This window comes from Papio anubis, chromosome 1 (assembly GCF_008728515.1).
Source record: "Papio anubis isolate 15944 chromosome 1, Panubis1.0, whole genome shotgun sequence".
Classification (NCBI taxonomy): Eukaryota; Metazoa; Chordata; class Mammalia; order Primates; family Cercopithecidae; genus Papio; species Papio anubis.
The window spans coordinates 132,765,943-132,838,031 of NC_044976.1; the positions used below are offsets into that span (position 1 = coordinate 132,765,943).

Genomic DNA, 72,089 nt, shown 5'->3' on the forward strand with positions numbered 1-72,089 from the left:
ATCCACACATTTACAGTAAACTCATTTTTGACAAAGATGTCAAGAACATACATTGGGGAAAGAACAGTCTCTTCAATAAATTGTGCTGAGAAAACTGGATATCCATATACAAAAAAATGAAACTAGACCCCTATCTTTTGCCATATATGAAATTGAAATCAAAATGGATTAGAGACCAGGCACGATGGCTCATGCCTATAATCCTAGCACTTTGGGAGGCCGAGGTGGGCGGATCACTTGAAGTTAGGAGTCGGGACCAGCCTGGCCAATATGGCGAAACCCTGTCTCTACTAAAAATTAGCCAGGCATGGTGGCATGCACCTGTAATCTCAGCTACTCAGGAGGTTGAAACATGAGAATCACTTGAACCCCAGGGGCAGAGGTTGCAGTGAGCCAAGATTGTACCACTGCACTCCAGCCTGGGTGACTGAGTGAGACTCCAAGACTCCATCTCAACAACGATAACAAAAGATTGAAGACTTAAATCTAAGGCCTGAAAGTATAAAACAACTAAGAGAAAATGTTGGCTAAACACTCCAGGACATTGATCTGGACAAAGATTTATTGAGTAATACCTCAAAAGCATAGGCAACCAAAGCAAAAATGGACAGATGAAGCTAAAAAGCTTTTGCACAGCAATGAAAACAATCAACAAAATAAAGAGACAACCCACACAATGGGAAAAAATGTTTGCAAACTACCCATCTGAAAAGGGATTAATAACCAGAATATAGAAGGAGCTCAAGCAACTCATTACAGAAAAAAAAAAAAAATCAAATAATCCATTAAAAAGTAGGCAAAATATCTGAATAGACATTTCTGAAAAGAAGACATGCAAATGATCAACAGGTATACAAAGAAAATGCTCAACATCACTAATCATCAGAAAAATGTAAATACAAATTACAATAAGATATCATCTCACTCCACCCAGTTAAAATAGCTTTTATCCAAAAGATAGGCAATAATGAACGCTGGTGAGCATGTGGAGAAAGAGGGACCCTTGTACACTGTTGGTGGGAATGTAAATTAGTACAACCACTGTGAAGAGCAGTATGAAGATTCCTCAAAAAACTAAAAACAGAGCTACCATACCAGCTATCCCACAGCTACACCTGAAAGAAAGGAAATTAGTGTATTGAAGGGATACTTGCACTCCCATGTTCATTGCAGCACTATTCAGAATAGTCAAGACATGGAATCAACCGAAGGGTCCATCAGTGGATGAATGGATAAAGAAATATGGTACATACACATAATGAAATATTACTTGGCCATTCAACAGAAAGAGATTCAATCATTTGCAAGAACATGGATGAACCTATAGGAAATCATGTTATGTGAAATAAGTTAGGCACAGGAAGACAAATTTCACATGTTCTCTCTCATAAGTGGAAGCCAAAAATTATTTTAAATGAACTCTTGGAGACAGAGTAGAATGATGGTTACTAGAGGGTGGGAAAGGTAGCAGGGAGGGATGCAAAAATACAGTTAGATAGAGTAAGTACAAAAATACAGTTAGAAATGGTAAATAAGATCTAGCATTCATAGCACAATAGGGTGACTATAGTTAACAATAATCTATTGTAAGTGAAAAAATAACAAAAATAGTGAAATTTGAATGTTCCTAACACAAAGAATGATAAATGCTTGAAGTGATGGATACCCCAATAACTCTGATTCGATCATTTCACATTATATGCTTGTTTCAAATCATCATATGTACCCTGTAAATATATACAACCATTATGTGCCCATAATAAGTAAAAATTTTAAACTTTTTTTCTTTCTTTCTTTTTTTTTTTTTTTTTTTTTGAGGTGGAGTCTTGCTCTGTCACCCACACTGGAGTGCAGTGGCTGATCTCAGCTCACTGCAACCTCCACCTCCCAGGTTCAAGCAATTCTCCTGCCTCAGCCTCCCAAGTTGCTGGGATTACAGGTGCCCACCACCACACCTGGCTAACTTTTTTTTAATTTTTAGTAGAGATGGGGTTTCACTACATTGGTCAGGCTGGTCTTCAACTCCTGTTCTCAAGTGATCCGCCCACCTCTGCCTCCCAAAGTGTTCGGATTACAGCCCTGAGCCATTGCGCCTGGCCAAAATTTAAAGCTTTTTAAAAATCGGAAAGACCTGCATAACAAAATTGAACAGTATTTTGTCTTCTTTCTATCCAAGTGTGTGACTTAGTCAGGGAATTTTTTTTTTTTTTGAGACAGAGTCTTGCTGTATCGCCCAGGCTGGAGTGCAGTGGTGCAATCTTGGCCCACTGCAAGCTGTGCCTCCCAGGTTCACGCCATTCTCCTGCCTCAGCCTCCTGAGTGGCTGAGACTACAGGCAACCGCCACCACACCTGGCTAATTTTTTTTTATTTTTAGTAGAGACGGAGTCTCACCATGTTAGCCAGGATGGTCTCGATCTCCGGACCTTGTGATCCGCCCGCCTCAGCCTCCCAAAATGCTGGGATTACAGGTGTGAGCCACCGCACCTGGCTCCTCAGTTCTATTTCTAATTGTCTTTCCTCCTTAAGATATAATGCCCTTTGTTAAAGTCCATCTTCTGGTTTTTCCATTTTCCCCTACTGGTTGTCATCCCCTCTCCATCCACTAGCCTCCTGTTGCTGCCTGAAAAATAGACAACCATTTAATAAACATTTGTTAAGAGCTTAATAATGTTCCAGACACTACTCCAGGCACTGAAAATACAGCGGTGAACAAATCAAAATCAAACTAGTCCTTATTTTAGACAGGGGAATCTAATTTTAAAAATGAAATATATACTATGTTGAAGGTGAAACAGTAAAATGAAAGCAAAGTAAGGGGTGCAGGGGATACCAGGGAAGTAAGGAATGGCTAATTTATATAAATGTGGTCAAGGGAGCTTCACCAATTAATGACATTTGGGCAGACACTTGAAAGAAATGAAAAGTTGTCTGGGTGTGGTGGCTCATGCCTGTAATCCTAGCACTTTGGGAGGCCAAGGCAGGTGGATCACCTGAGGTCAGGAGTTCAAGACCAGCCTGGCCAACATGGCGAAACTTTGTCTCTATTAAAAATACAAAAATTAGCTGGGTGTGGTGGCGGGGGCCTGTAATCCCAGCTACTACGGAGGCTGAGGCAGGGAGAATCTCTTGACCCCGGGAGGTGGAGGTTGCAGTGAGCCAAGATCACATCATGGCACTCCAGCCTGGGCGACAGAGCGAGACTCTATCTCAAAAAAAAAAAGAAAGAAAGAAATGAAAAGTGAGTCATGTAGATATCTGAGGAAAGACTATGCCAGGCAGAGGAAACAGCAAGTTTCCTTCTTGAGGAAGGCAGCTGCCTGATGTGTTTAAAGAACAGGTAGCTGGTGTGTTGGGACCAGAGTGAACATGGGGGATAATGGGAAGACATGAGGTTGGAGTGGTAGAGGGGTCTAAATCATGGACAGTTTCATCATCCATTTTATGGATTTTGACTTTAACTCTGGGAGAGATGGAGGGTTTGGAGCAAAGCCATGAAGCCATGACTTAGCCTGACTTCTGCTCTCACTGGATCATTCTGGCTACAGTGTTGAGAATAGACTGTAGGAGGGCAGGAGTGGAAGCAAAGAGACTGGCTAGGAGGTTATTTCAATTATTGAGGCAGGAGGTGATAGAGGCTTGGAACAGACTAGGAGCTGGGAAGGTGGTAAAAAAAAAAAGTTGTTGGAGGCTGAGTGTATGTTGAAAATGGAGGAAAGAGAAGAATCAAGAATGACTCTAGGGGCTGAGCATGGTGGCTCATGCCTGTAATCCCAGCACTTTGGGAGGCCGAGGCAGACGCATCACCTGAGGTCAGGAGTTCGAGACCAGCCTGACCGATATGGTGAAACCCTGTCTCTACTAAAAATACAAAAATTATCTCGGTGTAGTGGTGAGTGCCTGTAATCCCAGCTACTGGGGAGGCTGAGACAGGAGAACTGCTTGAACTGGGGAGGCGGGGGTTGCAGTGAGCTGAGAGTGCACCACTGCACTCCAGCACTCCAGCCTGGGCAACAGAGTGAGACTCTGTAAAAAAAAAAGAAAAAAAAAAAGAAAAAAAAATGACTCCAGGGTTTTTGACTTGAGCATCTGGAACAATAGAGTTTCCATGAACTGACCTGGGGAAGGCTATGGAGGAAGAAAGTTGGGGAGGAAGATTGGGAGTATAGTTATATATATATACCAAGTTTGAGATACTGATAAAATGCTAATTTGACATTCCCCACTCAAAATTCCAGGAAAAAAAGTTCCTGTAGCCAGCTGACAAGAGTGTCATTGAGATATTCCCCACTTCCTGCAGTCTCTTCTCCAACAGTGTATCAAGTACAGAACTGCTTGGTTAACACTGAGTAAGAGTCAACCTCAAATCAAGCTTTCATGTAGATACGTGCTGTTCAATTTAAACTCTTCTCTCCAACACATTTCCCACTGGAGTTATTCTCTCTTTCAATCCCCATATGCTCTCCCTCTGCTCTTCCAATGATGCTATCATGCCACCTTAATGGGAAAGTTTGAAGTCATCCAGCATTTTTCAGTTCATCAGATCACACATTCCCACATCATCCTCTCAGAACTCTCTTCAATCTCAAATGATGAGCTTTCTCTTTTTCTCTAAGCAAAGTCCTTCACCTGTGCTTTTTTGGGGGTTTTTTTGTTTGTTTGTTTTTTCCTTAATCTTGTCTGTCTGCCCTACTAGACTATGAGTTCCTTGCCTGGGAAACTCTAGTGGTTCTTTATAAATATATATTGAAATAATGCATAGGTGAATAAATAAATGAATAGTTTTAAGCTACCAATATTTTCCAGTTTTCTGGATTTGGGGCCCCACAATCCTCTCCTTAGAATCGTCAATCTCTCTGGGCTAAAGAGATCAAGGCCAGACTGATTTTAATTAGTAGCTTATGGAATAAATCTTTTTATTATTTAGACCTACCTGTATCATTAAGCACCTACTTTTCAGGCAAGAGCTAGCTGGGACAGGAGTGAGGGGAACTAAAGAGGAAAAGAAAATCTACCAGGAGATCAAGAAAATTTAAAGAAGAGAAAATTAAAATAATTTTTTAAAAAACTCTTGAAAAGTAATCAAAAGTCATTAAAAGTATGAAAAAAGTACACCCTACTAATAACAACAAAAATTAAAAACTATATCAAAATGTCATTTTGGCTTTTAAAATTAAAAAGAAAAAAGTTTAAATAATAATGCTTTATATTGATATGGATATGGTAAGTCAACTTTTGACTGCTGATTAGGACACAAATGTATACAATTGGTTTGAAAAAGTGTGAAATTTGGGGGACATTATTTATTCCTTTCTAGTGTACAGCTACTTATTGCTACATAACAAGCACTCTAAAACTTAAAACAACAATAAATATTTATTATCACACATAATCTCTGTAGGACTGAATTCAGAAGTGGCTTAGCCGGGATGGTTCTACCTAGGGGGTCTCTCATGAGTTGGGAATCAAGAATTCAGCAGAGCTGCAATCATGCTGAAAGCTTGACTAGGATTGAAAGATCCATTTCCAAGGTGGCTCACTAACGTGGCTGTTGACAGGAGACCTCAGTTCCTCACCATGCAGACATCTCCACTGGGCTGCATGAGAGTCTTCATGACAAGACAGGTAGCTTCCCCAAGGTAAGCGATCAAAGATATAGCAAGGTGGAAGCTGAAATATCTTTTATGACCTAGGAAGTCTCACACCATCATTTCCAAAACTTCCCCTTGGTTATACAGGTCACCCTGCTCAACATGAAAGGCGGTTACAGGAAGGAGTGAATACTAGGACACAAGGATCATTGAGGGCTATTTTGGAGACTGGCTACCACAGGGTGTAAACACTTTCATGCTTGAAGGATTTGGATCTATCTTTAAGAGCTCAACAATTAAAATACACGCCACCCCTTCTGTTAATGATATTCCAAGGCATATCTGTTTCAGAATATTCTTGCTATGACTTTTGAATACGGTTCAATTCTATAATTTAGTATCTTCACCTTGTAGGTTTACAAGTGAAGCAATGAGAAGACACTGAAGTATAACAGAAGAGACTTGAAAAGCAGAATGAAAGAAAACTTTACTGGGAAATATTTTCAGATGGATAACTTTTATTTGTAGTGTTCAGGAAAAGGGCTTATAACTAACTAAGATATGGAGTATAACAATGGATATTTTTCACAAGGAGGACCTAGTCAACTTCTAAAAGTTTAGCGCTTAAACTCTCTGCTTACAATACACTTTATTTCAGCAAGACCATCTGAGGATCCCTAGTACTTTACTTGGCATTCCTTTAGAGCATTTTTACCTTTATAGTTTGATCATGTTACACTTGTCTAAGTCATTCTGCCAATTCCAAAGTCCTTAAAATCAGAGTTCATTTCTATTTCATCTCTTCCCTCTATTTAGGATCTAATGTCATTGTGTTCTCCACTTCCCTCCCTACTTCTCAATTTCCCACTTTGCTCTCCCTTTATACAAACACAGATGGCTGTACTTATTGCCTTAGAGGAGCCATGAGGCTGTAACATCACAAAAAACCTGTGAGTCTTTGCTTTAGTTTTGTATTCCAAAAGCCCAAAGCCCTCAAGAGATTTGTGTGGACTTCAGACTTAGAGAAAATGCTTTTTAGATATAGTAGGAGAGGGGCTGGGCATGGTGGCTCATGCCTATAATCCCATCACTTTGGGAGGCTAAGGAGGAAGGAGCCCTTGAAGCCAGGAGTTCAAAACCAGCCTGGGCAAGAAAGTGGAGACCTTGTTTCTAATAAATAAATGAATAGATTCTTAAAATTAAAAAAAAAAAAATACTTGTGCAAGATGGTGTGTGGCTGTAGTACCAGCTACATGCAAGGTTGAGGCAGGAAGGTCACTTGAACCCAGGAATTGGAGGATGCAGTGAGCTATAATTATGCTACTGCATTCCAGTCTGGGCAACAAGTGAGGCTCTGTCTCTAAAAAAAGAAAAAGAAAAAAAGCAGGAGAGTGCACACATCTCAGTGACAACCAGACAAGATGATGAAATATGATACTGAAAATCAGATGTGTCAATGAAAAAAGCCAAACTCTGTAAAACATTTGAGGAGATTTATTCTGAGCCAAATATGAGTGGCCATGGTCCAAGGCACAGTCTCAAGAAGTCCTGAGAACATGTGCCTAATATGTTTGGATTACATCTTGGTTTTGTATGTTTGAGGGAAACGTTAGACATCAATCAATACACGTGAGGTACACACTGGATTGGTCTAGAAACGTGGAACAAAGCAGGGGTGGTGGCTTTCAGGTCATAGGTGGATTCAAAGAGTTTCTGATTGCAGTTGTTTGAAAGAGTTAAATTATTGTCCTGTAATCAGTAGAAAGGAGTATCTTGGTTAAGATAAGGAGTTGTATGATCAGAATACATAGATACAGGGAGAGGAACAACACACATTGGGGCTTGTTGGAGGGTGGGATGGGGGAGGGAGAGCATTGAGAAAAATAGCTAATGCATGCTGGGCTTAATACCTAGCTGATGGATTGGTAGGTGCCGCAAACTACCATGGCAGACATTTACCTGCCTATGTAATAAGCCTGCACATCCTGCACATGTATCCCGGAACTTAAAATAAAAATTAAAATTAATAAGAAATAAAAAAGATAAGGGGTTGTAGAGACCAAGATTCTCATTATGTAGATGAAGTCTCCATAGATGATCATCCTTAGAGACAACAGATGAAAAATCTTTCTTATTTGGACCTTTAAAAGGTGCTAGACTCTCATTTAATACCTTCAGGGTTGGGAGGGCCTGGCAGGGGAAAAAGCCCTAGTTATGTTAACATAGCTTATTTACAGATGCAAATTTTCCCCCACTAAAGATAGGCTTCGCAGGGCCATTTCAAAATATAACAAAGAAATGTATTCGGGGGCCTGGCACAGTGGCTCATGCCTGTTATCCCAGCACTTTGGGAGGCCAAGGTGGGTGGATTACCTGAGCTCAGGAGTTCGAGATCAGCCTGGCCAATGTGGTGAAACCTCATCTCTACTAAAAATAAAAAATTAGCTGAGTGTGGTGGCAAGCACGTGTAATCCCAGCTACTTGGGAGGCTGAGGCAGGAGAACATGAACTGGAGGGAAAGCTGCAGGAGCCAAGATCACACCCATTGCACTCCAGACTGGGGTGAAATTCATCTCAAAAAAAAAAAAAAAAAAAGAGGCTGGGCACGGTGGCTCACGCCTATAATCCCAGCACTTTGGGAGGCTGAGGCAGGCAGATCACGAGGTCACGAGATTGAGACCATCCTGGCCAACATGTTACAAATACAAAATTAGCTGGGCGTGGTGGTGGATGCCTGTAATCCCAGCTACTTGGGAGGCTGAGGCAGGATAATCGCTTGAACCCAGGAGGCAGAGGTTGCAGTGAGTCAAGATCGCACCATTGCTCTCCAGCCTAGGCAACAAGAGTGAAACTCTGCCTCTAAAAAAAAAAAAAAAAAAAAAAAAAAAAAAAAAAAGAAGTATATCTGGGGTGAAAATATTTGTATTTCCTTCTTTATCTGTCATGTGATTTTATGCCAGAGTTAGGTTGGGAAGTAAGTTTTATTTATACGGGGTTAAATAAAACCCATCCTGTGGCCAGGTGCCGTGTTGTTTGTTGTAATCCTAACACTTTGGGAGGCCAAGGTGGGAGGAATACCTGAGGTTAGGAGTTTGAGACCAGCCTGACCAACATGGGAAAACCCCGTCTTTACTAAAAATACAAAATTTAACCAGGCATGGTGGCCCATGCCTGTAATCCCAGCTACTCGGGAGGCTGAGGTGGGAGAATTGCTTGAACCCAGCAGGTAGAGGTTGCAGTGAGCTGAGATCGTGCCACCGCACTCCAGCCCGGGCAATAGAGTGAGACTTTGTCTCAAATAAACAAACAAACAAACAAACGAACCCATCTTGTTACTGGAAAGTGGTCTCAATCCAGACCCCAAGAGAGGGTTCTTGGACTTCACGCAATAAAGAATTAAGAATGAGTCCATAAAGCAAGTTTATTAGGAAGTAATGGGATAAAACAGTGGCTACTCCATAGGCAGAGCAACAGCTTAGGCTGCTCAACTTATAATTATTCAGTTATAGTTATTTCTGGATTATATGCTGAAGAAGGGGTGGATTATTCATGAGTTTTCCAGGAAAGGAGCGGGCAATTCCTGGAACTGAGGGTTCCTCCTCTTTTTAGACCACGTAGGGTAACTTCTGGACAATGCCATAGCATTTGTAAACTGTAATGGTGCTGGTAAGAGTTTCCTTTAGCATGTTAATGCATTATAATTAGCATCTAATGAGTAGTAAGGATGACTAGAGGTCACTTTCACCACTATCTTGGTTTTGGTGGGTTTTGGCTGGCTTCTTTCCTGCAATCTGTTTTATCAGCAAAGTCTTTGTTACCTGTATCTTGTGCTGACCTCCTGAGACTTAGAATGCCTAACCTCCTGGGAATGCAGCCCAGTAGATCTCAGCCTCATTTTACCCCGCTCCTATTCAAGGTGGAGTTGCTCTGGTTTGAACACTTCTGACAATCTGATGAGATTTTATGGTTTGTAGGCTGTGACTCCTCACATCCCTTAGATAAGAATTTGGGGCCGGGTGTGGTGGCTCACTCCTGTAATCCCAGCACTTTGGGAGGGTGAGGCAGGTGGATAATGAGAGCAGGAGTTCAAGACCAGCTTCACCAACAAAGAGAAAGTTCGTCTCTACTAAAAATGCAAAAGTAGCCAGCGTGGTGGCGCATTCCTGTAATCCAAGCTACTTCGGAGGCTGAGGCAGGAGAATCGCTGGAATCCGGGAGGGGGAGGTTGCGGTGAGCTGAGGTGCCGAGATCAAGCCATTGTACTCCAGCCTGGGCAACAAGAGCGAAACTCCGTCTAAAAAAAAAACTTGAGCAAGAGAGAAGACAGGTCAGAGTTTAGTCCTCAACCTCTCAAACTTTCCACTTAGCACTATATGAACCATCTCGAACCTGGCTGGGAACTTACACAAAACCTGAGGAAAAGAAGATAGGGCCTATTGCCTGATACTAAGTTTTTGCCACACAATCAGAATAGAGTTTGAAAGAGAAAAGGTTGAATGACTGAAAAGTAAAGGCGGCTACATTTCTTACACATCCTAGTTTGTGGATTGAGATGCCTATTTGCTACATTTGTTACTCAATAAACGTTTGCTGAATGAATAAAATAATTGAATAAATACATGAAAAATAAAAATTTGAAACAGATCCATGTTTGCCCAGGGTGAATGTTTTTTGATGAGGGAGCCATAGGCAAGGTGGACTATATTGATAAAAAGAGTTAAACTCTGAAAAATGTTTGAAGAGATTTATTCTGAGCCAAATATGAGTGACCATGGCCTGTGACACAGCCCTCAGGAGATCCTGAGATCATGTACCCAAGGTGGTTGGGGTGCAGCTTGGTTTTATACACTTTGGGAGACATGAGATTTCAATCAAATACATTTAAGAAATACATTGATTTGGCCCAGAAAGGTGGGACAACTCGAAGCGGGGATTGGTGGGGGGAGAAATGGGTGCTTCCAGGTTATAGGCAGATTTAAAATTTTTCTACTTGGCAGTTGGTTGAAAGAGTTATCAATAGAAAGGAATGTCTGGGTTGTCTTAACTTGTGGAGACCAAAGTTTTATCATGCAGATGAAGCCTCCAGGAGCAGGCTTCCGAGAAAATAGATTGTAAATGTTTCTTACCAGACTGAAGATCTGTGTTGACATTAACCAGAGAGGTATAATGAGGCTACTCGGACAGGGCCCTACTTCCCTTCATGGCCTGAACCAGTCTTTCAGAATTTGAGTGCCCTGACCTAGGAGAAAGTCCATTCCGATGGTTGGCGGGGGAGCTTAGAATTTTATTTTTGGTTTACATCTAAAAGAAGCACAAAGGTCTAGGCATCCAGAATCGTGGTTACTGGTGATCATGGACCTGCAGGTGATGGTAAATTCTCTCTTTTTGTTCCTGGTGTGTTTTCCTTGGGATCCTTTCTATGAGAAATGTAGGTAGGGTTTTATTTTTCTGGGTTCCTAGTGGTGAGGTGAGGTGCCTCAACAAGAAAAAGGACCAGTTTTAGCTTCAGGTCTATGTGAAAGCGGTTAACACTGGGCTTGGAATGGTAGATACTCAATGATTAAGGTTACTTCTTATTCTCGGTTCTTCTTTCCAAACCTAACTCGTCTAATCACTTCTAGGCCCCGCCCCTTCTGAGCCCCCCTCCTTCGGCCTGTACGATAGGCTCTTCCTCCATTTCCGGCTTCTGGGACTCGGGTGCACCACGGCTTCCGGTGTCATGGCTGTTTGAAGTCTCGGGAGTCGGTGAGGCGGCTGCAGGTCTCTCCCTGCGGAGCCGCTGTCCGGCTGGCGGGGATGTGACCGCGGGCCCGGCCGGCCTGCCTCAGGCGTCGCGTCAGCTCCCGAGTCCGTGCCCTTAGCCCACACCGATGGCGGGATCCGGCTGCGCCTGGGGCGCGGAGCCGCCGCGTTTTCTGGAGGCCTTCGGACGGCTGTGGCAGGTACAGAGCCGTCTGGGTAGCGGCTCCTCCGCCTCGGTGTATCGGGTTCGCTGCTGCGGCAACCCTGGCTCGCCCCCCGGCGCCCTCAAGCAGTTCTTGCCGCCAGGAACCACCGGGGCTGCGGCCTCGGCCGCCGAGTATGGTTTCCGCAAAGAGAGGGCGGCGCTGGAACAGTTGCAGGGTCACAGGAACATCGGTAATTGCCCCTGGCTCCTTTCTTTTCTTGCCCGGGTCACAGTCCGAGCACACTCCTCCTCTCGCTATCTGGCGTTCTGTCTTCCTCCCCTTCTGCGGGAGAAGCGGGTCTAGCCTTCTTTATCACCCGATCCAGGCCCCTTTCCCCTTTCACTGTATTACTGTCTGCGTTATAGTGGAATTGGTGGTCCGCTTTGCCAGGTGTCACACAGATGCTCAGTAAATTCTGTCCTGCTTCGAGTCCCATCGGAGAGTGCCGCATTCATTAGCATACAGAAATATCTTTTCTAGTGAGAGGAGGCATGTCTTTGCTAGATTGTCGTGTCTTGTGTGGAAATTTTTGGATCTTTGCATACCAGTAGAAAATGGGAACTATGTCTGGGCCTTGTGACATCAATGCTGGTAACTCATATAGCTCACCTGTTATATATTTAGTACGGATTTGGAAGAAATGATTCACTATTCCATGGGAGCCCTTATAGAAGTGTGAAATTTAGGAACACTGTGCCTTTGCTCTCGTGAGACTGTTTCATGAATCAGATACTCAGAATGTAAGCTATGTAATGATCACTGATGATTGATCTGTGGAAAGGTTTCATTTCCATTACACGACAGAAAGCTTATCATTAGTTATGGCTTTGGTTATTAAAGAAAAGTGAGTTTTTTTTATAATACCATTTTGGAGAAGAATTAACACTAGTGCTACTTTTTTTAGTTTACTAAATGGTCTGTTACTATAACTTTGGTACTGAAAAGGGAAAATTTTTGCAAGCCTAAGAACTTGCTGAATCTCTGCAAGATTAGTTGAAATTTCATCCGGAAGGTCTCAGTCTCTTCGTTAGTATTTAGATTATAGATAGCTGTTTGTTTTTCTGTTTTAATTTTTTTTGAGACAAGTTCACTCTGTCACCCAGGCTGGAGTACAATGGCGAGATCACAGTTCACTTCAGCCTCCAATTCCTCCTAAAGCCATCCTCCTGCCTTAGCCTCCCAAGTAGCTGGGACTACAGGCACGTAGCACCACGCCTGACTAATTTTTTGTAGAGAGGAGGTTCCCCTTTGTTACCCAGGCTGGTCTCCAAACTCCTGGGCTCAAGCAGTCCTCCTGCCTCGGTCTCCCAGAATGCTGGGATCATGGGCATGAGCCACTGTGACAGACCTAGACTGCTATTTTGGATGAAGAAGCAATCTTTAGTTTGGTTTTTGCACATTGTGACATTCCTTTTAAAAGAGTTGCTTAATATTTGGATTTTTACTTTTTAAAATTTTTTTAAAAGGACCTCATGATGCAACAATAAGTTTTATTTATTTATATTTTGGATTTTTACTTTTAATCATTTTTGGTTGGCACTCCAAGTTCATGTGCATCACCACTGAGTACTCGGTAAACACAAATTGAATAATTGTACTGTATGTAGTATCTGTGAATGGTAATCAGCTATTGTAGGCTCTCTCATCTTATTTTTATTAAAATAACCCAATTGCCAAAAGATCTTATTCATGGGAAAAATAAATTACAGTGGAAGCTTGCTCAGCAAAGTTATCCTTATCTAGACTATCGCAAGTTTGTACTGCAGTTACCTACTTTAATAGTGACTTACTCTGAGTCTGATTTTTAAAGTATGATAATTTCTTTTTCTAGTGACTTTGTATGGAGTGTTTACAATCCACTTTTCTCCAAATGTGCCATCACGCTGTCTGTTGCTTGAACTCCTGGATGTCAGTGTTTCGGAATTGCTCTTATATTCCAGTCACCAGGGTTGTTCCATGTGGATGATACAGCATTGTGCCCGAGATGTTTTGGAGGCCCTTGCTTTTCTTCATCATGAGGGCTATGTCCATGCAGACCTCAAGCCACGTAACATATTGTGGAGTGCAGAGAATGAATGTTTTAAACTCATTGACTTTGGGCTTAGCTTCAAAGAAGGCAATCAGGTAAGAAATAACCTTTTCTTTTCTCTCGCAGTTTAAAATGTAGTGGTCGAAGCCAAATATTTTTAAATGACAAGGGTAGTTTAGTAGGGACTTACAGGTCATTTTAATCTAAAATACTGAAATGCCAGGGGATGCAGCAAATCAAAAGAATTTCAGTGCCACCGTGTAAAAAAAAGACATAATGTTTGGGTCAGGTAGGAGGAGCCAGTGAAGCACGAGAGCTCTGGAATATTATAGATACTTAACCTACATAGAATGGTTTTCTAAATTTTATGCGTGTTTGGCTAATTGCTGAGTTACTATTCCTGGTCCCTTCAGTGTTGGGGCTGTAGCTCGTGGCAGAATGCATGGGACAGTTCTGCCAAATCCTCCTTTCTCCATGGTTTATTGTTTCTTTGCAAAGTGTCCTTATTATCAGCAGTGCCTAATAGGTAAGAGACAATCCAAAGAAGACTTCTTTATGGAAATGTACAGCTTGCCTCTGAGAATTGCCCAGTTAATGAACCAAGGAATTATGGTAACCAAGGACTAAAAATTTTTAACATTTAGCTTGGCAGTGGGTTTACTGCACTATTAGGGAAGTAAATTCACCGTAGAGATGGATAGAAAGGGAGCAGCTTTTTTATTGGTTGTAATATTTACTCATTTTTTTTAGGATGTAAAGTATATTCAGACAGACGGGTATCGGGCTCCAGAAGCAGAACTGCAAAATTGCTTGGCCCAGGCTGGCCTGCAGAGTGATACAGAGTGTACCTCAGCTGTTGATCTGTGGAGCCTAGGAATCATTTTACTGGAAATGTTCTCAGGAATGAAACTGAAACATACAGTCAGATCTCAGGAATGGAAGGTAGACTTCGCCAGTGCTTTGCTTTGGGGTCCTTACTTTCAATTTAAGAGTATATAATTTATGATGATTCTTTTTTTTTTCTTTTGAGATGGAGTTTCACTCTTTCGCCCAGGCTGGAGTGCAGTGGCGCAATCTCAGCTCACTGCAACCTCCGCCTTCCGGTTTCAAGCAATTCTCCTGCCTCAGCTTCCTGAGTAGCTGGGATTACAGATGCCAGCCACCTCGCCCAGCTGATTTTTGTATTTTTAGTAGACACGGGGTTTCACCATGTTGGCCAGGCTGGTCTCGAACTCCTGACCTCATGATGCGCCCGCCTGAGCCTCCCCAAGTGCTGGGATTACAGGCATGAGCTACCGCGCCTGGCCAATTTATGATGATTCTTTTAGAGAACTCTTGATTGCTGTCTGTTGTCGATACTCCTCTTTTTCTATTTATGATACTTGTATGCCACTACCAACTCCTATAGCTATCAATGTGCTAGTGAGTATTGCATTCTTATTGTTCCTAGCCTGTGGCTTGGCATATAGTAAGTACTTGATAAAATGTTTGAATGAATGTATTTTCTTGAAGAAGCAAAAGTGGTTTCTTTTGTTTACTAACAGTAATATTAAGTTCTAAAGTGTTACTAACACAACCATAGCTTATAAGTTAAATGATAATGTTTATAGATTATCTTAACTCCTTTGCAGTTAAAAAAATTATTTTTACTGGGCATGGTGCCTCACACCTGTAATCCCAGCACTTTTGGAGGCTGAGGTGGGAGGCTTATTTGAGACCAGCCCAGGCAAAGTAGTGAGACCCTGGTCTGTAGTTAAAAAAAAAAAAAAAGTATAAAAGATATTTTAATACTTGTTTAATATCAAGACCAATAATCATTCCAAAGCATTGTATTTATTAAACCTCAAAAAATTAACTGGGTGTGGTGGCACACACCTGTAGTCCCAGCTACTCAGGAGACCGAGGCAGGAAGATCACTTAAATAGTAGCCTAAAGGATACTGATATTATCACAACATTAAAGCCCCACAATACCTTTGAAAACATACTGTAGTTAATTCCTAATTTATAAACGCACAAAAAGTTCATTCAAATATTAGAGGTTTGGAACTTAGATATTAAGCAACAAGTTTTTGATACTAAGCAACAAGTGTTTTTTTGAGCATCTAATACATACTATATAGCTATTATAACATATAGTTTTGTTTCTTTTAAACACCTAGACACTGATTTCTGTTGTAGCATTTCCTGGAAGGGATATTTTAATAGCCTAATGTGTATACCTGATGCTTGTATGGGTAAAAATTGCTTTCTTGGGAATAAAATCAGTATCATTCTTTATTATTGGTACCCCAAACAATCAAGAGTCTAAGTATTCTTTCTTAGTGCTAATCCAGACATAGATCAGTTATTTGAATGAGCTTTGACTGTCTTTGAGCCTTTTGTACTATATCTGCTTGGCTTAGAGCTTATCAGAACTAGATCACATTCAAATTTGTGTGAAATTTAGAGGGGTGATGTGCAGTAATGGGATCTCCAGTATATGCCTCTAGATAAAACATTATTTTTCTGTTTTATCGCTTTCTATGGAGGCAGAATTGCCAACTGATTATGAGCATGGGCTCTAAAGTCAAACTACTAGGGTTTGTATCTTGCCTCCACAAAGGTCTTACTAAGTTATTTATTTAGGTTCACTAAGCCATGGTTTGCTTTCTTTAAAATGAGGATAATAATGGCATTTATCTCATAAGACTATTGAGGTTAATAAAGAAATGATACTTTTAGCAAGCAGCTCATGGTAAGTATTTAATAAATTTTACTGATAATGATAGTACTGATAGTGATAGTATCAGTTCTTTTAACTCGTATACACAGTTCTAAATTCTGAGTTAGCATAGTATTCAAGGAGAAAATATATTCCTTAAAGATTTAGAGAATGAGTAATATGACAAATAAGATGTTTTAATACTGCATCATATTCTCTTTGATAGTTTATTTCTGTCTGAAAACCAATTGAAGACTCATCACGGAGATACTCTGAGTCACCTATTATACGTTCATTTTTGCATTAAACTACATTCCTATGTGGTTGCTTTGGTACTTATTTTTTATTCTTTCGTCTAGTAGATGTTCACAGAGTGCTAGGTGCTGAAAATGAAGAAAAAATGTTCTTCTCTAGAAGTGTATAATTATGTTTATTATTTCTTCTGTTAAGATTGTAGGATCTTGCTGGGCACGATGGTTCACACTTATAGTCCCAGCATTTTGGGAGGCCACGGTGGGCAGATCACTTGAGCCCAAGAGTTTGAGACCAGCCTGGGCAACATGGTGAAACCCCATATCTACAAAAAATACAAACAATTAGCTGGATGTGATGGCACACATGTGTATTTCCAGCTACGCAGGAGGCTGAGGCAGGAGAATCACTTAAATCTGGGAGGCAGAGGTTGCAGTGAGCTGAGATTGCGTCACTGCACTCCAGCCTGGGTGGCAGAGCAAGACCCTGTCTCCAAAAAAAGAAAAAAAAAGATTGTAGGCTCTCAGAAGATAGTGTTTTCTGTTGCATTTTATTCTCAAATAGTGCTATATGCCTAGTACTCAATATACAGACTGAATAACCAAAAGGAAGACTTTTCTCCCTTTTTTAAGGCAAACAGTTCTGCTATTATTGATCACATATTTGCCAGTAAAGCAGTGGTGAATGCCGCGATTCCAGCCTATCACCTAAGAGACCTTATCAAAAGGTATGTTACACATGCTGTAAACTTGCTTTGCATACATGTACTATGTGAAATGGTACGTCTTTTTTTTTTTTTCTGAACAGATTTATATTATTTCTAGTTTGCTTGATCCATGTAGGGGTTTTGTTCCCCTAGAAATAAGTCTATGCAGGCTAGCTTCCTATAAGGAACATAAGTAATCAAATAGTTTCACCAAATTTATTTTCAAAGGAATGTTCTTTTGCTCATAGTATGGGATATTAAGCTTTTCCTGGCAGCTGCCTTTTCACTGGAAGATAGATACTGAGCCACTATACCTTTAGCCTCTCATAGCCCTGGCAGTTCTATATACTTGATGGTAAGCAGGTTTTTAAAGAGAATCTTTATTAACTAAAGATTGAGTTTGCTTTTGGACTACTCCCCTCCCCCTAAAAAAAAGACCCAAAAACCATTTTGAATAAGATAGTTTTTAACTATACTTTAAATAATTACTCTTGACAATGGTCTGGGGACAGATACAGTTTTCCTGATGTCTGAATAGATCCAAATACAATAGATTATTTGAAAATACAAATGTGTACAGTCGTGTCATTTAACAATAGGTATCTGTCGTGAGAAATATGTCATTAGGTGATTTTGCCATGCTAACATCATAGAGTACCTACATAAACATAAATGATTCAGATTTCTGCCCACACCTGGGCTATATGGCAGAGTCTATTGCTGTTAGGCTAAAACCTATATAGCATGTTACTGTACCAAATACTATGGATAGTTGTAATACAATGGTAAGTATTGTGTCTAAACATAGAAAAGGTACACTAAAAATATAGTATAAAAGATTAAAAATGGTATACCTTATAGGGCACTTAACCATGAATGGAGCTTGCAGGACTACAGTTCCTCTGGGTGATTCAGTGAGTGAGTGGTGAGTGAATGTGAAGGCCTAGGACATTACTGTACACTATAAGACTAAGGGTAAAACTGTGTACTTAGCCTACACTAAATTTATTTTAAAAAATTTTTTTTCTTTTTTTTTTTTTCTGAGAGTCTCACTCCGTCACCCAAACTGGAGTGCAGTGGCACAGTCTTGGCTCCCTGCAACCTCTGCCTCCCAGATTCAAGCGATTCTTGTGCCTCAGCCTTCCGAATAGCTGGAAGTACAGGTGCACGCCACCATGCCCAGCTAATTTTTGTATTTTTAGTAGAGACAGGGTTTCACCATGTTGGCTAGGTTGGTCTCGAACTCCTGACCTCAAGTGATCTGCCTGCCTCAGCCTCCCAAAGTGCTGAGATTACAGGTGTGTGCCACTGCTTCTGGCCAAAATTTGTTTTCTTCTATAATAAGTCAGCTTAACAGCTTAACTGTAACTTTTTTACTTTATAAACTTTAATTTTTCTTTATCTAATTTACTTTTAAATTTTTTTTGCTAAAAACTGAGACATAAGCACACCTTAGCCTAGACCTACACAGGGTCAGGTTCATCAATATCATTGTCTTCCACTTCCACATATTGTCTACTGGAATGTCTGCAGGGGCAGTAACATGCATAGAGCTGCCATCTCCTATGTTAACAATGCCTTGTTTTGGAATACCTCACAAAGGACCTGCCTGAGACTATTTTACAGTTAACTTTTTGGGGGAGGGGGTACACTTTAAAATAGGAATAAAAAAAAATAGTTACAAATACATAAGCCAGTAGCACCTTTGTATTGTCATTATCAAGTACAGTAGTTTTGTTTACATCTGTGTCCTACTGCAACACATTACTCACCTGCATTACCACAAGCATGTGAGTAATATGTTGCGATAGGGGATTATGATAGCTATGATGTCACTAGGGGATAGAAATTTTTCAGCCCAGTATAATTTTATGAGATCACTGTCGTATATGTGGTCCATTGTTGACCAAAACGTCATTAGGCAGTGTATGACTGTATTATTAAATAGGAGGCTTTTCAGATTTCTAGACTATGGACCGGAAATGAATAAAATAATTAGTACGTCAGAAAAGTATGGATACCTTGTTTGAGTTAAGAGTATTATAGTTTCCTTTGAATATTGGTCCTATAAACCTTAATAATCGGCCCTATAAACCTTTAAATTAGTTTTATTAAGTCTTTACTTTGAAATAGTTACAGACTCACAGGACTTTGCGAAAATGTTACAGAGAGGTCCTTACCATTTACCCAGTTTCCCACCGTGGTAATTATTTACATAACTGTAGTATACACAGTATCAAAACCAGTAAGTTGAAATAGGTATAATCCACAGGATTTATTCCGATTTCACCAATTTTACGCATACTTATTTGTGTGTATATTTTTCAAATTATTTTTAAATAGCTGTTAGTATCTGATTGATATGAGATATTTTAAATTGCATTTTACATTGAAGAGAAGGGAGTGAAAAATTATGAAATGGATTCTAGCATGGAAGTTAAATCATCTAAATTATAGTATTGACTTTTTTATTTTTATTATTTTTTAAATAATAGCTCCCCCCCATTTTACATAGAATACTAAATTTGGAAACTATAGAAAGTCATGATGAGGAAAATAAAAATTATAAACCCACATTCTAGTGTTAGTACTTTGGTATATTTCCTTCCACTATTTTTCTTTTTTTTTTTGAGACGGAGTCTCGCTCTGTCGCTCAGGCTGGAGTGCAGTGGCCCCATCCCAGCTCACTGCAAGCTCCGCCTCCCGGGTTCACGCCATTCTCCTGCCTCAGCCTCCGGAGTAGCTGGGACTACAGGCACCCGCCATCTCGCCCGGCTAGTTTTTTTTTTGTATTTTTTAGTAGAGACGGGGTTTCACCGTGTTAGCCAGGATGGTCTCGATCTCCTGACCTCATGATCCGCCCGTCTCAGCCTCCCAAAGTGCTGGGATTACAGGCTTGAGCCACCGTGCCCGGCTCCTTCCACTATTTTTCTGCATATCGTGTTATATATGCATACAAGTCGCTTGTACCTTTTTTGTTGTTGTTGAATAAAGCAGATACTAAAAGCACTAATTAAGCAAATGTGTAGCTTAATTAATCTGTTGGAACATTGTACCCATCTTGTAACTACCATTCACATCAAGAAAGAAAACTTTGCCCACCACCCTGAAAGTCCTGTATGTGTCTCATCCCAATCTCATACATTTTTGTTTCCTTTAGTGTCTTATATATTAGTGCATGGGTTTCTGTTGAAAGTTTCGTGACTCAGTAAAAGTCACTTGGTCTTCCAGCCTGGCCAAGATGGTGAAACCCTGTCTCTACTAAAAATACAAAAAATTTAGCTGGACGTGGTGACGGGCGCCTGTAATCCCAGCTCCTCAGGAGGCTGAGGCAGAGAATTGCTTGAACCCGGGAGGCGGCGGTTGCAGTGACCCGAGATCATGCCACTGCAGTCCAGCGTGGGCAACAGAGTGAGACTCTGTCTCAAGAAAAAAAAAAATCACTTGGTATTCTTGTCTAGATGCCTAGAGGATTTTAACTTTTTCTTCGATGTGTAGTGATTTTAGCAAAATATTTTTTGACTTTGATTGTTCTGGGTCAGAAATACGGTATGTATGCCTTTCACTGTGTAGTTTCAGATCTTCGTTTGTTTTAGAAAAGTGTTCTGAAAGTACAGTTTTTAATATTTTTTTCGGTTCTTTTTGGTTTTCACTTTCATGTCCTTCTAGTCTACATATGTTTGATTTTCTTTGCCTTATATTCAATATTGCCATTTTTTCTTTTCTTTTTCTTTGAGACGGAGTTTTCGCTCTATTGCCCAGGCTGAAGTGCAGTGGCACAATCTCGGCTCACTGCAACCTCTGTCCCGTGAGTTCAAGCAATTCTCCCACATCAGCCTCCCAAGTAGCTGGGATTACAGGCTACTGCCGCCATGCCTGGCCAATTTTTGTATTTTTAGTAGAGACAGGGTTTCACCATGTTGGCCAGGCTGATCTCGAACTCCTGACCTGAAGTGATCTGCCCGCCTTGGCCTACCAATGTGCTGGGATTACAGGTGTGATCCACGGCGTCCAGCTATCATTTTTGCTTGATTCTGTATTTTCTCTTTTTCCTTTCTTAAGAGACGAGGTCCCACCATGTGCCAGGCTGGTCTTGAACTCAAGTGACCTTCCTGCCTCAGCTTCCCAAATGCTGGGTTTACAGGCATAAGCCACCACCCCCAACCCATTATTTCTTTTGTTTTTCTTTCTTTTTTTTTTTTTTTTTTTGGTGTGTGTATGTGTGTGTGTGTGAGACCGAATCTCACTCTGTTGCCCAGGCTGGAGTGCAGTGGTGTGATCTCGGCACACTGCAAGCTCCGCTTCCCGGGTTCACGCCATTCTCCTGCCTCAGCCACCTGAGTAGCTGGGACTACAGGCGCCGCCACCACGCCAGGCTAATTTTTTATATTTTTAGTAGAGATGGGGTTTCACCGTTTTAGCCAGGATGGTCTTGATCTCCTGACCTCGTGATCTGCCCACCTCGGCCTCCCCAAGTGTTGTGATTGCAGGCGTGAACCACCGTGCCCGGCCTTTTTGATTTTTAAGAATATCCTCCTTTTTGCCTACTATTTCTCTTTAAGACGTTATTTGTTGTGTTTATTCATCCTGGTATCTCTTGTAGTGTAATTTTATTTTATGAAATGATTTTCTTTTAATTTCTAATTCTTTCCTGAGTTCTATTACCTTATTTTTGTGATTTTCTATTTTTTTTTCTCTTGCTCTTTCACATCTTGTGTCATTTTAAAAAAATATCTTTAGCTCGTTTTTTTCAGGGGGAGGAGAAGACAAAGTCTCACTCTGTCGCCCAGGCTGGAGTGCAGTGGTGCAGTGCTCACTGCAACCTCTGTCTCTCAGCTTTTAGCGTTCCTCCTTCCTCACCCTCTCAAGTAGCTGGGATTATAGGTGGACCCCACCAGGCCCAACTAATTTTCATGTTTTTAGTAGAGATGAGGTTTCACCGTGTTGGCCAGGCTAGTCTGGAATTCCTGACCTCAAGTGATGTGCTTGCCTCAACCTCCCAAAGTGCTGGGATTATGGGCATGAGCGACCATGCCTGGCCATTTAACTCATTTTGAAATGGTAGGTTATAAAGGCCAGGTGTGGCTATTTAGTTCATTTTGAAATGGTAGGCTCACGCCCATAATCCCAGCACTTTGGGAGGTTGAGGTGAGCAGACCACTTGAGATCAGGAGTTCCAGACTAGCGTGGCCAACATGGTGAAACCCCGTCTCTACTAAAAACACAAAATTTAGCTGGGCCTAGCAGCATCTGCCTGTAATCCCAGCTACTCTGGAGGCTGAGGCAGGAGGAGGATTGTTTGAACCCCTCAGGCAGAGGTTGCAGTGAGCCAAGATTGCACCAGTGCACTTCAGCCTGGGTGACAGAGCAAGACTCTGCCTCAGGAAAAAAAAAAAAAAAAGGTAGATTTTAATGTTCATCTGTGTTATGGTCATGTCTTTCTGGCATACATTATCTGAGATTTATCATTTTGCAGGTTTTTTTTTTTTTGTACAATAGATATTTTCCTTTCTTTCTTTCTTTCTTTTCTTTTTTTTGAGGCAGTCTCGCTCTGTGACCCAGGCTAGGGTGCCATGGTGTGATGACAGCTCACTGCATCTTTAAGCAGTCCTCCCACCTTAGCCTCCCAAGGAGCTGGCACCACAGGCATGCACCATCGTGCCTGGTTTATTTTTTTGTAGACAAAGTTGTACTATGATGCCCAGGCTGGTTTCGAACTCCTGGGCTCAAGTAATCCTCCCACCTTTGCCTTCCAAAGTGCTGGGATTACAGGCATGAGCCACCATGCATAGTCAGTTATAATCCTTTTTATGTTGCTCATTTTTATGTGAAAATTATTTTCCTAAACTTATATAAGAAAATATACTTGGGATAACTTTTCTTATTATACAGGGCTCCCTCTTCTGTTGTTTTGTGTAATATTCCCAAAAAGTGGCTTTTTTCAGAGATCTCCTGGCTCTTCTCTTCTGCTTTTTTCTGGTGCCTCTCTATCTCTCCCTCATCCTGCTCAGTTTGGATTCTGTTCCCAATATTTCTTCTCACTGTGGGACTTTGCACTGAAAAAATGCTTTGGCTGGTTAGTTTTAAGAGGTCTTAGTGTCTAGATTACTCCAACCTCAGGATATTACAAAGAATTCCTTGTATTCACTTAGTATTAGAATGTATAACCCCTTATAGTTTCAGCTGCTTTTCTCTAGCTTCTTGCTATGCAGTCCAGTGAGTCCCTTTTGGCTGTTCGGGATGATTTTTTTCTCTGGTTCATCAGATCAATTGTAGCTTTCCTCTGCCTTCTTACACATAGATGCCAATATAGTGCAGATCTTACTGCTATTGATAGTTTTGCACTGTAGGGTTTTTTTGTTTGTTTGTTTGTTTGTTTGTTTTTTGTGATGGAGTCACACTGTTGCCCAGGCTGGAGTGCAGGGGCACGATCTCGGCTTACTGCAACCTCCACCTCCCAGGTTCAAGTGATTCTCCTGCCTCAGCCTCCCAAATAGTTGGGACTACAGATGCATGGCACCACGCCTGGCTAATTTTTTTGTATTTTTTAATAGAGACGGGGTTTCACCGTGTTGGCCAGGCTGTTCTCAAACTCCTGACCTGAAGTGATCCGCCCACCTCTGCCTCCCAAATTGCTGGGATTACAGGCATGAGCCACCACGCCCGGCCTAGTTTTTGTTTTTTAAGTGGCTTATTTTTACTTTACAAATGCTTACTTACAATAAGGAAATAATGGTCTTTTTATGCCGCAAACACTTCAATAGCTATATAGAGATACATTAATTTTATTAGACTATAACAGCATCTCAGTCTTTTTTGTTTTTAATGACCTAAAATTTTATGTATTTATCATGTGCAATGTGTTTTGAAGTATATATACATTATGGAATTATTAAATCTAGTTAATGAAAAAATGCATTAGTTTACATAGTTATCATTTTTTGTGATGAGAGTGCTTAACATTCACTCCCTGTGTTTTTCAAGAATCCAATATGTCATCATTAACTAGAATCACCATATTGTGCAGTAGGTCTCTTGAACTTATTCTTTCTATCTAACTGTAATTAGGCATCTTTTGGCTTTGGCCAATGTCTCCCCAAACTCTTCTGTCTTCTAACTCTCCCACCCAGCCTCTGGTAACCACCATTCTTCTCTCTACTTCTGCGACATCAACACTTTTTAGAATTCACATATGAGTGAGATCATGCTGTATTTGTCTTTCTGGACCTGCCTTATTTCACTTAACACATGCCCCAGTTCATCTGTGCTGAAATGACAGGATTTTAGAGCCGTGGCCTCCTCAAGCCTGCAAATCCCAGCACTAGGGAGGCTGAGACGGGCGATCACAAGGTCAGGAGATCGAGACTATCCCATAACACGGTGAAACCCCACCTCTACTAAAAATACAAAACTAGCCCAAGCGAGGTGGCGGCCTGTGGTCCCAGCTATCTCGGGAGGCTGGGAGGTGCAGGAGAATGGCGGAACCTGGAGGCGGAGCTTGCAGTGAGCTGGGATGGGCCACTGCACTCCAGCCTGAGCGAGCAGAGCTGACTGCTCAAAAAAAAAAAAAAGAAATGACAGGATTTGTCTTTCAATGGTGGCTGGAATAGTATTCCATTGTGTATATATATCATATTTTTCTTTTTTACTCATCTGTGTTTTTCTTTTTTTTTTTTTAATTCTATTTATTATTATTATACTTTAAGTTGTAGGGCATGTGCATAACATGCAGGTTTGTTACATATGGTTACTTTGTGCTATGTTGGTCTGTTGCACTCCATCAACTCGCCATTTACACATCAGGTATAACTCCTAATGCAATCCCTCCCCCTCCCCTCCCCATGATAGGCCCCGTATGTGATGTTCCCTTCCTGAGTTCAAGCCATTGTTCAGTTCCCACCTATGAGTGAGAACATGGTGTTTGGCTATTTTCTGTCTGTGGATAGTTTGCTAAGAATGATGGTTTCCAGCTGCATCCATGTCCCTACAAAGGACGCAGAAACTCATCCTTTTTTATGGCTGCATAGTATTCCATGGTGTATATGTGCTACATTTTCTTAATCCACCTGTCACTGATGGACATTTGGGTTGATTCCAAACCTTAAGTATTAGAATAGTGCTGCAACAACATACGTGTGCATGTGTCTTTATAGCAGCATAATTTATAACTTTGGGTATATCCCCCCAGTAATGGGATGGTTGGCCATATGGTACATCTAGCTCTAGATCCTTGAGGAATCGCCATACTGTTTTCCATAATGGTTGAACTTGCTACAATCCCACCAACAGTGTAAAAGTGTTCCTATTTCTCCACATCCTCTCCAGCACCTGTTGTTTCCTGACTTTGAATGATCGCCATTCTAAATTGGTGTGAGATGGTATCTCATTGTGGTTTTGATTTGCATTTGATGGCCAGTGATGATGTGAGCATTTTTCATATGTCTAATAATATGAATGTCCCTTTTGAGAAAATGTCTGTTCATATCCTTGTCTTAATTTTTGATGGGGTTGTTTGTGTTTTTCTTGTAAATTTGTTGGAGGCTCCTTTTGTAGGTTCTGGATATTAGCCCTTTGTTTCTCGAGTAGATTGCAAAAATTTTCTCCCATTCTAGGTTGCCTGTTCACTCTGATGGTAGCTTCTTTTGCTGTGCAGAAGCTCTTTAGTTTAATTAGATCCCATTTGTCAATTTTAGCTTTTAAGGCCGCTGTTTTTGGTGTTTTAGACATGAAGTCTTTGCCCATGCCTATGTCCTGAATGGTACTACCTAGGTTTTCCTCTAGGATTTTATGGTATTAGGGTCTTAACATTTAAGTCTCTAATCCATCTTGAATTCACTTTTCGATAAGGAGTAAGGAAGTGATCCAGTTTCAGCTTTCTACTGATGGCTAGCCAATTTTCCCAGCACCATTTATTAAATAGGAATCCTTTCCCCCATTTCTCTTGTTTTTCTCAGGTTTGTCAAAGATCAGATGGCTGTAGATGTGTGGATATTATTTCTGAGGACTCTGTTCTGTTCCATTGGTCTATATCTCTGTTTTGGTACCAGTACCTGCTGTTTTGCTATTGTAGCTTTGTAGTATAGTTTGAAGTCAGGTATGATGCCTCCAGCTTTGTTCTTTTGACTTAGGGATTAATCTTGTAGATGCGGGCTCTTTTTTGATTCCATATGAACTTTTAAAGCAGTTTTTTCCAATTCTGTGAAGAAACTCATTGGTAGCTTGATGGGGATGGCACAATCTATAAATTACCTTTTGGGCAGTATGGCCATTTTCATATTGGTTCTCCCATCCATGAGCATGGTATGTTCTTCCATTTGTTTGTGTCCTCTTTTATTTCACTGAGCAGTGGTTTGTAGTTCTCCTTAGGCGTCCTTACATCCCTTTGTAAGCTGGATTCTAGGTATTTGGATTCTCTTAGCCACCAGAATGGAAGTTCATTCATGATTTGCCTGTGTTTGTCTGTTATTGGTGTATAAGAATGCTTGTGATTTTTGCACATTAATTTTGTATCCTGAGACTTTGCTGAAGTTGCTTATCAGCTTAAGGAGATTTTGGCTGAGACAATGGGGTTTAAATATACAATCATGTCATCTGCAAACAGGGACAATTTGACTTCTTCTTTTCCTAACTGAATTTCTGATTTCTTTCTTCTGCCTGGATTGCCTCAGCCAGAACTTCCAACACTATGTTGAATAGAGTGGTGAGAGAGGCATCCCTGTCTGTTAGTTTTCAAAGGGACTTTTCCTGGTTTTGCCCATTCAGTATGATATTGGCTGTGGGTTTAATAAGTAAATAGCTCTTATTATTTTGAGGCACGCTCCATTAATACCGAAGCTTATTGATGCTTTTAGCATGAAGGCTGTTGAATTTTGTCAAAAGCCTTTTCTGCATCTATTGAGATAATCATGGTTCTTGTCTGGTTCTGTTTATAGTGCTGGATTATGTTTATTGATTTGGCGAAGAACCAGCCTTGCATCCCAGGGATGAAGCCCACTTGATCATGGTGGTGGATAAGCTTTTTGATGTGTTGTTGAACCGGGTTTGCCAGCATTTTATTGAGGGATTTTGCATCGATGTTCATCAGGGATATTGGTCTAAAATTCTCTTTTTTGTTGTATCTCTGCCAGGCTTTGGTATCAGGATGATGTTGGCTCCTATAAAATGAGTTAGAGGATTCCCTCTTTTCTATTGATTGGAATAGTTTCAGAAGGAATGGTACCAACTCCTCCTCTATACCTCTGGTAGAATTCAGCTGTGAATCCATCTGGTCCTGAGTTTTGGTTGGTATTACATCATTGCCTCAATTTCAGAGCCTACTATTGGTCTATTCAGGGATTCAACTTCTTTCATGGTTTAGTCTTTGAGGGTGGTAACCAGGAAATTATCCATTCTTTCTAGGTTTTCCAGTTTATTTATGAGGTGTTTATAGTATTCCTCTGATGGTAGTTTGTATTTCTGTGGGTCGGGTGGTGATATCCCTTTATCATTTTAATTAAGGCCAATTTGATTCTTCTCTCTTTGTTCTTTATTAGTCTTGCTAGTGGTCTGTCAATTTTGTTGATCTTTTTCAAAACCAACTCCTGGATTCATTGATTTTTGAGGTTTTTGTCTCTATCTCCTTCCAGTTCTGCTCTGATCTTAGTTATTTCTTTACCTCTGCTAGCTTTGGAATGTGTTTCGTTTCTAGTTCTTTTTTAATTGCTATGTTACAGTGTCAATTTTGATCTTTCCTGCTTTCTCTTGTGGGCATTTAGTGCTAAATTTCTACACACTGCTTTAAATGTGTCCCAGAGATTCTGGTATGTTGTATCTTTGTTCTCATTGGTTTCAAAGAACATCTTTATTTCTGCCTTCATTTCAAGTATGTACCCAGTAGTCATTCAGGAGCAGGTTGTCTAGTTTCCATGTAGTTGAGCAGTTTTGATTGAGTTTCTTAGTCCTGAGTTCTAGTTTGATTGCACTCAGGTCTGAGAGACAGTTTGTTATACTTGTTCTTGTGCCATTTGCTGAGGAGTGCTTTACTTCCAATTATATGGTCAATTTTAAGTAAGTACGATGTGGTGCTGAGAAGAATGTATATTCTGTTGATTTGGGGTGGAGAGTTCTATAGATGTCTATTAGGTCTGCTTGCTGCAGAGATGAGTTCAATTCCCTGGATATCCTTGTTAACTTTTCTGTCTCGCTGATCTGTCTGTGCTGACAGTGGAGGTTGAAGTTCCTTAATATTATTGTATGGGAGTCTAAGTCTCTTTGTAAGTCTCTAGACTTGCTTTATGAATCTGTGCTCTGTATTGGTGCATATAGGCTTATATATGCCAGCCTCCCGAATTGATCCCTTCGGACCACTGCATGCACCCATCTTCTTTGTCTCCTTTTGGATCTTTGATTATTTTAAAAGTCTGTTTTATCAGAGACTAGATTGCAACCCTGCTTTTTCTTTGTTCTCCATTTGTTTGGTAAACTTCCTCCAATCCTTTATTTTGAGCCTATGTATGTCTCTATGCGGTGAGATGGGTCTCTGAATACAGTAGACTGATGGGTTCGACTCTCTTTATCCAGTTTGCCAGTCTGTGTCTTTTCATTGAGCATTTTAGTCCATTTTACATTTAAGGTTAAGATTGTTATGTAAACTTGATCCTGCCATTAAGATATTAACTGGTTATTTTGCTCAAGTTAGCTGATGCAGTTTCTTTTCCTAGCCTCATGGTCTTTACATTTTGGCATGTTTTGCAATGGCTGCACCGGGTTGTTCCATGTTGAGAGTGCGCTTCCTTCAGGGTCTCTTTGTGGCACGGGCCTAGTGGTGACAAAATCTCTCAGTGTTTGCTTATCTGTAAAGGATTTTATTTCTCCTTCACTTATGAAACTTAGTTTGGCTGGATATGAAATTCTGGTTTAAAATTTTTCTTTAAGAATGTTGAATATTGGCCCCACTCTTCTGGCTTGGAGAGTTTCTGCCGAGAGATCTGCTGTGAGTCTGATGTGGGCTTCCCTTTGTGGGTAACCTGACCTTCTCTCTGGCTGCCCTCTTAAGATTTTTCCTTCATTTCCACCGGTGACCTTGGCAATTATGTGTCTTGGAGTTGCTCTTCTCGAGGAGTACTTTTGTGGCTTCTCTGTATTTCCTGGATTTGAATGTTGGCCTGCCCTACTAGGTTGGGGTTCTCCTGATGATATCCCAGTTATGTTTTCCAACTTGGTTCCATTTTCCCTCACAATTTCAGGCACCCCAATCAGACGTAGATTTGGTCTTTTACATAATCCCATACTTCTTGCAGGTTTGTCTATTTTTCTTTCTTTTCTTTTGGTTTCTCTTCTCGCTTCATTTCATTCATTTGATCCTCAATCGCTGATACTCTTTTCTTCCAGTTGATCGAGTTTGTTACTGAAGCTTGCATTTGTCACCGTATTTCTCGTGGTCATGGTTTCTATCTCTTTCATTCTTTCACATGACCTTTCCTCTCTGCATTAATTCATTCTAGCCAGCCAATTCTTTCCACTTTTTTTCAAGATTTTTAGTTTCTTTACAGCTTGGGTAATGCATCTCTCCCTTTTAGCTCCAGAAATTTGATGGACTGAAGCCTTCTCTCATCTCACAAAAGTCATTCGGCCCAGCTTGATCCAAGAGCATGCATGAGCTGGCGCCCTGTCAGAGATGTGCTCTTATTTTTGAATTTCCAGCTTTCTGCCCTGCTTTTCCCATCTTTGTGGTTTTATCTGCTCTGGTCTTTGATGATGTGATGTATTGATGGGGTTTTAGGTAGGTGTCCTTCCTGTTTGATAGTTTTCCTCTAACAGCCAGGGACCTCAGCTGTAGGTCTGTTGGAGATTGCTTGAGGTCCACCTGTCTCTGTTTGCTCTGCACGCAGCAGAGGCTGCAGAAGATAGAATATTTCTGAATAGCGAAAAATTTGCCTGATTCTTTGCTTTTGAAGCTCTCTCAGGGGTACCACCCTGTGAGGTGTGTGGGTGTCAGATCGTCTCAGTGGGGGATGTCTCCCAGTTAGGGCTACTCAGGGTCAGGGACCCACTTGAGCAGGCAGTCTGTCCGCTCTCAGATCTCAGCCTCCTGTTGGGAGATTCACCTGCTCTCTCTTCAAAGCTGCCACAGAGTCAAGCTTAAGCGCCTGCAGAGGTTTCTGCTGCTTTGTTGTTGTTGTTGCCAGTTGCCAGGCTGTGCCCTGTCCCCAGAGGTGGAGTCTACAGAGACAGCAGGCTGTTGATGCTGCAGCTCCACCCAGTTGCTTCCCAGCAGCTTTGTTTAGCTACTTAAGCCTCAGCAATGGCGGGCTTCCTCCCCCAGCCTCATGCCTTGCCGGGTAGATCACAGACTGTTGTGTTAGCAATGAGGGAGGCCTGTATGGGACCTCCCGCCAAGTGTGGGATATGATCTCCTGGTGTGCCTGTTTGCTTAAAGCGCGATATTGGGGTGGGAGTTACCCGATTTTCCAGGTGTTGTGTGTCTCAGTTCCCCTGGCTAGGAAAAGGGATTCCCTTCCCCCTTGCGCTTCCAGGTGAGGCGATGCCTCGCCCTGCTTCAGCTCTTGCTGGTCGGGCTGCAGCAGCTGACCAGCACCGATCGTCCGACACTCCCCAGTGAGATGAACCCAGTACCTCAGTTGAAAATGCAGAAATCACCGGTCTTCTGTGTCGCTGGCGCTGGGAGTTGGAGACTGGAGCTGTTCCTATTCGGCCATCTTGCTCTTCTTTTTTTTTTTTTCACTTTTTACACATCTGTTTTTTTATTTTTATTTCTTTTAAGCTAACATACAAGAAATGAACACTTATCTGTTAATAGATACTTAGGTTGATTCCATATGTTGTCTATTGTGAATAGTGCTGCAACAAACTTGGACATACAGGTATCTCTTAATCACACTGGTTTCATTTCCTTTGGATGTATACCCAGTAGTGGGACTGCTGGTAGTTCTGTTTTTAAAAAATTTTTAAGAGGCCTCCATGGTGCTTTCCATAATGGCTTTACTAATTTATATTCCCACCAACAATGTGTGTGGATTCCCTTTTCTTTATGTCTTTTGTCTGTTTGATAATAGCTATTGTAGTAGATACGAGGTGATACCTCATTGTGGTTTTGTTTTTTCATTTTCCTGATGATTAGTGATACTGAGCATTTCTCATATATTGTTGGTCATCTGTATGTGTTCTTTTGAGAAATGTTTGTTCAGGTCTTTTGCCCATGTTTTAATTGGGCTATTTGTTTCCTTGCTGTTAAGTTGTTTGAGCTCTTTTTTTTCTTTTTTCTTTTTTTTTTTTTTTTTTTTGAGACAGGGTCTCATTCTGTTGCCCAGGCTGTAGTGCTGTGGTGTAAACATGGCTCACTGCAGCCTTGAATTCATAGGCTCAAGTGATCCTGGAGCTATAGGTACATGCCACCATACCAGCTAATTTTTAAAATTTTTTGTAGGGAGATGATCTTGCCATGTTGCCCAGGCTGGTCTTGGACTCCTGGGCTCATGTGGTCCTGTCACCTCTGCCTCCCAAAGTTCTGCGACTACAGATGTGAGCTACCACACCCAGCCAAATTGAGTTCTTTATATATTTTGTATTTTACTCCCCTAGCTGATGTATAGTTTGTAAATATTTTCTCCTATTCTGTAAGTTGTCTCTTCACCCTGTTCATTGTTTCCTTGGCTGTGCAGAAGGTTTTTAGTTTGATGTAATCCCATTTGTCTGTTTTTGCTTTTGTTGCTTGTGCTGTTGAAGTTATATTAAAAAATTCAATGCCAAGAACAATGTTGTGCAGCTTTTCTCCTGTTTTCTTCTAGTAGTTTTGGGTCTTACATGTAAATTGTTCATCTATTTTGAGTTGATTTTTGTGTAGTTGAGAGATAAGGGTTTAATTTTATTCTTTGGTGTGTTAATATCCAGTTTTTCCCAGCACCGTTTATTGAAAATACTGTCCTTTCCCCATTGTGTATTCTTGGCATCTTTGTTGAAAATCAGTTGGTTGTAAATATTTTTTTCCCCTGGGCTCTCTGTTCTGTTTCATCAGTCTGTGTATCTGTTTTCATATCAATACCATGCTGTTTTGGTTACTGTAGCTTTGTAGTATTTTTTTGAAGTCAGGTAGTATAATGCTTCCAGCTTTGTTCTTTTTTCTCAAGATTGCTTTGGCTATTTAGGGTGTCCCTATGGTTTTTGTTATAGATATTGTCCATGGGTTTTTGGTTTTGCTATCTAGTTGCTTTATTATTAGAGAAATTTGATGAAATTCAACAATCATCCCACCACTGTCTTTTTTTAAAATTGTGTTACCCTAAATCTGTGGGTTTTTTTCCACTCACTGTTACAGAGTGTGAATCACTTTGCAGTATTTCATTTATTAATCAAAAGTGTTATTTTAAATCACAGTATAATGTCATAGGTATGTATCATGAATTGCTAAACCATTTACTAATAAATAGCATTTGTATTCTTTATAGGTGAATGATTCAATAAATCATGCTACTATAATTAATGCTGTCATGAACATTTAGACATTCTTACTTTCTTTAATGGTTGCATTTTCAAAAGATTCAGCAGAAATGATAAGGCACCTATTTTTTGTGTTTTAGCATGCTTCATGATGATCCAAGCAGAAGAATTCCTGCTGAAATGGCATTGTGCAGCCCATTCTTTAGCATTCCTTTTGGTAAGTTGTATATTCTTTTATTTTTTTCCTGGTCATTTGACAGTCATTCAAGACATCCGCACTAATTTATATTCCCAAGTTCCTTTATCTGGTGTTCAACTTATTTGGGCGGATTTACATTTAACCATATTATGATGAATTTTAACAGCCCCTCATATTGAAGATCTGGTCATGCTTCCCACTCCAGTGCTAAGACTGCTGAATGTGCTGGATGATGATTATCTTGAGAATGAAGAGGAATATGAAGGTTAGTGTTTTCTAAATTATAATGTGTCTTTCTTAAATAAGTCTGGAATAAACATGTCTATAACATTTTCATATTTTCCAGTTTATCTAATGAGAATATTGAACAATATGATCTCTAATATACTCTCACTTTTTTTTTTTTTGAGGCAGAGTTTCACTCGTTGCCCAGGCTGGAGTGCAGTGGCACGATCTCAACTCACTGCAACCTCTGCCTCCTGGATTTAAGCCTCAGCCCCCCAAGTAGCTGAGATTACAAGCATGTGCCACCAGGCCCGGCTAATTTTGTATTTTTAGTAGGGATGGGGTTTCACCATGTTGATCAGCTGGTCTCGAACTCGTGGCCTCAGGTGATCCACCAGCCTCAGCCTCTCAAAGTGCTGGGATTACAGGTGTAGCCACTGCGCCCAGCCCTCTCACTTTTATATTCATAATGTCCTTTTGACTCTTTCACGTTTCATCTTTACCCAGTTAATGAAGAAGATTAACTTCCCAACAGCTTCTATCTGTCTGATCTGTCTCTTCTAGCCTTTCCCTATGCTTGTGTTTCTCCATTTTAGTTCTCTTTTTTGCTTTTAGCATTTATTCATTTAAGACATATTAACTGAATATTTACTATGGGATTACTTCCCATCTTTAGTATAGTAGGGAAGACAGCTACATAAACAATTATAGTTGTGATAATCTGAAGATAGGGTACTATGCAATGGCAGAAAGGACAAGTACTTAACCCAGTCTTAGTAACTGGTGAATGCTTCTCTACAGATGTTATATCTGAGCTCAGTAATTTGGAGTTGCTTGGCTAAAAGTTGAGGGATTAGGAAGTAAGTGGCACAAACAGAGATGAAAGTGTCAGAAAACAGCAAATTAGTATGACTGTATCTTAAGATATTTGTTGGGGAGCAATCAGTTAAAGCTAATGAGGTAGTCAGAGTACAGACCAGTTTGCTATGTTTAAGAATTTGGATTTTATCCTAGAGATGGTAACACCAAAATACAGATACGTGAAGAACTTTGCATCAGGTATAGAATAACTTATGGTAAGTATTCAATACCTATCTATTCTTTGTTGAATGCAGTAAAGAGTTTATTAAATAGTTTTAAATGGGAGAATGACATAGTCAAACTTGTATTTTAGTAGGGACATTTTGGAAACAGAGAGGGAGTAGGCTAAAGCAGGGCCAAACTTAGACCAAAGACAACAGCTATGAAGCATTTGCATCGACCTATTGTTACTACTACTAGAGAGACAATTTTATGTAGCGATTAAGAGTGTAGACTTACAAAAATTAGCTCGGCGTGGCGGCACATGCCTGTAATCCCAGCTGCTTGGGAGGCTGAGGTAGGAGAATCGCTTGAACCCAGGAGGCGGAGGTTTCATGTCCCGACAGAGTAGTGAGAGAACTGTAATTTCTTTGAGTCTGTGACCATTTTAAGAGTCTTGAGTTTTCATGTTGTCTATCTGAAAGAAAGTCTTGCCCTCAAAATTGTTTCAGGTCATGAAGGTATAATGACTGAATTTCCTGGGATCAGTTCAAAATACTACTTACGTCCTTTTAGTCTTCATCTTTGTGAAGACCTGTTGTCTTCATCACCTCATTCTGTCTACTCCAAATAATTTTGATGTCTTTAAAACTGAAGCTTGGCCTTTTTTTGAATAAACCTTTAGACTACCATATAACTCTTCTATCTTGCTGTGACTTTTTTTCTGCTTTGAAATACACTGAGTCTTTACATTTTGTTTAAATGTTGCTATTCAATCTTAGTGTTTAAGAATCTGAAGTGAACTAAAGTGCAACAGACAATATATGGTACCATTAAATACCTTTGTTACTTTTGATGAACAGGGTCATGAAATAACAAGTTTCTTAGCTAGAAATTATGGTATGTGTTGGAACAGCTGTCTTGTAATCTTGATAGAGGCAGGGAAGGAAGTTAAACCTTACATTATAGACCAAATTAAATTTCAAATCAAGTAAAGATTAAAATACTAAAACAAGGGAATGAAATAGGGAAGGAGGGAAAAGAAAGGGATGAGAGAAGGAAATAGGGCAGGTGGGAAGGAGATAATTTTTTAATATAAAAAGACATTGTATAATTTTGTTTTTTAATATTCCTGAAGTTGGAAAGGCCTTTTTTGAATATGGCAAAAAACTCAGAACCAGTATAATAAGCATTGAACAAAATCAATCCTGACAAAAATAACTCGTAAGAAAGATTAAAAGACAAAGGATACTTTAAAGAAAAAGTATTTATAGCTCTTACTACAGTTTATGGAAAAGAAAGTAGACAAGTCTTTTACACATATGCTTTTATTCATTATTATTATGGAAATGCTCATTAGAGCCAAACTGCAATATCTTTGTTACCCATCAACCACATTGACAGTGATGAAACATTTGATTATCTTCTTGTGGGTAAGGGTATAAGGAAACAGACATTTTTGTACCTTGCTAGAGAAAGTTTACATTGGTAAACTTTTATGGAAAGCAAATTGGAAAAATTACAAATTTATGTCAATTTTGACCCAGCATTTCTGTTTCTAGAGTGTCAACTTAGAAATACACAAGTGAGGCCGGGCATGGTGGCTCATGCCTGTAATCCCAACACTTTGGGAGGCCAAGGCAGGTAGATCACCTGAGGTCAGGAGTTTGAGACCAGCCTGACCAACATGGTGAAACCCTGTCTCTACTAAAAATGCAAAGATTAGCTGGGCGTGGTGGCACACGTCTGTAATCCAAGCTACTTGAGAGGCTGAGGCAGGAGAATCGCTTGAACTGGAGGTGGAGGTTGCAGTGAGCCGACATTGTGCCACTACACTCCAGCCTGGGCAACAGAGCAAGACTGTTTCAAAAAAAAAAACAAAAAAAAAGAAAGAAAGAAATACACAAATGAAATGAGATATGCCTGGGGGGAGTTTAATGGTAAAAGTTTGGAAGTTGTCTAATCAGTACTGGACATATTAGATAATATATTGAACATTCGTAGAATAAAATATTTCGTAACCATAAAAACAAATGAGAAAATTTTATGTGATAATTTTATCTTAAAGGACATATTTAATATAAAAAGCAAGGTATTTGCTTTTATAATTTCATATTTGCTTGTATATAAGTTTATAATAATTATGGCAGAATACAGAAGAAATTGGCTGGACACGGTGGCCTCCCAGCACTTTGGGAGGCTGAGGTGGGCGGATCGCGAGACCAGGAGTTCGAAAAGAGCCTGGTCAATATGGTGAAACCCTGTCTCTACTAAAAATACAAAAATTAGCCTGGTGTGGTGGCACCCGCCTGTAGTCCCAGCTACGGGGGAGGCTGAGGCAGAAGAATCGCTTGAACCTGAGAAGCGGAGGTTGCAGTGAGCTGAGATCGCGCTACTGCTCTCCAGCCTGGGCGACAGAGCGAGACTGTCTAAAAAAAAAAAAAGAAACTGATCATTATGTGTTGCCTTCAGGGAGAGTAGAAGGTGGCAGACTATTATTTAAAATTTTGAATCATTTGAATGTCAACTATTCAAGACATAAAATGACCTCATTACTAGTTATGTATTCCTGAATTCTTTGATGATTAAAAAATTTAAAATGTTGAATACTTGTTTATTATATCAGAGCAGTTACTGTTATATGTTTTAATAATCAGATGTTGTAGAAGATGTAAAAGAGGAGTGTCAAAAATATGGACCAGTGGTATCTCTACTTGTTCCAAAGGAAAATCCTGGCAGAGGACAAGTAAGTGAATATTTTCATAATTGCAGAATTACTCAGAGGTTATTAAAATTCTGTGTTAAATGTTTTAGTTCTGTAGGAAGATGTACAACAAAATTTTGCTAAGGATTATGAGTTTTGCATTTTAATGATTCATATATTCTGACTTGTACTTTTTACTTATTCTAAAAGTTCTATAATATGCTTGCATTTTTTTAGCACTTAAATTTTTTTTTTTTCTTTTTAAATATTGGCTGGGTGTGGTGGCTCACGCCTGTAATCCCAGCACTTTGGGAGGCTGAGGTGGGTGCATTACTTGAGGTCAGGAGTTCAGAGATGGTGAAGCCCTGTCTCTACTGAAAATACAAGTTAGCCAGGCGTGGTGGCACACACCTGTAATCCTAGCTACTTGGGAGGCTGAGGCAGGAGAATCACTTGAACCCAGGAGGCAGAGGTTGCAGTGAGCCAAGATCCTGCCACTGCACTCCAGCCTGGGCTGGGAGAAATGAGTGAGACTTCGCCTCAAAAAAATACTACTTTTGGCCGGTGCGGTGGCTCACGCCTATAATCCCAGCACTTTGGGAGGCCGAGGCAGGTGGATCACGAGATCAGGAGTTTGAGACCAGCGTGGCCAACATGATGAAACTCTGTCTCTACTAAAAATACAAAAAATTAGCCCGGCTTGGTGGCGCATGCCTCTAATCCCAGCTACTCGGGAGGCTGAGGCAGAGAATTGCTTGAACCTGGGAGGCGGAGGTTGCAGTGAGCAGAGATCATACCACTGCACTTCAGCCTGGGCGACAGTGTGGGACTCTGTCTCAAAAAAAAAAACAAAAACTACTTTTGAGCCACTGTAAACAGTAACACCAGGCCAGGGGAGGTGGCTCATGCATGTAATCCTAGCACTTTGGGAGGCTGAGGTGGGTATATCACCTGAGGTCAGGAGTTTGAGACCACCCCGGCCAACATGGTGAAACCCCGTCTCACATGGTGAAATCCTGTCTCTACCAAAAATACAAAAATTAGCCAGGCGTGGTGGTGGGCGCCTATAATCCCAGCTCTTTGGGGGGCTGGGCAGGAGATTTGCTTGAACCTGGGAGGCGGAGCTGCAGCGAGCCGAGATTGCTTTATTGCACTCCATTCTGGGTGACAGAGCGAGACTCCATCTCAAAAAAAAAAAAAACAATAACACCAACTGCTAAATCATGCTTTATGTCAGGTTCAGCTAGAGAAATGTTTTAGTCTAATTTTGTTCTAATTAAGTAGAGTTAGAAAGCCAGTTAGGTTAAGTTCTAATTGTAATAGAAACTATCAGTGATAGTTTAAAGAAGGAAAGTGTGCTGGACTGAGAATTCTTGAACCTGAGTTCTAGCCTCAGTATGATTAGCTTTGTGATGATCCCCAGTTTCTTCATCTGTAAAATGTGGGCTAAAACTTGTTATCACCCATTTTCTTTAGAAACTCTAATTCCAAATTAAATTATATGACAAAGAATATAAGAAAATATTTATTTGTAGGATTTTTATTTTTTGAGAGAATTTTAGTTTGCTCTATCTTCAGGTTTCTCGTTCTTGATATTATTGACATTGAGCCTGATAATTCTTTTGTTGGAGTAGCTGTTCTCTACATTATAGAACGTTTAACAGCATTCCTCATTTCTACCCACTTTGGACAACAAAAATGTCTAGACACTGCCAGATGTCTGTTGTCTAGGGGGTGCAGTCATCTCTGGTTGTGGATTATTTTATCTTTTTTTGTGCGTGTGTGAGACAGGGTGTCACTCTGTTTCCCAGGCTGGAGTGCAGTGGTGCGATCTCAGCTGTCTGCAAACTCTGCCTTCCAGGCTCAAGTGATCCTTCTGCCTCAGCCTCCTGAGTAGCTGGAACTACAGGCACGTGCGCCACCACACCTAGCTAATTTTTTGTATTTTTTATAGAGACGAGGTTTTGCCATGTTGCCCAGGGTGGTCTTGAACACATGAATTCAAGAGATCCACCCCGATTCAGCCTTCCTAAGTGCTGGGACTAAAGGGATGAGCCACTGCGCCCAGCTATTATTTTATCTTAATAGCTTAGTATTATGAACATTCCTGACAACTGAAAAAATATGAAAACAAAAATATGAACACAATTTTATTCTAGTCCTAATGAAAAGTTATTGCCAAACTAGTGATAATAGTTTTACATTTAGTATCACATACTGAATACTAATATGTATAATTCTGTCCTTGCTGTTTAGTCATTTAACTGATATTTATTGAGCATTTATTATGTTCTAGGTACCCATCATAAAAGTGGTCAAATCAGATTTTTTTAAATGTGATGATAAATGCTAGGGAGAAAAACAGATTAAGGAAGAACCTTGAGGAGTGCTAGGATAGGTAGGGTGGGTTGCACTTTTAAATGGGTTAGTAGGGAAGGACATACTGAGAAGGTTATGAGAGTCAAGATTTGAGGGAAGCGAGGAAGAGAATTTTAGGCAAAAGGAACAGCAAGATCCTGAGTATTCCTGGCAGATTTGAGGAGGCCTGTGGCTATAGCAGAGTGAGAAAGAAGACTAGTAGGAGATTAGATCAGAGAGATTAGGGAGTTGTAGGGGGCATACTAAGTAGAGTGAGCTTGATAGAGTATTGAGATTATATTGGCTTTTACTTGCAACTAGGGCAAGATACTGGAAGATTTGGAAAGAAGGGCTAACATGATCTGACTCAATATTAGCCCCAGTGGTCAAAACGAAGTGGAAGATACAGAAGAGACAGGAGAAGTCTTTTCCAGAGAGAAGTATCCAGGTTTAAGATGGTATGAAAAAAGTATCAGTGAGAGGAAAGTTGTTATTTTGAGAGGTTTTCACTTATTTAAAGGAGAGTGAAAGCTGCTTTTGATAAACTCTTGGAATCACAGATTTAATCTATTTAGATTTTTGAAAATGTTCATTACCTAGTTGTTAAAGCCATTCTTCATTTGAATTTTCTTTTTTTTTTTTAATTTGAATTTTCAATTCAAGTAAACATGGTTTTATAAGGAATGTTACAAAAAACACTGAAAAATAATGAATGCGTCTGATAATGCAATTATAAAAATCAGAATTAAAATGATATAGCCCTATTAATTTCATAATGAATTATAAAAATAAGATGACTTTCTTAGTGTGGGATGGTGTAGTATAGAAAAGTATAGCCTATCTGAAGCAAGGAGTATTATAGAAAACATGATATTCCTTCTATAAATGATGTCTACTCATTTATTCAACTTTGGTCTATAGGTTTGGGAATAATTAAGAATCGGGTAAAAAAAAAAAATCAGGAATAGATTCATTATTCCTTTTTGGGGTGGGGTGGAGCTGGGGACAGGGTCTTGCTCTGTCACCCAGGCTGGAGTACATACAGTTGACTTTTTGCAGCCTCAACTTCCTGGGCTCAAGTGATCCTCCCAACTCTGCCTCCCAAGTAGCTGGGATTACAGGCACGTGCTACCATGCCCAGTTAGATTTTGTTTGTTTGTTTTTGAGATGGAGTCTTGCTCTGTTGTTGCCCAGCTGGAGTGCAGTGGCACAATCTCAGCTCTCTGCAACCTGCACCTCCCAGGTTCAAGCGATTCTCCTGCCTCAGCCCCCTGAGTAGCTGGGATTACAGGCGCACGCCACCTTGCCCAACTAATTTTTGTATTTTTAGTAGAGACAGGGTTTCACCATGTTGGCCAGGCTAATCTCGAATTCCTGACCTCGTGATCTACCTACCTCAGCCTCCCAAAGTGCTGGGATTACAGGCGTGAGCCCCTGCGCCTGGCCAAATTGTACCTCCTAATAGGTGCAATTTCCAGCAGCTTTTGACCAATATTTTTTCCTTTTTCATTTCTAAAAGTACAGAATATCATCCAGATACCATTGAAATGCAGTTGCTGTCTGGGCTATTCAACCCTATCTTTGGGAGATGTCTAGTGTTATTCACCACTCCTGTAATGACCTTGGCAAAAGATTGTACATGATTCACACAACTTGTCTTTGAGAGATTTTTCAGAGTTAAGCTGAGTTGTGAGGAAGTATTCTAAACCTTGCTGCCCTGAAGTATAGTTCATGGACCAGCAGCATCGGCATCACCTGAAAGTTTGTTTAGATCAGAAACTCAGATGACGTCTTAGACCTAAGGAAGCAAAACCTGCATTTTAATAAGATCTCCAGTTGATGTATGTCCATTAAAGGTGGTAAAGCGCTGGTCTAAAACAATCTTGGTGGAAATGAAATGACGTTTTTTTTCTCTGTCTTCTTTCAGGTCTTTGTCGAGTATGCAAATGCTGGTGATTCCAAAGCTGCGCAGAAATTACTGACTGGAAGGATGTTTGATGGAAAGTTTGTTGTGGCTACATTCTACCCACTGAGTGCCTACAGGAGGGGATATCTGTATCAAACCTTGCTTTAATCAGTAACCTAAGGACTGTTTCCTTTTTCTCCTCTTCCATTTCTTGAGTCATTATATTCCACATCTGAATGCAGGAGTACCCCCTTACCATTTTAAGAGGTACTTTGTACATTTATTTAATCCTACTAATGTGCAGCCATTGCCCAAGCAGTGACTGCATTGCATACATTTGGCACTGAGTAGGACAAGACCTCTCAGCTATACATTGAGGGGTTTTAGAGCATCCATGTGGGCAACCCTTTTTTGTGCAGGAGAGCAGGTGTTGCTCTTCAGTATGTAACCTAAAAAAATCTTAATTATTTCATGGGTCATGAAGCAAGGATGAATAATATCATGTCTTGGTAAATACTAACAAATTTGTTAGGTTTGGTGACATCATTTACAGATTATTTCTTTATGTTGTCCAGTGGTTCTTCCTTATTGTTGATATCCATAAGCTGGCACTGGATGCTCTCAGTAATGTTAAGCAATTGTCAAGCAGCAGTTACCTACTGTGTTCTTAACACTGAGTTGTGAATTTTTTCTTAAAGGAGTACTGTAGTACTGAATATTCCTTTAAAGGAACTGCAGTGAGCCTATCTAAGTTTTTTTAAATTAAGGCTTTTAAAATAGAAAGCTGATGCTTGATCTTGCACAATTTTTACGTCTAGTATGTATGCTTGAGTGTGCGGGTATGAATGATTAGAGAAAATTTGAGTCAGTGTACTTTATAGTGTGAATCCTGTGAGCTAATACAGTCTATACTCATTTCTTCCCTACCTGTTTCACATCCGTAAGATTTAGGATATACATTTTTTGAGAGGTAGTCTGTCTGATACAGTGTAAATGACAAAACAGATAATTCCTGAGAGGCTTAGAACAAACGAGTCTAGCCTGGAGTTAAATTGAGACTTCTAGAATGATTGGAACAAAGACTAAGTTTTGCCAGATGTAAATCAACCCCTCTTTTAGTCTACTTTAGACTCAGTATTAGCTCATCTTTTTTGTAGTAAATCTATAGTTTTAAGGTGTCTCAAGATGTGGCTCTATCTACTATGATGGAAAATTGAAGTGGGTCAAAAGAATTAGATGTACAGTGAAGGGAAAAGAAAAAAATGGGCGAAGAGAGGATGGAAAATAAAGGATTCTTTTTTTTTTCTGTTTCTCATATCACTGCTCCTTTTTTTCTCCACTTCCCTCATTCTCTGCCTCTATCCTTAGCTGAAGACAGACTAGAGGAACAGCATCCCAGGTAGTTTGGCTTTTGACTGCAAGTTAGTTAAGAAAGGTGTAGATATAATGAAGTAGAAGTAGAAAGGAAGAAGAACTCAAAGAATTCTTAAAAGGATTCATAGCAACCTAATGTGTCCCTGAGTAGAGGATGCTGCTGTATGTGTGTTCATGGACACAAGTTGATTACATAGTTTTTAGAATTATAATTATGGATTCTTCTTATTTCATGGTAGGTTGTCTTTAAAGATATAAAAGTTAGGACGCCTTTATGAAGCACTGATTATACCAAAAAAGAAAAAAAGACAAGTTATATACAGGTTATTAATTTTTTTATTTATTTATTTTTTCCTAAGGAAAAAGTCTTCTATCTTTCCCTGCTGGAAGCCTCCTCATATTTCCTTATGTTTGCCATGCAGGTTGCTGAGAGTTCAATTAGAATTTGCATTTTACAGAATGAAATATATTACCCCATGACATTTTAGTTATTTACAATTGTCAAATTCAGGACTCTCCTTTAATGTTTATTATGAAACCAAATTTGGCTTAAGGAGGCTGATTTATGAATTACCAAAGGGTCTTTTGCCATGTTCCCCAACACATGCGCTTAGAAGGAAGAACTATTTTTTTTTATTTTGGCCCTTTCAGGGGTTGATTATAAATTGGTTTGTTTTCAAGTCAGAATTCAAGTGGGCAGAACCTGTATTGTGAAGACCTAAACTTTCCTAAATGTTCATATGGGTAGCAGATTTTGTGGTGATTAGAAACATCAGGTCCTTAAATACGATGAACATGGGATACAAAGAAATTCTTTATAAGGGCAAGTATCCTAAGTTAGCACATTGACTTTTCACTCCCCTCCTCCCCCAAAAGAAAAATCTTTACAAATAAACTGCAGGTAGTCTTCTAAGCCTAGTCCTGCAGTATGCTGCTAACATCTTGATGCCAATCTTTGCAGCATTCTTTGATTGTCATCTTATTGCTGATACATTCATACATATATTTAGTGCTTGACACTGTAGGATTTTGTTACAGAAGATGCTAACTAGATTTTAAGGGAGCTGAGGGAATAATTGATGAGTCTTGAATTAACCATGCATTTAATTAGAGGTTTTTTGTTTTGTTTTGTTTTGTTTTTCGAGATGGTATCTTGCTCTGTTGCCCAGGCTGGAGTGCAGTGGCTCAATTTCAGCTCACTGCAACCTCTGCCTCCCAGGTTTGAGCAATTCTCCTGTCTCAGCCTCTCCAGTAGCTGGGATTATAGGCGCTTGCCACCATACCCGGCTACATGTTTTATATTAAAGCCAGAGAATTGAAAAAGAAATGCCTCTGTGATTTAAATTATTTTATAGCTTAGCCCATTCTACCAAAGATCACATTAGCAGATTACCCCTCCCACCTCTGATATTATCTTTCTTAAACCTGAACCAAATATTATCAAAAGATATAAGTTTCATGATTAGGATGAAATACATACATAGGGATTTTGATTTACTGAAGTTATTGGAAAACCTAGAATTTTCTTTTTGAGAGAAAGGGTAAAGAGGTGAGGGTTCATGTCACTTAACTCCTACCCTTTTGGGCAAATTCTGTCTCAGGTAGTTTTTCATTCCCTAAATTAATACCTGTGCTTCCTTGCCTCTCACCTTCCCAGTTACATCTTTGGGATATTACTGTGGTACATTTTACACCCAGAAAAGGCACATACAGTGATTATTTTGTAGGAAATACTTGATTCTTTTGAAGCATATTTGGAGGGGGTAGCTAGCTAGCCACTGTCAAAACTAATGCTGTATTTACAGGACAAAAACAAGTAGAGTTGGACACCTCAGTAAGAGACAGCATTAACTAAAAGTACTGACTGCCTTTTAAAGGAATTTTTTAAAACTATCCTCTTGCAATAAGAGATCCACATTTATTACCACTGGATGTCTTCCTTTTTTGTGGCCACCAATATAGCAGCTCTCTTTAGAGGGATTCCTTTTCTGCTATGCCTTGAGCCAAACTGGCTGCTTTTAGAACAAAAACCATAAGTATGGTTTTACTCGAACTTCTCTTTGTTTTTATTGAGAGAAATATTGCCTTCTTTTTGGTACTCCAGCTGCTTAAGAGTGCTGAGATATGTTAAATTATTCTTTAAAAGAAAATCTCTGAATGCTTATTTAACTTGTCTTCTAGATTCACGTTGCTTATATTTTAATTATTGAGCAAATGTATTATAAGGAATGCTGCCATGTAGAGAAAGCTGAAGAGAAACCATGGGCAGAGGCTTTTTTCTGTCTTATTACACTGGACCTTCACTCTGGTAAGGGCATCAGTTACTTTTCTGGAATAAAAGGCAGAGTTAGAGCACTTATCAGATGCTGTTTCATGGCTTGTTTTAGTTAACTCATCATGCAGATAACTAACATTTGGGTATCCTTTTGTTTTGGGTCTTATTTTCTGACTGTTAGACCTATCTTACATGTAATTTCTACTATCAGTGTACTTGGCAGCATGACTTTTTTTTTTTTGTACAATTAATTTAATGAAAATCAGCACCATTGTAAATGATAGTAATTGTAACAACATAGTTACTGGGTGAAGGAGTAGGGGAGACACTCAGTAACCATATATTTACCTAGACACTTATGCAAGGGTACATGCTAGGTGGCTTTATTCAGATTCGGGTACAGATGGAATCACATCATGACTTTGAGTCTGATGGATGTGTAGATAAAGATTTAAGCAAGTGCCTTGTGTTTCCTGGAAAATATTAAAACTCATTTGGTTTAGCTTCCCAGATGATGATAATTAATAGCACTTCTGCCTTTTTCCTGGAGTAACTTTTAATTGAGTCACATATGATAGTATAAAAGTCCAAACTTTTCTTGGTTTACTTTTTGTTTTATTTTTCATATATATATTCACTATCTTCCTGGAAATAGCCTTGGTTTACCTTATTTTTTTGTATGTGTAAAACTATTCGTGTTTGATTTTATTCCAATATTATGTATGATGGAAAAGCCAGAATTGTCTGGCAGAATTTAATTTTTCCTTGGATCTCTAGTTCTGTTTTTAATATCAGGTTCCTTCACCAAATTTTATTACTGTAGCTCTCTGATATAATTTTATTTCTTGTCAATTATGGTCACATATAGACAAGTAGTTGGTCACAATTAGCTCAAAAGAATCCCCATTTCTTAAGGTGCTCAGTCAATCACCTTTATTTTGAGATGGTAGTGTTTCAAGTTAGTATTACTTATTAGCTTTCTTGATGAATATAAAAATGTTGTCTCCATCGTACGGAGCTGAGCCTCTTGTGGTATATTAAGATAAGTCCCATTCTTAATCACAGAAGAACATGGATATTTTAGTTTTTGGAGTACCTAGAATTGTAAAATTTGGTTTCATTTGTTTTAGGATAGCTTCTCTGCCTGATACTGTAGGATATGTCATGTTTGTTATTGTAGTCGCCTCCCTCAGATGTTTTTCACTGTTTTTAAAACTATATAATGACCAGTAGATTCACAGTGACATGTACTTGACAAGTGCCGTGGATATTTATGAAGAAGGTAAATAATTTTAATATTTTTGCTGTAATTTTATAGGAGCAGTGGACTGCAAGAGAAATATCTATAAATCAGAGAGTATTTAGGAAACTTTATATTTTATAGGTGGTCATTAAAATGATCTTCAGGATATAAGATAGTTTACACAAACTTTATTCTCCTGATAGGAAATTTTTATTCATTTTCCTACCAGTCAGCACTTTTGTTCTGCCTTGTACTGCTTGTGAGGATTAATGTTTTAAATTTGCTTTATTTGTGCTTTTCAGAGAGTTGTCATAATTGTGGCAGTTGTGTTTGTGGCTCTGTAAATGCTGGAATTCATGGGAAACTTCTCAAATGACTGCTTTAGTGTTATTTCCCATTAAATTGGGTAGCTGTCACAATAACCGGAAGAAAGCTGGTGGCTCTTTTGAAGAAAGCCATGTATGTTTTGTTACCTAGGTTCATAGTATTTTAATTTAAAGGCAAAGAGAAGCATTCTATCTTATTTGTCTTATAAACCATTAATCTGTTTTTTGCAGAAGAGAGCTTGTTTTGTTATACTGCTTTGTATAATGGAAATAAGTCACATTCTGGGGGAAAAAAACTGGAATTGTTCGTATTTTCGTATTTTGGTTTTTTTGCGGCGGGGGGGGGAGTCTTTATGTGAAAAATCAGAGCTACTTGTTACCATGAGCCCTTATTATCAACAAGATAATTATTTGTAATCACTTTTTTATCCCAGATTGGAATTGCTTTCCCCTTCTAAGTTATCTTCCCTTAATAATATTTATGATATCAGGACAGTGAGGGTGTAAGAGCAAATGCAGTGAGGTATTCAAAAATCCTGCATATATGGACTCAAAAGTTCTTTAGTTATTTGAATTATATATAGCTATATTATTTTATTAGCATGGGTTGTCAGAAGACTGCCAATTTTAAGAGTAAAGAGGAGAGAGATAAGTAATAAAAAAATAGAGGAGGGGAAGAAAATGGCTCCCTTACTGGTCTTAGTAATCTTCCATATAGTTAATGAGCTAAAAATGATACTTAAAGTTCCAGGTTTGGTACCGCTAGCATAGAAACATTGCCTTTCCTGCACATTCCTCATCATTGTTTCCTCAGAAAAGCATTTTAAGAGTTTGTGAAACCAGATTAAATATCTATATTCAGTTTGGCCTAATGTTTAAAAATAAATATTTGTACTCCAGCTTTTGTGTATTTGGTGTACATTGCCACTTACGCAAATCAAGGATCAGAAAACTGGAGGTTAGCCATCTCCATTATTTCCTTTTGCACGTTGGGTACAGTGGGTGGCATTAGTATGCACTAGCTGCAAAGTTACAGCACCTTAAGGAAGTAAGTATATTTATTATAATTAAAAAAAAGGTTAAGCTGCATGTCTGTAGATTATTTACTTTGCAGACTGTAAAGCTGTCATATCTTTTCCAGCAGAATTTACTCTTTCATTCTTAATTCTTTTTTGAAATCTTAAATAATTTAACATTCCTTTATAACCTCTTAACAGTGTCAAATCTGGGGTAGAAGGGATTTTATTTTTTCCCAAAAGGGCTCCATCTTTGCTATCTGTTGATCACTCTTAGAAAATCTAATTAAGATCAATAAATTTTAACAGTTGATGGCATCCTGTGTCAGCTGGAGTAGTTGGTTGTGAATATTAAAACCTAGTACTATTTTCCCTCAGTAACATGTAATTGCTACATTTTTTATAAGAAGGTATGGTTAGAAAAAAATGTGAAAGATCACTTAAACCAAAGCCAGTTACAAGGAGTAATCTCTCCTGTTGGTTTACCTTCACCTCAGAACTACAAGAATATTACAATACCTAGTGAATAGTTGTCTGTAACATTTCTACCAGTTGTATCAGTAGCATATTGGTCTTAGCATTTCTTGGCACTATGGTTCTGCTGTATTATTTGTGATGTCTCATTGTTTGTGAGGTTTTGTTTTTTTTTTTAAAAGAAAAAACAAAAACAAAAATTAAGTGGGACTATATATGTAGATGTGTGTCAGTACCAAAAAGTTATTTTTTCAGATCCCTATATTTCTGATTTCCATTCAAGTCTTTTAAACTCTTTCCTGCTGAATAGCAAAGGACTTTTATTTTCCACTTTCCTATATTCCTAAAAAGTATGAACAATGCGTTTCAGTTGACTGTATTGCATACTTTTTTGCTGAAGACTTTTTCTGTAAACACAATTGCCTTGTTCAGTTTTGTTGTAAACTGACTTACCATAAGATGCACTGTTGATAATGCTTTCTGATGTGTGTTTGATACGAGTGATAAAATAAAAGCTTAAAAATAAAGGAGTTTCTTTTTAATTTCAACTTTTTCTATACTTAGTATAAATACTCAGATAACAGGTAAATATATTTATTTTATGATTTAATTTTAACTAAAAACTGCCATTAAAAATTTCCATATAGCTTTAACCACCCATTTCTAAAGAATATGATTTTTCACTTTTGGAAATCTTGCATCATATTGACAATACTAATATGTAATTTTTTATTTTGGAAAAGTGTTCTTGATATTGTAGAAACAACCAGGTCTAATGAAAAGAACCAGAGTTCAGAGTCAGGAAATTTGTGTTCTAGTCTTGGCTGTTTTATCAACTTGGATATCTTTAATCCAGTGATTCTGTTTTGATAATAGCTGTATTTTTATGTTGTGAGGACCAAATGAGATAATAGGTGCAATAGTAATAAAACAGCCATAAATCATGACGCATCAACTAGGTGATGGATACCATTTTAGTTTATATCATGTTTAATGTTCCCTTTTTCCATATGGGAACTGAGACCCAAATAACCTGAGACCCAATTAACTGAGACAACTGAGACCCAATTAACCCAAATAAAGAGACTTGCCCGACATTTCATAAAACTGAGAGGTGGTATTTATATACTGGTCTGTCTGGGAGTGGCATTGGCATGTTGTTTTAGGAAGTCAGTGACAGATCCGGAAGATAAATTCAACAGGAAAATATTGTTAGGAGGGACACCCTAAGAGACTGTTTTAATAACTTAGACTGGAGATAAGAATATTTAAACCAGTAATTCTCATCCTTCAGCATATAACAGAATCACCTGGGAGGGCCTGTTAGGCTACCGACTGTTGGGCTCCGCCCCTAGAGTTTCTGACTAGTTTTGTGGGATTCGAGAATTTGCATTTCTGACAAGTTCTCAGGTGGGACTGTTGTGGCTGCTAGTGTGGAGACTGCACTTTGAGAACCACTCATCTAAACAAAGAGCATTGTTCACAATTGAAAAGCAGAAGCAGTCCTTTATTCAAGAGCTACTTAGGAGTAGCTCAATCTCTTCATCTCGCTGGTAGTAGAATAGTGACTAACTGAGCGGTATTTTGCACCAAATGTTGTGCTAAATGCTTTTTGTGCATTATCTTTCCCCCTACCTACCCCTAATCCTCCCAACAAGCCTATGAGGAAGATATTAATGTTCACTTCATTTTATGGTTAAGGAAATGGGTTGTTTAGCTTACTTCCTAGGGTTTACACAGTGGACAAATGAATATCTAACTCCAGAGTCACCACTGTGCTAGATTGCCTGCTAGTCAACCCAGTAATTCCTTCCAGATCCAGCTTCCCTTTTTCATTTCCTCAGATACTACTTGGTTTAGTCCTTGATCTTTTACTAGAGCTTCTTACAAGATCCCTGTCTCCTGCCCTCTTGTCTCTTAACATTGCTAACAGTTTTCATTTTTAAAAAGAAGCCTGATCATGCTACTTATGTTTAAAATTCTTCATTTTATTTCCTATTCTGCCCATTTGCCTTCAAAATAATATGTAATTCCCTTGAACTGGCATATAAGACTTTTTACAATCTGGCTCCACTTGTCAATCATGCCTCCTGTCTCTTTCCCTGTTTATATTTCATGCTGCAGCTACACTTACCTGTATTTCTGCAAAATCCATACTTTTTCCTGTTTCTGATCCTCTTATTAAAATGCCATTCAGGCCAGGCACAGTGGCACACGCCTGTAATCCCAACATTTTGTGAGGCCGAGGTGGGCAGATCGCTTGAGCCAGGAGTTCGAGACCAACCTGGGAAACATGGCGAAACCCTGTCTATACAAAAAACAGAAAAATTAGCCTGGCATGGTGGCATACACCTGTAGTCCCAGCTACCTGGAAGGCTGAGGTGGGAGTATCACCTGCGCCCAGGAGGTCAAGGCTGCAGTGAGCCGTGATGAGACCAAGTGCACTCCAGCCCAGATCACAGAGTGAGACCATGTCTCAAAAATAAAACAGGAAGAAATTAGCCAGGCATGGTGGCATGCGCCTGTAATCCCAGCTACTGGGGAGGCAGAGGCATGAGAATCGCTTGAACCTAGGAGGCAGTGGTTGTAGTGAGCCGAGATTGCGCCACTGCACTCCAGCCTGGGTGACAGAGCCAGGCTCTGTCTAAAAAAAGAAAAACAATAAAATAAAACAAAGCGCCATTCAATTCCCTGCCTACCCATGCCCAGTTTATCTGTGTGATAAAATCATATTGATCTTAAAACAGCTCAGTTGTTACTTTCTCTAGTTATCTTCCCTGTACTCCTCCCTGTCAAATTGTTAGTACTTCTGTACCAAGTCTGTACTTTGTATGTACGCATTTCCTATATGACTAGATTTACCATTTTGTTTTGCCCCAAGTGTACTCTGTATCAGTAGTGGATCATCATATTCAGATCTGTATTCCTAGCACCTAGCCCCATGCCTGGGCTATATAGTAATCGCTCAATAAATGTCTGTGGCGTTGAAAATGAATTCATAGAATCTGGCATCCAGTTGGATGTGGATGACTCCAATATTTCAAAGAATGGCAGTTTAGTAGTTTATTTTGTTTATTTATTTTTGAGACAGTTTTGCTCTTGTTGCCCAGGCTGGAGTACAATGGCACCATCTCGGCTCACCGCAACCTCCGCCTCCCAGGTTCAAGCAATTCTCCTGCCTCAGCCTCCCTAGTAGCTGGGATTACAAGCATGCACCACCACACCTGGCTAATTCTGTATTCCTAGTAGAGACGGGGTTCCTCCATGTTGGTCAGGCTGGTCTTGAACACCTGACCTCAGGTGATCCGCCCGCCTCTGCCACCCAAAGTGGTGGGATTACAGGTGTGAGGCACTGCACCCGGCCAGTAGTTTCTATTTTAATTAACTCTATAGCAAAAAGAAATCACTATAAAGTATAATCTATTGATGTACAAATAACAAAATTGGCAATTAATCAAACAACTTAGAAATTTAGAAAGGTAGACTTTGGATTTTAAAAATATAGCAAATTATGCCTGGTCACAGTGGCTCATGCCTGTAATCCCAGCACTTTGGGAGGCCAAGATGGGTGGATTGCTTGAGGTCAAGAGTTCAAGACTAGCCTGGCCAAGACAACAAAACCCCATCTCTACAAAAAAAAAAATACAAAAATTAGCTAGGCGTCGTGGCACACACCTGTAATTCCAGCTACTTGGGAGGCTGATGTCTAAGAATCGCTTAAACCCGGGAAGCTCTCTCTCTATATATATATTAGAGAGAGAGAGAGAGAGAGCAGATTATTTTTGTGGAACAGTTTGTAGACCTAAATTTAAGGAATTCGGATTTTTCATTTCCTTCTGTTGCATAAAATTGTGTATCTGAACAACCAAAATCCTTGAGTTCTTCTTTAGCATGAGTATATTGAACTTGCTAAACAAATTTCCACTTTAAAAACATGAGATGTTGGCCGGGCGTGGTGGCTCAAGCCTGTAATCCCAGCACTTTGGGAGGCCGAGACGGGCGGATCACGAGGTCAGGAGATCGAGACCATCCTGGCTAACACGGTGAAACCCCGTCTCTACTATAAAATACAAAAATGGCTGGCCAGTGGCTGGCCTGTAGTCCCAGCTGCACAGGGCGGGAGAATGGCATGAGACCTGGGGTGAGGGCTTGCGGTGGGCTGAGGATCCATTGCACTCCCAGCCTGGGAGGCCAAGGCCGGACTCAGTCTCAAGAAAAATAAAATAAATAAAAATAAAAACATGAGATGTTTTATTGTGACTTGTAGTTCTCTCTAATATTCTGTAACTTTTAAGAATTCTTGACTTAATATGTTGGAACATGAATGAGTTGCTACATATAATTACTAAACCATTTCCAAAAGCCTATTTTTCATTAAGCATACAATGTCGTCTGCATATGTAATATTATATCGATGTCTGTATGTATATTTCAATATCTTTATTTACATATGAAATAAAAATAATGCTCAAAGGAAAGTGGGTGACTGATGGCTGCATATTCAAATACCAGCTAAATGAAATGTCTTCCAGAGTTGTGCAGACCTGGCAAGAGGCTCTATGACAAGGACCATCGAACACCTGTTCAGTTGAGAATACTTTGTAAAGCAATAGGACGTTATTGATGTCTCTGTTGGAAAAGATTTATTAGACTAGTAACAAAAGATTACTGCTATAGGCTGGGCGGTGGCTCATGGCTGTAATCCCAGCACTTTGGGAGGCCGAGGAGGACAGGTCACTTGAGGTCAGCAATTCAAGACCAGCCTGGCCAACATAGTGAAATTCCATCTATACCAAACAATCCAAAATTAGCGGGGCATAGTGGTGCGTGCCTGTGGTCCCAACTACTCAGAAGACTGAGGTTAGAGACTTGCTTGAACTCAGGAGGCAGAGGTTGCTGTGAGGCATTGTACTCTAGCCTGGGTGTCAGAATGAGACCGTGTCTCAAAAAAAAAATAAAAATAAAATAATAATAATAATAATAAATTACTGCTATATAATTAGAACATTTACATTTTTAAGACCACACTCCTTTAAAGAAAAGAGGGATCAGGCTGGGCACGGTGACTTGCACCTGTAATCTCAGCACTTTGGGAGGCCGAGGCAGGTGGATCACTTGAGCTGAGGAGTTCGAGACCAGCCTGGCCAGCATGGTGAAACCCTGTCTCTACTAAGAATACAAAAATTAGCTGGGCATGGTGACATGTGCCTGCAGTTCCAGCTACTCAGGAGACTAAGGCAGGAGAATCCCTTGAACTCAGGAGGCGGAGATTGCAGTGAACTGAAATGGCGCTACTGCCAGCCAGCCTGGGCAATAGAGCGAGACTCTGTCTCAAACAAAAAAAAGAAAAGAGGGATCAGGGGTAGATTTTTTTTAAAGATAGAGATTTTGCAATAACCTTTTGAAAAATGAAGCTCACAAAAAGAACTGCATTTTAGGTGGAAATGAGCAACTTACAGAGGTAGCAAACACATCTGGTCACCTGAGTGGCATTACTCATTGCACAGTTGGCAATAGAGAGCCTCTAGGGCTTATAAGCATACTTAAATAAGTATGCTTATTTTTGCTTAAAAAAACGTAAACCGTATATTTAACTGTATGTTAAGACACGTCTAAATAAAGTGTTCTGACAGAAAAGATGAAGCAAGTAAACGCTCATCTTTTTTGTTTTTTGTGTTTTTAAATTTTATTTATTTATTTTTATTTGAGACAGATTCTCGCTCTGTTGCCCAGGCTGGAGTGCAGTGGCGTCATGTTGGCTCACTGCAACCTCTGCCTCCTGGATTCAAGCAATTCTCCTGCTTCAGCCTCCCTAGTAGCTGGGACTACAGGCATGCACCACCACACCTGGCTAATTTTTGTATTTTTAGTAGAGATGGGGTTTCACCATGTTGGGCAGGCTGGTCTTGAATTCCTGACCTCATGATCCACCCGCCTTGGTCTCCCAAAGTGCTGTGAAGGCTCATCTTTAAAGTAAGAACGAGGCCGGGCGCGGTGGCTCACGCCTGTAATCCCAGCACTTTGGGAGGCCGAGACGGGCGGATCACGAGGTCAGGAGATCGAGACCATCCTGGCTAACACGGTGAAACCCCATCTCTACTAAAAATACAAAAAACTAGCCGGGCGAAGTGGCGGGCGCCTATAGTCCCAGCTACTCGGGAGGCTGAGGCAGGAGAATGGCGTGAACCCGGGAGGCGGAGCTTGCAGTGAGCTGAGATCCGGCCACTGCACTCCAGCCTGGGCGACAGAGCGAAACTCCGTCTCAAAAAAAAAAAAAAAAAAAAAAGAACGAAAGCCAAAGCTTAGTTAAGCAGTCATGGAACAAGTTGAAGTTAGAGAAGAAGTGCTTATTAGTGTTTAGTACAGCACTTCCCAAACTATATCCTTGGAACATTAGCATGGCGTATAATACTAAGAGAGGCCTAGAGGGGCTGGGTAGACCAGAAATATTCTATGGTTAAATATGTTTTGGACGTGCTGCATACTTTTCCCCCAATTTTGTTAGAGAGGTTGGGAGTCTGCTTGGTCTATGTAAACCCACAGAAGAGTTGGAAGGATAGTAAGTTGATGCCAACATACCCTTCATCTACTGTCAATATTTTGTCACATATTTTTAATCTCTAGCCCTCTCCCCCTTTATGTATATAAATAATAAACATAACCTTTTTTCTGGACCATTTAACAGTTGCATGTATCATAACATTTGACCTCTAATTACATCAGCATGACTCTCCTAAGAATAAAATTGTCATCTGTAACTATAATACCTTTATCACAACCTTAGAATTTAACACTGATACAGAAATTCCTAATATAGTCTGTCTTAGTTTGTTTTCTGTTTCTATAACTGAATACTGAAGATTGGGTAGTTTATAAAGAAGAGAGATTTATTTATCTCATGATTCTGGAGGCTGGGAAGTCCAAGATTATGAGATAGGATTCTGGTGAAGGATCCATGCCACATCATAATGCGACAGAGAAGTAGAAATGGCAAGACCAGGGGTGCCCTCGTTTTTATAACAACCCACTCGTAACTATTCTAGTCTCCAGAGAACAAGGACTCATTCCCTCGAGAATTCACTCAGTCCCATGAGAGCAGCATCTGTCCCTCTTTATGACCTAATCACTTCTTAAAGACCCTGTCTCCCAACACTGCCACCCTGGGCACCAGTTTCCAACACATGAATTCTGGGGGACACACTCAAACCATAGCACAGTCCATATTCAGTTTTTCCCAGTTACCTCATATAATGTCTTTTATAGCTGTATTTCCCTGCCGGGACCCAATTAAGACTCTTTGTATTGAAAGTATCTGTTGAGAATTTGTGCAATGTTGGTGTTCCTCAGAACACAGAACAGCTAGTTGGTGAAAAACTAGCTTAGACTATACACTTAAACCCATCCCTTTTATTATTATTGTTGTTGTTGTTGTTGTTATTATTATTATTATTATTATTATTTTGAGACAGAGTCTCACTCTGTTGCCCAGGCTGGAGTGCAGTGGTGTGATCTCAGCTCACTGCAACCTCCACCTCCCAAGTTCAAGTGATTCTCCTGCCTCAGCCTCCCAAGTAGCTAGACGACAGGCACCCGCACCATGCCCAACTAATTTTTGTATTTTTAGTAGAGACAGGGTTTCACCATATTGGACAGGCTGGTCTTGAACTCCTGATCTCAAGTGATCTGCCTACCTCGGCCTCCCAAAGTGCTGGGATTATAGGTGTGAGCCACTGCATCTGGCCTCATCCCTTTTATAATTTAACAATTGTTAACACTCATTTAAAATGTATTTTCTTATTTCAGGGAAGCAACATTGAGTGGACTTTTTGTTTTATCCTTTGTATCTCTTGGTTATGCTTGCAAGGGAAAACAGAGCTATAATTACTAAGAACCTGCATATGCCCTGACAAAATAGCAAATAATACTTTTTTTTTTTTTTTTGAGATGGAGTCTCACTGTCACCTAGGCTGGAGTGCAGTGGCGCTATCTTGGCTCACTGCAACCTCCACCTCCCAGGTTCAAGCACTTCTCCCACCTCAGCCTCCCAAGTAGCTGGGATTACAGGTCACCACCACGCCTGGCTAATTTTTTATTTTGTATTTTTAGTAGAGATAGGGGTCTCACCATGTTGGCCAGTCTGGTCTCAAACTCCTGACCTCAAGTGATCTGCCTGCCTTGGCCTCCCAAAGTGCTGGGATTACAGGTGTGAGCCACCACACCCAGTCTAATTTTGTATTTTTAGTAGAGAAAGGGTTTCACCATGTTGGCCAGGCCAGTCTGGAACTCCTGACCTCAAGCAATCCACCCACCTCAGCCTTCCAAAGTGCTGGGATTACAGGCATGAGCCACTGTGCCTGGCCAAGAAGTGTGTAACTTTAAGAGGGAAAGGATGGAGCAAGTATGGTCCAAAGAACCATAGTAATTGACACATGTCCTAGAGACCATTTAATTAAAAAATATACTTTTTATTACACAAAATTTCATGACAAATAATGCTTAACATATGTTTGGAAATCATCCCAGACAAAAATCTTAGGGCCACTGCTGATTTGGGAGCTATGGTAAAGTTTTTGACTTAGTGAGGCATTCTGGTCCTCATTTGCAGCTAAACTAAGAAATCATTTCTTTCCTTCTTTCTTTTCTCTCTCTTTTTTTTCCTTTTTTTGTTTTTTGTTTTTTGTTTTTGAGACAAGGTGTCTCTCTGGGGTTCAGTGGCACCATCACAGCTCACGGCAGCCTCCTGAGTAGCTGGGACCACAGGCATGTGCCACCATGGACAGCTAATTTTTAAATTTTTTTGTAGAGACAGGGTCTCACTATGTTGCCCAGGCTCATTTCTGATTTCTATAACGAGGAGCTGGTTGTATTACATCCTAAATTTCCGCATTCTATGAAGTAGATGATAATAGAGTCATCAACATTTTCCACTGGTAGTTGGTTTTTCCTAAGAGGAAATGGAAGACACTGAGCATGAATAAATATTATACTATGTCAGATTGGCACATGGAGGTTTTCTTTTTACTAATGTCTGTCATTACTCATTACTTAATAGTATTAATTATGATGTATATGTCTTAATCACTAAGTCTGAAAGTTAGGAAAAATTCTGTTTTAACTACGATACCCAAAGGATTATTTCTGTTTCCTTGAAAATAGCAAGTCCTGGCCAGGCGCAGTGGCTCACGCCTGTAATCCCAGCACTTTGGGAGGCTGAGGCAGGTGGATCACGAGGTCAGGAGTTCAAGACCTGCCTGGCCAAGATGGTGAAACCCTGTCTCTACTAGAAAAAATACAAAAAATTAGCTGGGTGTGGTGGCACTCGCCTATAATCCCAGCTACTCTCGAGGCCGAGGCAGAGAGTTGCTTAAACTTAGGAAGCAGAGGTTGCAGTGAGCCAAGATTGCACCACTGCACTCCAGCCTGGGTGACAGAGCAAGACTCTGTCTGGAAAAAAAAAAAGAAAATAGCAAGTCCTTTAACTTTCCTCTAAAATCATTTTAGTGTCTAGATAGCTTATATTTCTTATCTCCTTATACTCTATCTAGATGACCACACAGCCTTTCTCTTTCAAATGCCACTTATATATGCCAAACACAGACAAATATTCCATGCCAGCCAATCCTCACTTTTGTGGACTCACCCAGGCTGAAGTGCAGTGGCATGATCTCAGCTCACTGCAACCTCCATCTCCCAGGTTCAAGCAATTCTCCTGTCTCAGCCTCCCAAGTAGCTGGGATTACAGGCATGTGCCACCATACCTGGCTAATTTTTGTATTTGTAGTAGAGACAGGGTTTCACCATATTGTCCAGGCTGGTCTTGAACTCCTGACCTCAGGTGATCCGCCCACCTCAGCCTCCCAAAGTGCTGGGATTACAGGTATGTGCCACTGCGCCCAGCCACCCATATATGTATCTAAGGGCCTACTAGATGTTTTCACTTAGTAGTCATGTGAATGCCTCAAATCTCCATATCCCAAACTCTATTTTTTTGTCCTGTATTGCCAGTAACAGAAACTAATACTAAATGAAACGAATAGACAAACAAACAAACAAAACTTTATAATTAGGACACAGTTGAGTTTATGGAATATAAGAGTAGCTATGCAGTTAGATCTCACGCAGGGACAGGATCCAGAAACTGGGAAGCTGCCAGTACTCTCCCTATTCTTTTCTTGCTTTGCCTCTTAGTCTCTGCTTTTCTTTTGGGGAATACCTGCTTTGTGCTTTATTAGGATGTCTCTCCCTCTCTTCCTCCTCTGCCCCCTTCCTCTTCCTGCTGCTGCTGTTGTCTTCTCTGTGCTTCCCCATCTACCAGTGGGATATGACTGTCCACTGCACAGGCAGTTAAAATTCTAGCCACATTTGAAAAGTAGCTTTGTTTTTTTTTCTTTAGACGGAGTTTCGTTCTTGTTGCCCATGCTGGAGTGCAATGGCTCGATCTTGATTCACTGCAATCTCCGCCTCCCAGGTTCAAACGATTCTTCTGCCTCAGCCTCCTGAGTAGCTGGGATTACAGGCATCTGCCACAATGCCCAGCTAATTTTGGTATTTTTAGTAGAGACGGGGTTTCACCATGTTGGCCAGGCTGGCCTTGAACTCCTGACCTTGTGATCTGCCCACCTCAGCCTCCCAAAGTGCTGGGATTGCAGGCATGAGCCACTGTGCCCAGCCTGAAAAGTGACTTTCTTTAGGCCCAATCACAAATTCCCAGAAGAGAATCTTTAATTGGCACAGTGTATTTAAGTGTCCATGCTAGACCAATAAACTATGAAAAATATTGATCCACGTTGTACAAAGACTGTTGTGCACTTTTCCTTTTGAGAGGGGGCTGTTCTTACAGAAGGGAGAATTATTCATTAACCAAAGAGATATCTCAAAACCGACCTTGACTATATTCTTTTTTCAGGTAATAACCCATCTACTCAGTGACCTAAGTCAGAAACACGAAAGCCATTTAGTTCTCCTCCTCCCTCACTGTCAACATGCAGTCAATAAGCCTTTCCCATCCTAAATCTTAAATATCTCTTATATTTATTTCCTGAACTTAATATGCATCGTCAGATATATATATATATATATGAAATAGAGATGGACTCCCAGATTTTGACCAGGCTGGTCTCAAACTCTTGGCCTCAAGCAATCCTCCCATCTCAGCTTCCCAAAGTGCTGGGATTACAGGCGTGAGCCACCATGCACGGCCCATCAGCATATTTTGGACCATCATAATCTCTTGCTTAAACTATTACAGTGATCTTCCTGCCTTCAGGCTCCACGCTGCCAAGAGAACTAAAAATTTTGATCAGATTCCTTCACTTCTTGAAATTCTTCAGTAACTCCATATGCTCTGCCCACTCCTCCCCAACACTTGCCTGGATTTTGGACCCAGTGTTCCAATATCTGTTTTCAATAGCAGTACTTCCTCCATTTCTGTGTATCATTGCTTGGCAAGTATCTACTCATCCTTTAAGAATCAGCCCATGTATCCACATCTGTGTAAACCTGTGGTCCCTGGGCTGAATCAACTATTCCTTCCTTGATGTTTCCAATGAATTTTGTGAATATTTATAAATTCTTAACACTAAATAACATTTCTCTGTTTTTTCCCTTTGCATGTGAGATCTGTAAAAGCAGTGACCTCATCTTATTCATCTTACAGCTAAAAGGACATGTGTTATGATAAGAAGGCTACATTATTTCTGCCAGGGAATATGAGAGCTAAAAAAATTATACTCCTTGTCTCTGAACCATTTATTTATTTATTTATTTATTTATTTATTTATTGAGACAGTCTTGCTGTGTCGCCCAGGCTGGAGTGCAGTGGTGTGATCTCTGCTCACTGCAGCCTCCACCTCCTGGGTTAAGCGATTCTCCTTCCTCAGCCTCCTGAGGCAGGATTACAGATGCCCACTACTATGCCTGGCTAACTCTTGTATTTTTAGTAGAGACAGGGTTTCACCGTGTTGGCCAGGCTGATTTCGAACTCCTGACCTCAAGTAATTGGCCTGCCTCGGCCTCCCAAAGTGCTGGGATTACAAGCTTGAGCCACTGAGCCCAGCCTTTCTTCTTTGCTTCTGCATAAAACATGTGCTCTCAGGCTTTTAGTAAGCTAGTATTAAGTATTTGTACTTTTAGGGGGAGGCTGTGACTAGGTGTTAAGTCTAATTCTGTACTGTAATGTTAGGAAACTTACTGTACCCATGCACCTAAGCTACATTCTCCAGCTGTTCTATCAGCAAATGGTGGCCATTTGCTCTCCACTGCTTAACTACTTCATCTCATTAGATTCAAGACTTGGTTCAGACCGGGTGCGGTGGCTCACACCTGTAATCCTAGCACTTGGGAAGGCTAGGGCAGGCAGATAACTTGAGGTCAGGAGTTTAAAACCAGCCTGGCCAACATGGTGAAACTTCATCTCTACTAAAAATATAAAAATTAGCCAGGCATGGTGGCACACACCTGTAGTCCCAGCTAATTGGGAGGCTGAGGCAGGAGAATCGCTTGAACCCAGGAGGCGGGGGCTGCAGTGAACCAAGATTGTACCACCGCACTCCAGCCTGGGCGATAGAGCAAGTCTCCATCTCGGGGAAAAAAAAAAAAAAAGCAGAGAGCTATATGTGATGGTTAATTCTGGGTGTCAACTTGACTGGATTAAGGGATACACACTTAACTGGTAATGCATTATTTCTGGGTATATCTGAGAGGGTGTTTCCAAAAGAGATGGGCATTTGAATCAGTGGACTGAGTAAAAAAGATTCACCCTCAACGTGTGCTGGCTGAGGGCCCACAAAGGAAAGGCAAAATTCACCCTCTGTCTTCCGGAGCTGGGACACCATTCTTCTCTTGCCCTTGGACATCAGAACTCTATGATTTTTGGCATTTGGACTCTGGGACTTGCATCAGCAACCCCCACCCCATGCCGCAGGGTTCTCAGGTCTTCTATTTCTAACTGGAAATTACACTATCATCTTTCCTGGTTCTGAGGTCTTTGGACTTGGTCTGAGCCACTATGCAGGCAGCCTGTTGTGGGTCTTCTCAACCTTCGTAATCACCTGAACCAATTCTCCTAATAAATCCTCTCACATATATCTATGTATATACATACGTCTTATTGATTCTGTGTCTTGGGAGATCTCTAACTAATGTGTTGTGCATGCCCGGTTCCTATTCCCAAATTTACCAGTCTTTCTTCTGAACATAAGTGAGTAAGGAACCTCAGGAGTGGGAACTAAGTGTTCACCCTTAACACTTAGAATCAGGATGGCTCCCAGCTTGTGGTAAAGCACTATTTATTTATTTATTTATTTATTTTTTGAGGCAAGTTTTGCTCTTGTTGCCTAGGCTAGAGTGCAATGGCGTGATCTCAGCTCACTGCAACCTCTGCCTCCCAGGTTCAAGCGATTCTCCTGCCTTAGCCTCCCGAGTAGCTGGGATTACAGGCATGCACCACCACACCCGGCTAATTTTTGTATTTTTAGTACAGACAGGGTTTCTCCATGTTTGATCAGGCTGGTCTTGAACTCCCAACCTCAGGTGATCTGCCTGCCTCAGCCTCCCAAAGTGCTGGGATTATAGGTGTGGGCCACTGCACCCGGCAGCACTTTATTTATTTATTTATTTATTTATTTATTTATTTAAACGATCTTGCTCTGTTGCCCAGGCTGGAGTGTAGTGTCATGCTGATGACTCATACAGCCTTGACCTCCTGGGCTCAAGTGATTTCCCACCTTAGCCTCCCTAGTAGCTGGAACTACAGACATGCATGACCACGCCTGGCTAATTTTTTTTTTTTTTTTTTTTTTTTGTATTTTATGTAGAGACAGGGTCTTGCCGTGTTGCCCAGGCTGGTCTCAAACTCCTAGTCTCAAGTGATCCTCCCACCTTGACCTCCCAAAGTGTTGAGATTACAGGCGAGAGCCACTGCACCTGGCCAGCACTCCCTTCTTATTATTGCTGCACATTCATCAAAGGCCTAAGCATCTGACTTTGTGTTATAGCCAAGAAAGAGAATTTGGAGGTTGGCTCTGGTGATAAATAACATATGGAGCTATAGCCTCTGACCTAGGCTGCCTGAAAGTGGTGTTGTGAGAGTCACTTTTATGGTTTTGGCAAACTGAAATTTTACCATTCAAAATGGCTTCCACCTACTTGTTCATGTGTCTGTTCATGTACGTGACGAAATCGTTTTCTTTGTTCCCAAAGAAACAGGCAAGGGAAATCAGCTAACTGGCTAACCCTTAAGCAATAGGGAAGATATGGCAAGGGCTGGTTATGTTACTACATTGGTTTGTATCACAAGTGGACATAGAGAGTCTGGGGTTAAGGAACAGAAGGTTCCATTTTAATGCCGTATTTCTCCATTATCTTCATTGACAGAGCATCAGAACCACTTGCCTGCTGACAAAGGCCAAGTTTAATTAGGGTAAAAGAGGTGAGGAGATGCCAGATGTGTGTGTGTGTGTGTGAGAGAGAGAGAGAAAGAAAGCGAGAGAGAGAGAGAGAGAGGGAGAGAGAGAATTAGAGATTTCAGGACCAGGCAAAGGAGGTAGCTTGGAAATGAAAATAGAAAGGTAAGTTTGAGTGTTCAAGGGACTTGTATGACTCTCCCTTGCACTCTCAAAGTTGGAGAGACTTCCTGACACATTAACGATATGACCTTAGTAAGCTGCTTAAACTTTACAAGACTTGGTTTCCTCTTTGTAACATAGAGATAATAATTATATTTACATTATAAAATTGCTGTGAAGACTAAACGAGCTTATTCACATGAAACAACTGTGAGGTGTCTTTCCCTCCCTTTTGTTCTCATTGTCATCCAAATTTCTCTTCTTATGTTGGGCTGCAAGTTGAGCTTTTCAAAACATTTTCCCTTCAATGTTATCTCCATTTTTCTCATCATTTGGGGATAGTGCCTAACTCATCCTGACCATTTTTGATGTAAGGAACCTCCCTCATAGCAGGATTTTCTTTTTCAGCATGCTCATACTTTTTGTTTCTAACAATTTTACATTTGGAAAACTCATTTTTACTTGCAACTGTGGAAAAACATGTCATCTACAGTGGATCCAGAAACATAGTTTTAATGCTTTCTGCTTTTTTTCTATTATTACTGTAATTATTTTTTTCATTAGGTGGCCTGGCATGGTGGCTTACATCTATAATCCCTGCACTTTGGGAAGCCGAGGCGGGTGGATCACTTGAGGTCAGGAGTTTGAGAACAGTCTGGGCAATATGGTGAGACCCCATCTCTACTAAAAATACAAAAGATCAGCTGGGCTTGGTGGTGCACACTTGTAATTCCAGCTACTCGGGAGGCTGGAGTAGGAGAATTGTTTGAACCCAGGAGGCAGAGGTTGCAGGAAGCCGAGATCATGCCCCTGTACTCCAGCCTGGGTGACAGAGTGAGACTTTATCTCAAAAAAAAAAAAAAAAAAAAATTAGGTTATTAAGCGTGTCAAGGAATAATTAAATATAGACTATATTCTCTACCCTTTGATATTGTGGAGGAAAAATAACACTGCCACCATCAATATTTTTATTTCATATAAATATTATTATGTATATTTTTTCACCTCCTTAATACAGCTTCACTGTCATGTTTAAATGAAGATGGGGGGGTGGATTTTTGTCTGAGATTTTAACAATATCTTTTCCTTCCACAGATAACAAGCCCTTAATTTTGCTTGTAGCTTATAGCTGTATGAATAGGTAAAAGGGGATTATTACTTGGATGCAAAGCTCAGTAAGTTGACTGATGATTAATTCATAAGGAATGTTTTACTGTTAACATAGACATGGGCCTATATGGGCCAATTTTTTCTTAATCTGTTTGTTTAATATGTCTGAAATAAGGTTTTGTGACTGAATTCAAGCAGCCTATCCCCTGTGTCACCAGAATTTCAAGCCTTAAATCTCTCTTTAATTATGCTTTTCACTACTGGCTTCAACAAAGCTGAATAATTGTGCATATGTGCCCCACATACATATGCCCCATGTAATAGGTAGACTGCATTTCTTAGATACAATACATACTTAACTCATTGCTCATGATATTTCTTTGAGTTCCAGGAGCATGACCAAAGATTAATTTTCTAGGTTGTACAGGAAAACAGAAACCACACATACAGGCTAATAATGACTGATCTCAGAGCATATGAATTGAATGACTCTGTCTCAAACTTTCAGTTGCCTGAATTGAGAGGCCTTTTCTTATTCTTGCATCACTTCCTATTGAGCCCTTCTGAAGTTCCTTACTAAGTTGAAGCAGCACCCTCCTTATGGAAAAATACAGTTCTCAATGAAGGTAAGTATGGCAACTATGATCTCTGTTAGAACAGCCCAACAAATGCTCAAAGCTCACATACAGGAGAGGGCAGGTTTGCCTGACCACACTGGGTGAGCAGCAGAATTAAAAGCCCAGCCTGAACCAGGGGTGGTGACTCATGCCTGTAATCCCAGCACTTTGGGAGGCCAAGGCAGGTGGATCCCTTGAGGTCAGGAGTTCAAGACCAGCCGGGGCAAAATGACCAAACCCTGTCTCTACTAAAAATACAAAAATTTGGCCGGGCACAGTGACTCATGTCTGTAATCCCAGCACTTTGGGAGGCTGAGGCAGGTGGATCACGAGGTCAGGAGATCCAGACCATCCTGGCTAACATGGTGAAACCCCGTCTCTACGAAAAATAAAAAATAAATAAAAATAAATAAAAATAAAAATTTAGCCGGGCGTGGTGGCAGGCGCCTGTAGTCCCAGCTACTCAGGAGGCTGAGGCAGGAGAATGGCGTGAACCCAGCAGGCGGAGCTTGCAGTGAGCCGAGATCACGCCACTGCACTCCAGCCTGGGTGACAGAGCGAGACTCCGTCTCAAAAAAAAAAACCCAAAAAAACAAAAATTAGCCCGGCGTTGTGGCAGGTGCCTGTAATCCCAGCTACCTGAGAGACTGAGGCAGGAGAACCGCTTGAACCCGGGAGGTGGAGGTTGCAGTGAACCTAGATTTTGCCACTGAACTCCAGCCTGGGTGACAGAGCCAGATTCTATCTCAAAAAAAAAAAAAAAAAAAAAGGCCAGCCTGAGCCTACAGGGTAACATATTTTTCTTTCTTGCCTACAGAATTTGTATTACATATGATTATTATATTTTTCTCATACAAAGACATTGTTCATAATAAACTGTACCAAATTTTAAAGAGAAATATTCTACATGAGATCATTAAGATCCTAACTATAAGCTCTGAATAAGAAACCAGAAAACACTAGTGGCAGTGGCTCACACCTGTAATCCTAGCACTTTGGGAGGCCGAGGTGGGCAGATCACCTGAGGTCGAGAGTTACAAAATTAGCTGGGCATGGTGGTGCATGCTGGTAATCCCAGCTACTAGGGAGGCTGAGGCAGGAGAATCGCTTGAACCGGGGAGGCAGAGGTTGCAGTGAGCCGAGATTGCGCCATTGCACTCCAGCCTGGGCAACAAGAGCGAAACTGTCTCAAAAAAAAAAAAGAAACCAGAAAACCTTTGTAAAATGGTTTCTGGGTGGTAGTCGCAGATTGCAAAAATATTACAGTTTTACAAGCTGCATTTTATAGCTCCAGAGACAATTCATCTTTTGTTTGGGGGAGCAATTCAACAGGTCTTTGGGTGATGTAAAGACAGTACTCACAGACTAGTGTGTGGAAATAAGAAGGGGCTAAACTGCTCGGTATATTAAAAATTTTGTTCCTTGGGTACAGAGAGAATCAAGTGATTACCTGATTTTCTGCTTGTGGGGAATCCAAAGACATGAAATTGGAATTATTTTATCTGGATAATAAAATACAGTGATCTCAGGAGGCCAAAAATAAGAACAAACATCAACCGACTTGGTAAAGTTGGGGTACATACTGGATTCATTTGAGAGTTTTTTTTTTTGTTGTTGTTGTTGTTTGTACTATAGGTATTTATTTAAAGGAAAACATGCAGACTAAATAATTTTCTTTTTCTTTTTTTTTTTGAGACGGAGTCTCACTCTGTCACCCAGGCTGGAGTGCAGTGGCACAATCTCGGCTCACTGCAACCTCCACCTCCCAGGTTCAAGCGATTCTCCTACCTCAGTCTCCCGAGTAGCTGGGATTACAAGCGCCTACCACCACGCCTGACTAATTTTTGTATTCTTTTAAGTAGAGACAGGGTTTCGCCATGTTGGCCAGGCTGATCTTGCACTCTTGACCTCAGGTGATCTGCCCACCTCAGCCTCCCAAAATGCTGAGATTACAGGTGTGAGCCACTGCCCCCACCCGAAATAATTATTATATTGTGTTTTGGGCTTAGCCATCTTCATAAAAATACTTTGAGGACAGCTGCATCCATAGATTTCAACTACATGATTACTTCTTTGCCCACTGTTTTATCTCTTTTCTCTCCCGAGTAACCACTTTCAGATATGGTTCAAGGTAGAATTTATCCTATCATATTTGGTCCACTGCTCTTTAGGCAAGATCTGCTGCCTCATAGTCAGGTCCAGTGCAGTAGATGCAAAACATCCTGTTATTACAAAGGTTCACAGGAAGGCTTCTTATGGCTTCTCTTCTTCATCCTTGTATATGAGATAGTTTGGAACCCTGGTACAGTATCGACATGCACCTTAGACTGGTACTTCCTGGAGGATTGAGTCAAAAGCAACTACCAAATGGATTTTCAGAGTCCAGACTGATCAGTTAATCTCATCCACACACTCCCTTCTTCCTTCAGTTCTCTGTTCTCTTGCAGCCTCTGCCTTGAAAATCTGTCCATTGAGTGACCCTATGGCCACTGTTCCATTTTGTAATCCCAATTAATGGGGAAGGATTTTTTTTTTCTTAGTCTCTTCGTAAGCATTCAAGGGAAATGCCTCTGGCTTTGCTCAGATGCTGGCTCTCTTCCACTCAGTTCCTGTCGGCTCCTGGAGGAAGAGAAAGCACCACTTTCTGGAGAGAAGGTTATGGGAGAGTGCGGTGGGGTAGGTACTCCCTTTGCAATTCAGTTTACTCATCGAGAGCAGCAGTAATTTCCTACTGACTTCACAGAAAATAAGTACAACTCAAACTAACCAAGAAGGGCAATTTTTTTTTTTCCTTTTGGTACATTACATCTCAAAGTTAAGAAACAAAACATTAGAAATTGCTGATGGTTTGGCTGTTCCTTTTAAACAACACATCCCAGTCGTTGAAGGATTTGCTCTTTCCTAGACCTGTCTTATATTATACCCTGGCCATACATTACTTTTTATTTCTCATAAAGAAAGGGAAACACCATTTCAAATTAGCATTCTTTTTTTTTGTATTCCAAATTTTCTCCTGATGGAAGTCTCTCCTACTGTCAAGAACAATTTTTAAGAGCAAAGCAATCTCAATTTGTATTTATATTAAAAAAAAAATTAGGTGGGGCACGGTGGCTCATATTTGTAATCCTAGCTCTTTGGGAAGCTGAGTTGGGAGCATCGCTTGAGCCCAGGAGTTTAAGACCAGCCTGGGCAACATAGTGAGACCCCATCTCTACAAAAGACACCAAAAAAAAAAAAAAAAAAATAGATGTGGTGTCATGCACCTGTAGTCTCAGCTACTCAGGAGGGTGAGGCAAGAAGATTGCTTGAGCCTGGAAGGTTGAGGCTGAAGTGAGATGTGATTGTGCTACTGCACTCCAGCCTGGGTAACAGAGTAAGATCCTGTTTCTCAAAAAATAAAATAAAATAAAATAAAATAAAATAAAATAAAATAAAATAAAACAAAACAAAATATTTATTTAATTGGTAAATTCTGTCTGCCTAAATTCCCCTAACACATCTTCTGCTGGATAGAGGCAAGGAGAAGTAAATGGTAGGCCACTTTGACACCTCCTAAAACACACACACATACACACACACACACACACACACGCTAATATCCCTTACACTGCATTTATTTGTTTTGACATCATGTAAAGATAAGGAATATTTGGAAAAAATACTTCAGAGATGTAATGGCTCTTTTTCAAATATATGCAGGGATTTCACTTCTTTAAGGAAGTCTTTCTTGAACCACACCCTGTGGTTCAACTTCATAATTTGTTGTGATGTCAACTTCATAATTTGTACTACCATAGCATCATAGCAATCTCAAAATACAGATATGTACTTTGATTATAATTGTGCCTTAGCATTTATTAGTGTAATTACATTTCAATGTGGCCTCTCCTCTAGCTTCATTTGATCATGAACTGTTTCTGGCTTGGTCACTATTATATCCCCTGTATCAAATATGTTGCCTGATACACTGTAAGAGCCCAATAATTATTTGTCAAGTGCATATGTAATCACCCAATGGGCTCATCTTGCCCACTGCTTAGATAGAGCCAATTTATCCAGACAGGGGAATTGCAATAGAAATAGTTCAATACACGTAGAGCCAGCTAAATGGAAGACTGGAGTTTTATTATTACTTAAATCAACCTCCCTGAAAACTAAAAAATTCAGAGGCTAGGGCTTCTCAAGCATAATTTAGTGGGCATGGGACTTCAGAAGAGGGAATGCTGATTGGTTGGGGATGCAATCATAGGAGTGTAGGAAACAGTCTTTTCCTGTGTCTGCTTCTGGGTGGGGGCCATAGAGGAGCCCCTGGTCTAGATGGGGCCATCTGGTTGTCAGAAATGCAAAAGTCTGAAAAGACATCTCAAAAGGCCAATCTTCGGTTCTACAGTAGTGAAGTTATTTACAGGAGTAATTGGGGAAGTTGCAAATCTTGTGACCTCCAGAATAATGGCTGGTGATCACTTAACTGTGCTTACATCTTAGCAGAATTCAGGCCCCTCTCATCCTCGTAATCTGGTGGATTTTGATTGTTTTTTTTTTTTTTTGAAACGGAGTCTCCCTCTGTCACCCAGGCTGGAGTGCAGTGGTGCAATCTCGGCTCACTGCAGCCTCCATCTCCCAGGTTCAAGCAATTCTCCTGCCTCAGTCTCCCGAGTAGCTGGGATTACAGGCAAGCACCACTACACCCAGCTAATTTTTGTATTTTTTAGTAGAGATGGGGTTTCACCATGTTGGCCAGGCTGGTCTCGAACTCCTGACCTAGTGATCTTCCCACCTCAGCCTCCCAAAGTGCTGGGATTACAGGCATGAGCCACCGCACCCAGCCTTTCATTGCTTTACAAAAGTGGTTTAGTTTAGGGAAGGGCTATTATAATTTAAACTATAAACTAAAATTCTGCCCAATTAGTGTGACCCATGCCCAGGAATGACCAAGGGCAGTTTGGAGGTTAAGGCAAGGTGGAGTTGGTTAGATCGGATCTCTTTTACTGTCATAATTTCTCGCCATTATGATTTTTGCAAAGGTGGTTTTAGAGAAAGGAACAGGTGGTTCAAGTGGTAGTATTCAGAAAAATGGGCAGAATCACAAGGGAGGCAGATATCCCACCCCCACCCCTCAGTTGTCCATACCCAAATCCCTGGAACCAAGGAACATGTTGCATTACATGGCAAAAGGGACTTTGCAGATCCAACTAAGGTTATGAACTTTAAGATAGGGAGGTGATCCTGGATTATCCCTAGGGATGAGGATGTGGGGAACATTCAATTACAGAAGGCTTTAAAGCAAATCGCTTTTTCTTTTTCTTTTCTTTTCTTTTTTTTTTTTTTGAGATGGAATCTCACTCTTGTTGCACAGGGTGGAGTGCAATGGCGCAATCTTGGCTTACTGCAACCTCCGCCTCCTGGGTTCAAGCAATTCTACCTCAGCCTCCCGAGTAGCTGGGATTACAGGAATGCGCCCCCATGCCTGGCTAATTTTTTTTTTTTTTTTTTTTTTTTTTGTATTTTTAGTAGCGACGGGGTTTCTTCATGTTGAGTCAGGCTGGTCTCGAACTCTCGACCTCATGTGATCCGCTCACCTTGGCCTCCCAAAGTTCTGGGATCACAGGTGTGAGCCACTGCACCCAGCAAAGCTGAGAACTTTTATGGCTGGGCACGGTGGCTCACGCCTGTAATCCCAGCACTTTGGGAGGCCAAGGGTGGCGGATCATGAGGTTGGGAGTTCAAGACCAGACTGGCCAATATGGTGAAACCTCGTCTCTACTAAAAGTACAAAAATTAGCCAGGCGTGTTGGCATGCGCCTGTGGTCCCAGCTGCTCAGGAAGCTGAGGCAGAGGAGTTGCTTGAACCTGGGAGGTGGAGGCTGTGGTGAGCCGAGATCACGCCACTGCACTCCAGCCTCGGCGACAGAGCATGACTCCATCTCAAAAAATAAAAATGAAAAAAATAAAAACCAGAGAACTTTCTCCAGCTGGGGTCAGAGAGAGGTGGCAGAAGGTAAAGTCAGAGATTCAAAGCATGAGAAGAACTCTACCTGCCATTGTTGGAAGAAGCCACATAGAAAGCATGAAAATAAATGTGGGCACCCTCTAGGAGCAAAGCCTGGACCTGGCCTGACAGCAGCAAGGAAACAGGGACCTCAAGAAACTGAATATGGCCAACAACTTGAACAAGTCTGGGTGTGTTTTCTTCCCTAGAGCCTCCATTAAGGAATGCACTCCATTAAGGAGTGCAGCCTCGAGGTAAGCATTTTTTTTTTTCTTTTTTCTTTTTCTTTTCTTTTTTTTTTTTTTTTTTGAGACAAAGTCTTGCTCTGTTGCCCAGGCTGAAGAGCAGTGGTGCAATCTCGGCTCACTGCAACCTCCACCTGCCAGGTTCAAGCTATTCTCCTGCCTCAGCCTCCCAAGTAGCTGGAATTACAGGTGCCTGTCACCACACCCAGCTAATTTTGTATTTTTAGTGGAGACAGGGTTTCAACATGTTGGCCAAGCTGGTCTCAAACTCCTGACCACCTGCCTCGGCCTCCCAAAGTGCTGGGATTATAGGTGTCAGCCACCGTGTCTGACTGATTTTAGCCTTTTGTACCCTAAATAAAGGACCCAATTGAACTTACCCAGCTTCCTGATCCAGAGAAACTGTGACATAACAAATTTGTGTGGCTTGAAGCCACTACGTTTGTAGTATTACAGCATCCATGTAAAACGAATACATCCATCCACAGAACAAAGAGATTTTATAACATTTCTATCTGACAATACCTAATTCATGATTTCATTAGCTCTATCTGTCAGAGATGTTGAAGAAATGATTCATGCATTGCTTGGGAGGTAGGATATGATGACTTAGGAAGTTTCTTCCAGGGACCTGGTGCAGTGGGTCGCGCCTGTAATCTCAGCACTTTGGGAGGCCAAGGTGGGCAGATTATGAGGTCAGGAGATCGAGACCCTCCTGGCCAACATGGAGAAACCCTGTCTCTACTAAAAATACAAAATACACCTCCACCTCCCAGGTTCAAGAAATTCTCCTGCCTCAGCCTCCCGAGTAGCTGGGACTACAGGCATGTGCTATCATGCCCAGCTAATTTTTTGTATTTTTAGTAGAGACGGGGTTTCACCATATTGGCCAGGATAGTCTCCGTCTCTTGACCTGGTGCTCTGCCTACCTCAGCCTCCCAAAGTGCTGGGATTACAGGCGTGAGCCATCGTGCCTGGCCCATTATTGTCTTTTTGAGATGTTACTCTGCAGTATTTATCTAAATGGGTGCTGGACAGAGTATTTACTATTTTGGAAAATAAATTGTTGGATATATGAATTCAGTGATTAAAAGTACGAAATTTATAGTAAGAGAGATGTGTTCATATTCAAAATCTGCCACTGGTTGAGACCTTGAAAAAGCTGCTTAACATTTCTCAGCCTGTTTATTGAACTATAAGATGAAAATAATATCAGGGCCGGGTATGCTGGCTCATGCCTGTAATCCCAGTACTTTGGGAGGCTGAGGCGGGTGGATCAGGAGCTTGAGACCAACCTAGCCAACATGATGAAACCCCGTCTTTACTAAAAGGACAAAAATTAGCTGGGTGTGTTGGCACAAACCTGTAGTCCCAGCTACTTAGATGGCTGAGGCAATAGAATCACTTGAACCCAGGAGGCGGAGGTTGCAGTGAGCTGAGATCATGCCACTGCACACTGCACTGCAGCCTGGGTGACAGAGCAAGACTCTGTCTAAAAAAGAAAAAAAAACCAAAAAACCAAAAAACCAAAAAAAACAACAAAAAAAATAATTATTATAAAATGACCTTAACTTTTGTGGTAAAAAATTTTAAGCACATAATTGAAAATATTTTACATTATTAATTTAAATATAGGCTTTCCTTATTCTAATAATTATCCAAATCAACTATAATCAGGTGCTATATCAAAGAGTCACTCCAGCCTGGGCAACAAAGCAAGACCTTTCTCTACAAAAATTTAAAAAAATAAAAATTAGCCAGGCGTGGTGGCATGCACCTGG

The 72,089-nt window shown here is 40.5% G+C and overlaps 1 protein-coding gene and 1 long non-coding RNA gene across 4 annotated transcripts; both read left to right on the top strand.

Moving 5' to 3' along the window:
• The first annotated feature begins 11,262 nt into the window (after positions 1 to 11,262).
• UHMK1 (U2AF homology motif kinase 1) lies at positions 11,263 to 48,310 on the top strand. 3 transcript variants are annotated; one of them, XM_003892989.5, is made up of 8 exons: positions 11,265 to 11,728; positions 13,370 to 13,662; positions 14,318 to 14,509; positions 17,155 to 17,249; positions 32,804 to 32,880; positions 33,029 to 33,127; positions 36,765 to 36,853; positions 41,097 to 48,310. In XM_003892989.5, exons 1-8 carry the CDS (start codon positions 11,461 to 11,463, stop codon positions 41,241 to 41,243), a joined length of 1,260 nt encoding a protein of 419 aa, XP_003893038.2. In that variant the 5' UTR covers positions 11,265 to 11,460; the 3' UTR covers positions 41,244 to 48,310. The 3 variants fall into 3 exon arrangements, with proteins under 3 accessions (XP_021781977.1, XP_021781969.1, XP_003893038.2); XM_021926285.2 differs by lacking the exon at positions 36,765 to 36,853 and having other exon boundaries at positions 11,263 to 11,728; XM_021926277.2 differs by lacking the exon at positions 14,318 to 14,509 and having other exon boundaries at positions 11,263 to 11,728.
• LOC110741244 lies at positions 14,778 to 16,593 on the top strand. The gene is made up of 2 exons (XR_002517115.2): positions 14,778 to 14,989; positions 16,497 to 16,593. It is a non-coding gene; the product is annotated as an uncharacterized LOC110741244 (long non-coding RNA).
• Positions 48,311 to 72,089: the final 23,779 nt, after the last annotated feature.

Bases quoted from the DNA above. Each gene is read 5' to 3' on its own strand.
- UHMK1 (XM_003892989.5), top strand. From the start codon at position 11,461: ATGGCGGGATCCGGCTGCGCCTGGGGCGCGGAGCCGCCGCGTTTTCTG. The intron at 11,729-13,369 runs GTAATTGCCCCT...TTCTTTTTCTAG, and splicing joins GCAGGGTCACAGGAACATCG to TGACTTTGTATGGAGTGTTT. The intron at 33,128-36,764 runs GTTAGTGTTTTC...TTTAATAATCAG, and splicing joins GAATGAAGAGGAATATGAAG to ATGTTGTAGAAGATGTAAAA.